The sequence below is a fragment of the Calliphora vicina genome, chromosome 4, assembly GCF_958450345.1.
Source record: "Calliphora vicina chromosome 4, idCalVici1.1, whole genome shotgun sequence".
Lineage (NCBI taxonomy): Eukaryota > Metazoa > Arthropoda > Insecta > Diptera > Calliphoridae > Calliphora > Calliphora vicina.
The window spans coordinates 25,747,931-25,814,925 of NC_088783.1; the positions used below are offsets into that span (position 1 = coordinate 25,747,931).

Consider the following 66,995-nt stretch of genomic DNA (forward strand, 5'->3'; position numbering starts at 1 on the left):
TTGTCTAAAAGGGATACATTGACCTATTTAGTAGTTAATGCAGAATTTCTAGGATTTGGCAGGATTATAGAAGGATTAATGAAAAAATGTATAGAAGTTTGTTAAAAATGTGATATAAAAGTATGCTGAGGTGCTGCCATTTGTAAAATAATACTATTGCTTCGTTATGACAATATTGTTAGACCCCTTTCACACTAGGCAATTTAGTTGCGCAAGTCTCTTGTGTTTGTGGATGCCAGAAGTAATGTCGGGTTAAGGAGAAGAAAATTTTGCATGCTGTTTTGTTGTTGGGCAATAGACTTGCGCAACAAAATTGCCTAGTGTGAAATGGGTCTTAGTCTGCTTTTACACAGGGCAAGTTTTCTTGCCGCAAGTCTGAGTTTATAGGAGAGGGAGGCAACAAGAAACATTTTCACTATGGCGTCTATTAGGTTTTGACATACAAAATTGAACACAGACTTTCTGTGTATAAACATACGAGTAAGTTTAAAAGGGAATCGAAGAGACTTGCTTCAAGTAAACTTTCTATGTGTAAAAGCAGACTTAGGACTTTTTTCGCTCAAACAACTTTTTCTTGACAACAAATGTCAATTAATTGTTATGATAAATATTTGTCAAGCATAGACAGTGGTAAGCAGAAACGCCTTTAGATGACCAGTAAAACGACTTCTTGAATGTGCACTATCCATACCTTTCCCATATCGAAAACACTACTAGCTAAGCAACAGATCGAATAGTTTGGAAGTCATACTTAGTCCATTCGAGAACTTTCCATAACTTATTTTTAAGAGTTCATAGCAATTTTCGAAATGATTTCTTTTGATTGCACCTTGCATCCATCTAATATTATAGGGAAATACTCAAACAGTGTGAAATGGAGAGCAGATACGATGCATTTGAGTTCGGTAAGTAGTCGTAATATTTAGTCTCAGGAATTAATTTACATTTAGCTTTGCAAATTCCAAACTGCAAAGGTTCTGAATAGAGGTATTTTAGATTTTGTCCCAAGCTGATTTTATGAGAACATATCTAAAGACAAAACAGCAAAGCATTACTATGGATATAACGTTGATTCAAGGTTTTTGGGTCGATCTCACTCACTATCTCAATAACTTAACATCTCTTTCTACCAAAAACCTTTGTAATTTTCCTTGATTCACTATAAATCTTCTTGTAATAATTATCTTTACACATCGCTAGTTTCATCTATGTTTGACAATTTTTCACCAAATTGATGGTATAATTATATTGCATTGTATAACTAGTGGTCGCCACTCTAGTCACTAGAGGCTGAGAGTCTAGACTGAACAAGTCAGACTACAAATGTGATTGAAACTAGATACATTTATCAAAAGAGAAACCAATTGGAAATTCAGTAACACAACCATAAAATTGGCATGTTCTGTTTGTGCCGACCACTGCTGTGGTCGGTGTAAATTCTATCTACTGCATATGTTGATAAAGTTGTCGTTCTTTATCTCTTTCTTTCTTTATTATCAGGTCCTATGAAAACTTACAATCGAACACTTTAGCCATGTGAAATTGAGTTCAAGAGTATATAAGATACTTGGGAATATTTCAAGTTGTTAATATTTTTGGATTTTATACTGATCACATAGAAAAAACAAAAAAGCAGAAGTATGGGGGGTATTAAAAAGTCCTTGATTTTATGAATAAAACAGTGGTTTTTGGATAAAAAATTATTTTATTTTTCAACATAGTCTCCTTTAAGTTCTATGCGCTTTGTTCAACGATTCCCCAATTTTATTATCCTTCCAAAAAATAAGATTGGTTGAGGTCATCAAAATAGATGAGATGATTTCTTTGTTGGCGTTAAATCTCTTTCCGCCGAGATATATCTTCAGGTTTGATATCATGAAATAGTCACTCGGTGCTAAATCAGGAGAATAGGAGGAATAGGGAGCATTTCGTAGCCTAATTCATGGATATTAGGCATGGAAACTGCACATGGCCGATTGTGAGCAAACGCGGTAGCCATCTTGCTGCCCCGTTAGACTAGACGATAGTGTGCTTGTTTCAGGTTTACAGACCTCAACTGGGCGTCCACAATATTCGGCATCTTTCGTGCGTGTACGGCCACAATGATAGCCTTTTTACCATTGAAATTGATGCTCCCAAAGTATTTATCAGGCTTAGCCTTTATTTGAGTGATGTTTTTTTCCGCAAAAAATTTCCAATTTCTCCTCAAGTCACGAGGTAGTCTGCTATTAATGGCTGTCAAACACAAACTAAATGACGCTGCCTGTTAAAATTTTGACAGGAATCAACTGACATATGACAGGAGCAGTTTTCTTTATTCAGTTAAGAGCCGGGAAATTCAAAAAGAGGGGAACTTATTGACCCACCCACTTATTTATACAATCAAGTTGTTATGACATTGATATGTTTGAGTACCCTCCACAAACATTAAAAAACACTCTGTACTGACTTAGCTAGACCTTCTTGAAATATTCAGTAAGTCCTTGTCGATTTACGCCTCCAATATCTTATTGAATGACTCTCTACTGAAAGTCAAATCACTGTTGGGATGCTGAAATCTGATTTCTGAGCCCTTGATCATATAGACATGTAGGGAAATGGGAGGGCGGACCATACGTCGGCGTAGGTCTGAAGAGTTGAGATAGATTTCCAGGAATGGTTGCATCTATATCCACATGTATATCTCTGTACTGGTCTCAACGGGTGGCATGCGCTGTAACTACACTAAATTAAATTAAATACACTAAATTATGTCAGCTCTTTAGAAATAATAACGATTTTCCGCATTAGCATGGAAAATAATCAGATTTCATAAACTGTTGATATACCGGAAATTTAATTAGAGACATATCGCTGTTCTGGTTTCCATGATCTTATTGGACGGCATGCCCAGTGACTTGTAGAAGAAAACAGGGAGAAGATCATTAAACATTTAAGGCCCAACTATAATATGCATACACTAGATTAAGTCAGCTTAAGCAACTGTTCGAATACATATAAAACGTATGTGACAAACTATAATGTACTTAAGAGAGTTTCGTCAAATTTTATTTGCTTAAGCAAAGATCGAAGCTGGTCGCACATTCCGTAAGTTTGTTTATTGTATACAAAGAAAATAAAGAAAAAATGAAAAGGATGAAGAAAATTAATTTATTTTCATAAAATAATAAGTATTGTTTTAATTACGTTTTGCACATAAATGTGCAAATGGGTCTAAATTGTTTTGAATGCACATAAGTACATTATGGCCACCTAAAAGTTTCTTCGGATTTTCTTAATTACGTTTTGCACATAAATGTGCAAATGGGTCTAAATTGTTTTGAATGCACATAAGTACATTATGGCCACCTAAAAGTTTCTTCGGATTTTCTTAAGCATTTGACAGTCTTTTCGTTCGGTTTTGACATTAACTTAAACTAGCTTATGCACATTATAGTTGGGCCTTTACACTGCCCACTGAACTGTAAACCTATCGATGATTTACATACTCAGAGTATTTTAGGAAAATAGGAGATGATTTCGAATAGAGAGCAATGTTGCGAAATCTTAATGTTTTATGGATTTAAATATAATCGAATGATGAATCGATATAGTACAGATGATATCCGGTGTGAAACCGGAACAAAATAAATAAAGAAATGTAATGGGTTTGAACATTGTACAGATTAGAATTCCGAGAGTGGACGTATAAAAATGTCGTGTTTAAACCAAGTCACTAAGATATAAAATATAAAACCCTGTTAAAAACTACAAAATATTGTTAACATCGATTTCTTTTATTTAAACACATCTTGTAACTATTTTTCATAATTTCCAAAAAACTTTTCTAATAAATTAAGACATTTTAGGTAAAACATTCAACTCTGGATTTTGGCTCGTACTCGTATTATTAATAAGTACAAGTACAAAAAGGAAGAACAAACTGCAAACTTTTGCCTCTCATAGTTACTCGTATAAACTTTAGTTTTCGTTGTTGTTTTAGCATTTTCGTTTTTTTTTTATTTCGAAATAGAGTAAAAAAAAAGGTTTGTGTTAACTTGTTAGTAAAAGTGCGTTAGTTTTGTAGTTCATGAATAAGCCATGATTTCTGAATACTTTGCTTTTGGTATAAAAGTTTTCCATTATTTTTATATTCTTTTTTTCGAAAAACTAACTACTCTGGGCGAATATAGTGAAGTTCAAGACAAAGTCAAAGGGATTTCCTCTTCGCCTTTGCAGCATGTTTATGTAAGCAGATTTTTGGTTTTGCTACTCTTAGCGGTTTTAATTTTTTTTCTCTAGTTTTAATTTGTTTTAACAGAAAACTAATAATTTATGAGCCACTAAACTGAAGGTGAATTAAGTGACCAGCATTTGAAAGAACAAAGTTATAAAAAAAAGGCCAAAAAACAAGAGTAAAATAATTCAAGGAATAAAACTATAAAGCCGCATTTACCAACTTTAATACAACAAATTCTAAAAAGGATCAATCAGGCAGCAGGCCACAATCTAGCAATCGGTTTAATCAGCAGGAATAGCAGCAGCAGCAGCAGCAGTTCAAAGTTGGTTTATTGAAAAGAACAAAAAGTTTCAATGGAAATTAAAGTATGTTTATAAATGGTTTTTAGCCAAAAGTTTCTTTGTTTTTGGCTTTAATTACCTTAAAACTGAAGTAGGTTAATATGAAAGTTTAGTTTAGTTTGCTATTATTAAATAGAAATAAAATAATATTGAGGTGGTTCAAGTGAATAATGTTGCCTTGATAAATAAATGGTGTTAAAATTTCGATTTTATTTGACCGCATAAAATTATACTTAATCGAGTATCAAGAGTAGTAGATTTATGTTTGTTGAATAATGGTTATTACTAAAGGGTGTTTTTTGTAAAGGATAACAACTAGCTCCTCATCCATTCAATTAGGAGGTGGAGTAGATTTTCAAGTGGTTGTTGCTATTGTTAAAGGTAAAATGTTAAAGAAACTTCTTATAAACTTTAACAACATTAAATAATGGTCAAATGTTTTGTATGTTTTGTTAGGAAGAGGGTTATAAAATGAATGAATGAAGTTTGTTAAACGAAAATCAAAAATAAAAGAAAACTTTTATACACCCAACCAAGTAGATAATCAAGGACGGGCGGACATGAAAAGTTAAACAGAAACACCTTCTTTATAATAAAATACAAACAAACAGAAAAACACACATGAATTTCTTAAATACATAAACACATCGTTAGCTAAAATGCAAAATGACGTAACAGCGCTTTTCATAAGTAAAAAATATAAAATGGAAACTACTTGAGCTATTAAACCAAAATTTTAAAATCGAGAAAAATATTTTGGATAAAAAAATATATTTTCTTAAGAAAATTTTGGATTTGTTAATGATACGTCATTTTGCATTTTGGGTGACGACATACTGTGATATTAACACACATCTATGTTTGTATATAATGAAACACATATTTAACCACCAAGAAGTTTTCAGTAAAGTCTGAAGTAATATAAACATTTATAACAACTTTTATATTCGAAAAACTTGGTTCACACTGACCTCAAAACTGTTTGTTATATTTATGAAAGAGAATTACAAAACTTATGTAGTAATGAGAGTTAAATTTTTCCACATTAAACACCTCTCCCTCCTCCACTGATCCGAGTAATGTCATGACCATAGTTTACAGATCGTGAAATTTTTAGAGAAACTCGTCAAAGTGACTTTTCAAAATCACCATAATAAAAACACTATAAATTTGTACTGGGCGTATGACTTAAAAATGCGGGATTTACAATAGATGGCGTATCTTGATATCTGTCATATATTCTCACTTAGTTATTGAACATTATAGTGTAAACAACTTTTTTTTTTGCTTCGAAAATGTCGAATTTTGTGCCAACATAGCGTCATATGCGGGAAGTTTTGCTTTACTTCTTTTATTTGAAAATTAAACACATTTACCGAATGTGTTTACTCAGTATCAACGTGTGAGAGTTGGTTTGTGGGGTTCAGAAGAGGTGATTTTGACACGGAAGACAAAAATCGCCCAGGCCAGCCAAAAAAGTTTGAAGACCAAGAATTGGAGGCATTACTCCATGAAGATTGTAGTCAAACTCAACAAGAACTTGCAAAATCATTGGGAGCTACTGAATCACCAATTTCAAAATGTTTGCGAGCAGCAGGATTCATCCAAAGCCGGGCAAATGGGTACCATAAGAATTGAAGTTGAGAGACGATTTTGTATGCCACAAATGTTGATTCAACGCTATAAAAGAAAATAATTTTTGGACCGAATCATTACCTGCGATGAATAATGATCGTATGTGAAGCCTGGCCAACAAGACGAATCGACACCAAACCCAAATACACATGTTTTTTATTTGGTGAGACCTAAAGAATTCTACCTATAATGAGCTGCTCAAATCTGGCCAGACCGGGAACCTGAAGCGAACATTGGGTGCCCCGATAGATCAGTCGATAGTGTACTGAACTATTAATCTGAGGGTTGCGGGTTCGATTCCCGCCAGAGACTCTGGTTGTATCTGCAGACAAGCAAAACGCTTCGCAGTTTGTTTTTGTTAAAAAAAAATCGCCCAGAATATGTGACCAGGCGCGAAACTATAACATCACGACAACACTCGGACACAAGTTGTAATACCTGTTAAAAAGTACTTAGAAAGAAGTGGTTGGGAAGTTTTACCTCATCCGCGTTATAGTCCGTATGACTACTATTTGTTTCGATCAATGCAGACCGCTCTCTCTGAGATACGCTTCACTTCAGAACAGATTATAATTCTAAATTGAAATTGTGTAAGGTAAATGTTTTTATTCATAATTCGGTTTGTCTATTTTCGTCTTCTTCACCAGTCACTTGCCGTTCTAGTGTCCTGAAACTCAGCTGAATGTTTTCAATATAGAGGGATACAATTTCAAACCACTTCCACTTTGCATTTAAAAGGATTTCTAAAAATCTTTTTATGAAAATAGTTTAAAACATTTTTCAATACGTGAAGGTCAAAGGTCAAATATTGGAAATGTTTCCCGAAGTCCGCAAAATTTAAATTGCAGGTACAGTTTTGAAAAATATTTTTAAATTTTTATTCTCTCATACATACTTAATAAATTCCAAATTAGCATAGCAACATTTAAAAAAAATTAACGTTAGAAGTAAATACGGATATATTTAAAGTAAAAATATGCTTTTATTTGAATATTTATCAAATTATGTTAATTTTTTTCCTACACGTCTTACTCAAGAGGCCTGTGCCATGTTAATGGGTTGGGGAGTTTTTAATAACTTAAATTTACCAACCAATATTTTATCTTAAAATTTGTTTGTCAACAGTTAACGTTTTCCTATCAGAACGTGTTTCTATAATACATAGAACTATTCTAGGAAATGTTATTTCGGTCATACAATTTTCGAACACTCTAATGTAAATAGATTAGATTAATAATGCTCTTAGCTCCACGAAAGAACAATCTCTGACATTTACTTTTTAATAAGAATTTCATTCGGAAGGTCCAATTTTCCATCAGACTTTGCGAAATTGATAGAATTGTAGCTAGTTTATCGATGATGACTTCTGACTTCACATAAACCCAAAGAATAATATTTAGATGAGAGATATTACACGATCTTAGCAGCCAGTTGACAAGTCTGGAACGAAAAATTATCTGCTGGGCTCGGAAGGTAGATGACGAAAACAATATGTAGCTTGAACAGCATGAAAAAATATTCTCCGAGAATGTTGATCTTCGTAATACAGTTGAATACTTTGGATACGTTGTTGCCATGTGAGTCTTTCCATGATGAATTGTCAAATCCAACTGAATAAAAATAAAATGACAGTATCATATCATACGTGACATATCAGTCACGTATGATATGTGAAAAAACTTCTAAATGAATCAGTCTACACGCTGAGAAAAAATATAGTTGGGCATGGTTACTGTAACCATTTCAATATTGTTACAAGTTTGTTAACTATATTATGGTCACAGTAACCATTTACATGATTTTGGTAACCACAATATTGTTAATTTACGATTCACATGATTGTATCAACCATATATATGGTTACAGTAAACAAATATATGTTTATGACAACCATTTATATGATGAAGACTTATCATATTATGTTGCTCTCGGCTTAAGGCTTATCATAAACTGAGAACAACATATTATGATGAAATTATTCATCATAAATATGGTTGCCACAAACATATATTTGTTTACTGTAACCATATATATGGTTGATACAATCATGTGAATCATAAATTAACCATATTATGGTTACCACAATCATGTAAATGGTTACTGTGACTATTGTATTTAAATGGTTACAGTAACCATGCCCAATTATATTTTTTCTCTGCGTGTATATAACAAGATTGTCGACGTAACCATATATGCGGAATACTATAGATAACCAGGGTCTAAAGTAGAGGCGATAATATGCCACATTGTGGACATCCGATATTCCACATATGTCAAACTTAATGATTTTGGATGTCAAGTTTCCCAAATAACAACCGAGACGTGTTTTATTAATAACGCATGATTAATTGCTTCATATGACGTATTATCGAATGCTACCTGCAGGTCAATAAGTTATTATAGGGCTATTTGATTCGAGCCCATAGCCTTTTTAAATGCAATAGTGACATGATGAAGAGAAGTCATCGTTGATTTGGCCGGATATTAGGCAAATTTGAAGTGGTGAATTGAATTCATAGACAGATAGATTTCTCCAATAAAATTTTCCATCAATTTCTCCAATGTTTTCAAGGGCAACTTAGTTACGCTGACCGATCGGTAAGAATTTGGAAATTGTTCAGATTTACTCGATAGTTGTGATATAATAATATATCCCTGCTGTAGATGACATGCATAAATGTCATCCTGGCCAAGAGATTTGTAAGGATTGAATTTGGATAGTACCTATAAAATGAGTTCCTTCCTGAAGATCCCGTCAGCCAGACTTCTATCCCTGTTGATTAATCCTGTTAAACGCGATGAGAATGGATTCTTTTTCAAAAGTACTTTATAGGTCTATTGTATTCAAAAGACTTTAAGATCACTTAAAATTACTGCAGTCATGGATCCTGACATTACTCGTAGTAATAGAGTAAACGTTGCACAAAGTGGTAATGGAGGCTTTAACTTAAACAAGTACTAGTAAAACTAAATTCAACACAAAGGGACCCAAGTGTACGTCGGGATGGTCTAATCATATCATAAAAAAACACAGCTAGTGTAAACAATGCCTTATAAATAAATTTAACGTTGATGTGTATTCGTTCTTGTTACATTTCATTGCAAATAGATAAATGTTAACAAAGTCAATCCAATTCGGTTTCTTTTCCTTTGCTAGTTATTACTTTACAATCCTTAAAACCTGATGCCTGAGTTTGGTAGTATAATCATCCTTAAAATGTATATTTTGAGAAATAAGAATATGAAGGGTTTAAAAAACATTTCCAAAGGTATGTTTTCACAAATGTTTTATTAAAGGGTTGGCTGGTTGGTAGTCTCCACTAGCATTATTATTTCAACTAAACCATTTACTCATTCGTTGGTTCGTTTTATTTTATTTAATAGTATTTGGTTTTATCATAAACCTAGATATTAAGTCTTGGCTTTTTTCTTGCTGCTGGTGCTGGTCAAAAAGGAGTAAGTAAGGGGGAAAGTTTTATTTGTATTAGAATAAAACCATTTATGATGCACATAAATAGGTCATCACTCTACATAGTTTTTATGGTAAAATTATTGATTTTCTTTATGTTCAAGTTATTGGGTATTTAACGTATTATTTGTAGGTTTATGGTTACTTACAAATAAATAATTTTTTTGGAGAATTGTTGTGTTGAAGAATTTATGAGTATTTGCTTAAAATAATATTTCGATAGACAATAATTGCTATAAATAAAAAGGGGTTTTGTTTGTTCAAATAGAGTGTTCTTTATAATTCAAGTGGGTGGTGTTGATAGTTAGATAATCAAGTAATTAGTAAGTGTTTATAACTTTATATTTCTATCCAGAGGAGATTTGCGCCATCAATACAGCTTCCAGATTAATTCGATATTTTAATCTCGAGGCTTCGAACTTTAACTCTACGTGTATGGCCTTACATCAATTAAGGTCCTCGATTCCAACTTAATATGGTCGCAATCTGTTCTCGTTTGTATTCATTATCTGTCCCAGCTTAGATATTCCAAGTTTATAGGTACTGTTGTCTAGGAGGAGATTTACGAAATCAAGAAGGACTCGAGATTTTAATCTAAACGCGTCGGACTTTGATATCTCAATAAAGGTCCTCAATTCCAACTTAATTAGGTCGCAATATCTTCTTGAGTGCATAAGTCATGTAAAGTTAATATGGTTTGCGGAACACGATGACCGGGGTAATGAAATCGCTGGATCGTGGCGCATAGGTACATTCAGATAAGTTTGGTTGCAATATCGATCCTAATCGACGAATTTTCGATCAAGGAGACAGAAATAGCTTAGCATGAACCAATTGCATGATTTGGACAGTATTAAGCATGTATCTCTGATGAATCTGATCAACTACATTAGATTTTGGGATGATTTTAACCCAAGAATAGTATGTTTCCCAAATTCGTCCAAATGAATTGTATGTGTGACTAAGGATATCACCACGAGTCCAAGGGCCTCGACGTGTACTCGCTAACTAAGAACCATTTCCGATTTGCACCAATTCGAGCTTGTGATTTTATGTGTCGAGGTTTTACGGTATTTGGAGATTCATTTAAAGTTTTTTTCATTTTTTTACAGATCACGCATGACTGGTGTCATCTTATTACGGAAAGACTCACAACAGCGCAACAACGTCCCCAAATTATTCAGCTGTATTACGAAAATCAGCGTTCTGTGAGAAATGTTTTTCGAGCATTTCGAGAAATAATTTCGGTGAGCAGTCCGCTCCTGAGCTCTAAATTGCTCTGGCCCTTTCTAATATGAGACTTTCCCAAATTCATCCCGTTAAGGGTGGGCGATCGCATTTACAATCCACATTAAACACACAATAAGTCCAAGGTCCTCGGTTCTGCGAGAAAGTTTTTCGTGCTTTATTGAGATATCATTTCGGTGAGCAGCTAAGTTTTCTTATTGAGGTTATGTGAAGTCAAAAGTATTAATTCGCGAAATACCGATAGCAATGCTCGAAAGAGTGATCGCAAATTGGACCTTCTGAGTGGACCACCAACTTTGTCGATGCCAACATTTGAACAAAACAAGTAAGAGAGCTATATTCGGCTGAGCCGAATCTTATATACCCTTCACCATATTATACTTCAAAATACAAATTTTAAATATTTTCAGGTAAACAAATTTTTTTTTTCCAAAGTTGTTTTTTTAATTTTTTGGAAAAAAAAATTTTGTTAAAAAATATTTTTTTCCGATTTTGACCCATTGTAGGTCCAACTTACTATGGTCTTATATACGTCGTTTCAAAGGTCTTTGAAATATCTATCATTAGCTATCCATATTGTCTATATTATTGACTTTGTAATCCAGATTTAGGTCAAAAATAGAGGTTGTCCTGGTTTTTTCCTCATATCTCAGCCATTTGTATATCGATTTTGCTGATTTTAAATACGAAACTTCTCAAAAGCATGTCTGAAGGAATTATTGAAGATTTGGATCCCGAAGATATCTGGGGTCTTCAGAAAATTTCAGCAAACAGGCGGACAGATAGACAGACGGACATGGCTTAATCGACTCCCCTATCTATAAAGATCCAGAATATATACACTTTATAGGATCGGAAAATTATATTGTGGAAATTACAAACGGAATGACAAATTTATATATACCCTTCTCACGAAGGTGAAGGTTATAATTATCTTTGAAAATTAAATGTTAAAGATTATTTATTCCAGTCATAAATAATAAAGATTCCAACATCAAATTCTATTTTAAGTGTTTCGTTTAAAATAAAAAAAGAACTCTAAATGAATCACCTTATTGTGGGTGGTATTGGTAAGAAATAAACATTCAATAAAGAATTAGAGTTTAAATCATGTCAAAATAGAGTTTTGTTTCCACTTCTAATATAGATTTTTATAGGTGTCAAAATTAATAACAAATTAATAAATTTTATTTAAAATTTGTTCCAAATTAGAATGATCACAAATCAATAACTACACCCAATATTCTTATTAAAAATTAATTTGAAATGGATATTTATAATTGAGAGACATTTTAACATGTTTATATTTCTTGTCATTTTTTTACAAAATTATAGAATTTTGATTTCTTTATTTTGATATCAATTGCAAAAGCAACCAATATAAAAACCAGAAAAAAATAAAAGAAATACAGGATGCCAAAAATGACATAAATGAAATGCCATTTAAAATGGTTTAATGATGTATGATTGGATTTCAAGAAGTCAAACTGAAATACTTTTTTTTTGTAACAGAAGTTAAACAGAAGTACTACATGGATGCTACGGATGGATGGATGTCATCACACAAATTCCCAAATAATTGAGAAACGAACAAGCTACAAATTTAAGTATTTCTTTTTGGTAATAATGATTACTAAGTAAGTAAGAAAAAAATAAAGAAGAAAAACTTTTGCCAAGCCGAAATATTTACACAGTGGTGGGTTTCTAAGAATTGTCTCTGGCCATGATAAAAAACCACAATACTCTTTTTTCACTTGTTACAAAAAAAAGGTAGTAAACACCATAAAACATCAATCGTTTCTGGTTTTCAAGAAATAAATAAAACAAAAGTAAAATAAATGTTAAGAAAGAAACCCGACTTAAATAAATATTTCAATAATGAAATGTACATACAACAATTTTAGGGACCATTTAATTGTTTTGGACCATTTATAAGGAAACGTACGGCAAAACAAAAATTCTACAAATAATTAAATGACATCAATGTTTTGTTGAATGACTTCGTTTTAGTTTATCTTAATGTTAAATTGCTTTCTTTTTGTATACACATATGAATGTTGTGTTTGTTTCTTTTATTTAACTTTTTGTTATTTGTTGCATCATGTTTATAAAATTGAAATACATTTTAATTAAAGTTATTCACTCAATACCGCTTGTTCTATAAACATAGTTGTGCTTACAAAACTAGTAAGAGAAATGCATTTATGGATATTTTTAAAATATTAACAAAAAATATTTATGGCAATATTTGCAACTAGTTGGCGCCTAAAAGTATACTATTGTATTGAATTGAGCTTTTATGAAGATCAAAATGCTGTTTTAATGCTAAAACCTTTGTATGAGAGACAACTCACAGTGGGGTCGATCAAAAGGAATGTGATAATAAATCTGTATCTAAACTACTGGTCCGATTGCAAAATAATGTTCAAGCGAATCGTACAGGAGTAAATTTTTACAGCTCGTAACTTGTTTAAATATGGACAATTTCAATGAATTTTGCATTGTTTTAAAATAAATAGGAATGTAAATAAAATCCTATTTATTTCTCTACTTTAAAAGATATTTGAGTTTTAAATTTGAAATTTTCGTTTTTTCATTTTATTTTTCGCTAATAGTTTCGGTAATAGTTGTCAAAGAAATTTTCTAAAAATATCACAAGGTTTTTTTCAATATCTCAATCCACCTATCGTGACAAATATTTTGCTCCTAAAAATATACTATTAAATTGAGATTTGTGACCAACCTGTTAGATCGCAAGGTAAAATATAGGGGGCAAATTCTCGCATTCGTAATCGAAATAAATTTCGGACGCTTATTAGCGTTCGAAATAAAACTCGATAGCAATCAGCACAATCGTTATAAAATTCTATAAATTTTTTTCGATATCGAACAAAAGAATCCCGAAAATAAAAAAAATTGCTCATTCGAATAAGTATTCGCTCGTATGCGAGAATAAGTCCCCAGAATATCTAAGTGGAACACTTTTGGTTTGCAAAACTTTGTACATCATATTTCAATACATAATTGTATATTTTTTTATTTTTTTCTATCTGGCTTTATATTGTTTTTCTCAAATATCTTCGTTAAACTTTTCAGAATATAAAAATATCATCTTATTTGTAATAAACTTCAAATGAACACGTAAAAAGCTTCATTGCAATATCTCAATCCGCTTAATCCTGCTCAATAGTCAAAGTTAATATACAGTACAACTTCGATAGTCCAAACACGCGCCAGTCCGGTCACTCCAATAATTCGGACGCTTCTACATTTCAGAAAATTTAAAATTTTCACCTCGACATGGTAATATTTCAACCAATACAATGTATTGAATACATTAACCATTTTCATAATAAAAACTTTGTTTTAGGAAACAGAAAAGTTATGAAAAGAGCAGAAAATCTAAAATTAGACTAAGCAAATGACAGGCCTCAAACTATATGTATCCGGATTGTCGAAGTTGCATTTACACTATATTTAATTGTTTTTGAACATGAGACCTATATTCGGCTGTGACGAATTTTATATACCCTTCACCAAAGTACTTTAACCTTCGCTTTACCAAAGGTTGTTTTTATATACATGGTTTACCAATACCCAGCACGGTGGTCACATATACATATGTGACGAACAAATTTTAAAAAATCCAAAAAACCTTATAAAAAGTTTAAAAGTTTTTATTAAATTCTACAGAACTCTAAAATTTGTTCAGTGAGACTAAATTTCATTTAAATCGAAACAAAATTAAAAAAAATATTAAACTACTAAAAACGAAGAGGTCACCCGGGTGGGTATTGGTGAAGCGATGGTTAAGATAAAGATTGAAAATATTTTTTGGTGAAAAAATATGAGTAAAAACTAATTTTTTGATGAAAAATATGTTTGGTGGAAAAAATTTTACCCATTGTCGGTCCGAATATCTACGACGTTATATACGTTGTTGGAAAGATCCTTGAAATGTTTACCAGCAGGAATGACAAACTTATATATTCCAGAGATGTGTATAAAAATGCCTAAACAAATTTTTACAGAATTTTAGCTTAATTATTTAAATTTTTCTCGAAATTATTAAACAATTTTCAATTTTAAAATGTAATGTTAATTTCAAAATGTACCCTACTACAGTACAATGGATACTATCAAACTATTATAACAGATTTTCCTATAAACAAATTTGCGTATAAAAGTATAAACATTTGTTTATAACAGTTATTTCTATAGAATAATTTTTGTAAAACAGTTTTTCTATTGAACAAATTCTGTATAATTGTTTTTCCTACAGAAAACATTTTGTATACTAGTTTTTTTTTATAGAAAATGTTGAGTATGACAGTTTTTCCAATAGAAAAGTTTGTGTATAACAATTTCTTTTTATAGATAAATCTTTCTATAACAGTTTTTGGTATATAAATATTTGAGTATAACATTTTGTTCTATAGAAAAGTTTCTGTATAACAGTTTTTCTACAGAAAAAATTTGTGTATAACAGTTTTTTCTATAGAAAATATTGTGTACAACAGAATTTTCTAATGGAAATAATAAAACATCTAAATTTTATTTTGCTTTCAAAACATGCCGATAAATATCGTTAACTTTTCTATGAGATTAAATTGATCAATATCGATTTTATGTGAAGCAAAAATGTTGGACTATTGTAAAATGAACACAATTTGTATACTATTAGAAACGTTATGAAAAAAAACAATATTGTGTATGTTTAAATATATTTTCAGATATTGAAAAACTTAGTTTAACCTTCGCTTTACCAATACCCACCCGGGTGACCACATCGATTTTATTGGTTTAATATTTTTTTTAATTTTGTTTCGATTTAAATGAAATTTTTACGCACTGAACAAATTCTAGAGTTCTATAGAATTTAATAGAACCATTTTAAACTTTTTATAAGGTTTTTTCAATTTTTTAAAATTTCGTTCGTCGCATATATTTATAGAAGTGTAGTGTCAATATCTAGTTTAAAATATACTTTTTTCCGATTGATCCCATTGTACAACGTAAGATCATATTATGATGATATTTATATAAATTATTATAACTATAATATTATTAATTAAAAAAACATTTGCTCAAAAGGAAAGATTATACTTGAAATTAAACACACTGATTATGGATTCTATTGTATATAAGGACAAATATCGAAAGTAAGTGCTCCACTTCTTTTCAAGAAGTTATTTGATATCATTTATCACTTTTTTCAGTAAATCACTAAAAACGTCCTTTACATTAGAAATTAATTAATACATTTTTGAAAGAAAACCATCAACAAGTACATACTTTACTTTAAAAAAATTATGTGACAAAACTGTATCCAATGCTATTTCCATCACCTAAACTGTATTTAGATTCTTTGTAGTTTGTTGGTGTATGGTTATATATTTAGTTTAAACATTTTTCATAAAAGACCACAGAATCAAAATATAATAAAAAAAAAACAAGATACATAAAATAAAAACGTATGTATAACAAAAATATTTATATTGCGGTAGAATATATACAAAAATATACACTTTATATATATAATTTTTATAAAGTTCGAAAAAGAAAGGATATACACGGAAGTATAGTAAAAATATGTAACATTTTTCCTGTGCCAGCTTGGGAAAAAGCTGAAACGTTTGTATAACAGTCTATGTGTGTATTTTAACTATAAAAATATTCGCACACAAACACAATCAGTATTGTACAAAAATAAAATTTTAAGGGTACCCTGCAGTTCAGGGATACTGATATGGATTGATGGAGTTGTTAGGCGCTTAAAGCCAGTACTAGTTACCCACCAACCTACTTGCAAGGCTTTTGATTTTTTTTCTTAGATTCATTTTACTTTTGCAATTCACAGTAATTCATACACGAATAACAACACGCCGATCAATTATTACCAATCTTCTTAGTTAGAGAGTTTAAGTTATTGAAGCACTAAATAAAAATTATGTCTAACCAATAAATACTAAGCTTTTGGTAGTTACCTAAAAAAACGAATACAAATATTTCAACTATCAACAGAAAGCCACATTATTCTAGTTTAGTTTAAAAAAAATGTTGTTGCAATTCAAAGAATCTCGCATTTTTCTAGATGCAGTCGACAAAAAATCGTTTTTTTTGTCACGTTCTTGATCATATTGTTATTAATTTTTGTACAAAACATAGTGCTACTAAAATGCTATCGAAAAATTTAAAATAGAACTAATTTCAAGATTTCCATATTTTTTCTACCTTTAAAGGCGTACGAATGTCGCCTTCATGACCGTCAAAATGGCAACCGGTATCGCCCAAGTGAAAGGTAATGGGCCATAATAGAAAAGACACTGCAGAAGAGTCGCCCACGACATAAAATATTTGTTCAGAAAAAACCCTTATGAAACTATTCATAATTAGATAAAGAAAAACCCATAAATAAAAATTAATGGTACTTTTATCATCTTAAGGCACTTTTTGATTTGTCTATATTAATTAACCTAAATACATGAATCTAGAAACATATTTCCGGCGTGAAGTAAGAACCCAAAAAAGGTACTTAAAAATATTCCTGAATGCTATAAAAATTTGACAAAGAGGACTCAATGGTACTTTTTTGTTATGAGGGTACTTTTTTATTAACCTAAAATCAGGCTTAAATGTTATCACTTAAAATTGATCCTTAAGAAATGATAGTTGTTCCTTCTTCTAAAATAAAAGTTGAAAAGTTTGTTAGCGGGTGACGACTAGAGTTTTTCTTTTACCGCATTTTTTCATTTCCGGGAAATCGGGATTCATTATGAAATTTCCCGGAATCCCGGGAATTCCCACCTATAACAAATTATTCAATTTTAAGAATGTAGACTTCGTTAAAAATCTAAAAAATGTCTTTGGTTTTAAAATGTAATTGGATACAAATAAAAAAATCCAATAAAAATTTAGTATAAACAGATAAACTGACCCGATTGATTTGATTTATAATTTTGATTATATACAAACCTTGCACCATTTGACATTTGTATCGGAATGGCTTCAATTTCCATTAGATTACTTTCGTTAGATTCCAATTAATTCTGTTAATTTGCTAAAAAAAAAATATTTTTTTTTGATTTTGAATTGGCGATGTAAATCAAAAATTAAGTAAAGATGTTAATTAAAACTTACAGAAAATCCAATAATATTAAACAAAATTAAATTTTACGAAAGATGGTTTTATTCCAAAAATTTTAATTTTACTCTGTGAAAAAGCAAAATACTAAAATAATTCCACTTTCGTTACAGCCCTGAACATTCACGAGTTTTTGGAATATTTTAAATAATGAACTTGTTATTGGTCTATTTGGGTTAAATCTTTTTTGTTGTATGAATCTTCTGCATGTTTTGGAGCTTTAAGCTTCTTTTAGAGAAATTCAAGTTCAAAAAACATCACATAAATCTAAGGAAAATAATTCCCGGGAATTCCGGCATAATTTACCGGGATTACAGGATTGAACATTCCCGGGATTTCGCGTCCCTGGAATTCCCGTGAAAAACTCTAGTGACGACCTATCTAAAAAGCAATATAACTATGTAGACAATTGGTACTTTTAAAACTGCATGGTTTTTCATGTGTTATTGTGTGTTTGTGCTATAAAATTTATTATATTTATTTGTTTGTATTTCGTTTCTATTTATGCAGTAAAACTATGATGAATTTCAAATGTCAGCCAGAGATCTCTGTTATTTTCCGCCCACCTTCACTTGTGCGCCCTCTATAAGTGTAAAGAGGAAGTACGTTCAGGTGAAGGCAGCGGTTACAACTGGCTTTGGGGATGAGTAAGTGAATTTATTTTATGGTACAAAAATATCGTGGTTTGCCACATAAATACATATATGTAAATGCATATGTATAAACCATTTTGTACATTAAAAATAACAACAAATACCAACATACATACATTCATATATGCCCAGATAACACTCGAAAAAAATGGGATTAATTTCAATTATTTTAGTTATTTAATGAAATTAGATTTTATATTAAATGTGGTTTTGCTTTGGTTTTAAACGAAATTTTTTCTTTGAGTGAAATCTGCAAAAATGCATGAAATTGTGACGGAACCAGGTATCATTGACCACATATATAAATATATATAGAATATACAGTTAGTTTTATACGGACATTAGTAGAGCTGATTGTGTGGGGTTTTTTGAGTGACCATTGATCCGTTTTTGAAAAGTTTTGGAAGCGAAAAATAAAGTTTATGACAATGATAGCTTTTTGTGTTTGTAACATTGACATTAAAATTGTGTTATAATTGTTGAAGTTTTTCAATAAAAAAAAGTATGACAACATTAACTGTGAAGCAGCTTTAAACTAGAACATTCTAGTTTTTCCGTTAAATAATTCTTGAAACTACTAGCTGATGTCTCTGTTGTGTATGAAGGCTGGTAGCATGAGCAATAACTGCTAAGTTTATTATGAATCTTAATGGAATCAACATCAAGCGTAAACCATCTCAACCGTGATTAAAATCGATATGATTATTACATTTAAATGATTTTAAATTTACATGATTAAAACTGATTATGATGTAGCATAGAGAACAAAAAATGTGAACATATAAAATCAAAAAAACTTCATCTTCGAAATGTAAATCGCAAGAAAACTTTTCGAAAAATTCGAAATAAATTTTTTTAAAGCTGCTTTAGTTTAAAATAATTTAAAGCTCATTTTTTGATACCAAGAACGAATCAAGCCAATATCGGATACTCTGTTCGAAAGTGAAGCGTATGCCAGAGTGAGCGTTCTGCATCGATCGAAAGAAATAGTAGTTGGACGGTGCACGGTCTGGACTATAAAGCGGGTGAGGAAAAAATAGTTTTTAACATGTATTGCAATATGTGACCGTATATTCTAAGCGTTTTTCGACCAATGCTCAATTCAAATGAATCGGCTGCATTCGGTACCGGTTCCCTGTGATGGTCTGGTCAGATTTCATCAGCTCATAATAAATAAGAACCTTTTTCCAAATATAGAGAATTATCTTAGCGCCATGGATATGTCGATTAGGCTGGTTGGCCGGGCTTCACATACGATTGTAATAGATCCATTTTTCATCGTAAGTAATAATTCGGTGCAAAAATTATTTTCAACATTTCAGACATACAAAATCATCTTTCAAGGTCTCTCCGCTTCAATTCGAATGGTACCCAATTTCTCTGATTTTGCTGCTTGAGTAGCTCCCAATGATTTTGTAAACTCTTGTTGAGTTTTACATTAATCCTCATGGAGTAATGCCTCCAATTATTGGTCTTCAGACGTTTTTTGGCTGGCCTAGTCGATCTTTGTTCTCCGTGTCAAAATCAAAACTCTGACACCCATTAACACGAAGCCTGATTATGTCTTAACTAATAGTTATACTGCCGATTAAAAATATTTTTGTATGAAAATTGTAAGTTTAACTATTAGTTAACTCAATTAAACTCTTGTTGTGTAGATTTTAATAAATAAAGAGTTGTTGCATTTTTAAAACTACTTGGCGCCTTTAATTGCATAAACCACCTTTTTTAAAAGGTAGAAACTTACAATAAATACATCTGTGGGCCTACACTGAATATTTCAATGAGTTACAAATGGTATGACAATATAAATATACCCCCCATTTTTGGTGATGGGTATACAAATCGATCCACTTTTTATTGTAATAGGCTCATTTATAGGTTCTTACAAATTTAAGCCGAAATTTATGCCGAATTTCCTTATTCCAATTAATATTCCAATTAATGCAACAATTTCAGACACATATATTCCTAAGTGATTTAGGAATCGAGCTAAAAGGCTACCTATTTCTTCCTTATAAAGGTTCCTTTAGATTTATTTTAAATAAGGTTGAGAGTTAGGTTAGAATGGGGGAAGTACTTTTTATCTTATTCTGATGGTATTTTTTTGGTTGTTATAAGCCTCAAAATAAAATTTATAATTTGTATTAAATATTGTTATAATTACAAATTTTCTGTAAATTTCAGCTAAATTTTAGTTATGGCCACCTTATTCGAGTATGAACATTTATCCTGAGGCCACTAGCTCTTATTCTAAATTAAATTTATAAAATATTTTATGGTAAATTTTTACTAAACCATAGTTACAGTATTAGACAAAAAATTACAACAAACCAAAACAAAACAAAGAATAAACTATTGTGAATGAATGAATGTGGATATAGAAATTTGTTACTAACTCACAACAACATCTAAAAAACATCTATTTAATTTTTTTTTTTTGCATAATTTTTTGGCAAAGTGCCAAATTTATTTTAACTATTAGCGGTTTTTGTTTTCACACAACAGAAACTCAACCAACCAACCACACACACACACGCCAACTTACACAGATACAATTCTAACAAATACACATACAGGTGTATCTATAATAAAAGTACAAATAAATTTTTGTCAAGTTTGAGTTCATGTATAACAGAGTAAATGTGTGTTTTAAATTTTAAAAAAGGATAATTTACCTAAAACTGTTGTTTGTTTGAATGGAAAATTTAGAGACTGAGTAAAATTATTTACATATATAATAATATTTACTTATGTATATGGGTAATTCCATGGCATCGTACGTGACATACCGTACGCGATAGATTTTTCTCTTAAAGTAAATTCTGTAAAAAATATATATTGGATTTCAAAAAGAAAGGTGATAATAGCAAAAAAAAACATTCAGAGTCATTCAGTCAAATTCATTTCACACTACATGCTAATTGGGCGCTGAGTTTTCGCCTAAAAAACTAATTAAATTAAAAAATTAAATATAGTCAGTTTAAACTATTATTTTTGCTCTAAAAAGTTTTAATAAGCTCCAAGTACCTTCACATTGTAAAATTTTAGTGATTTCTATTGAAATCATTTAGAAAAAAGTTTCAAAGGTTTTTGTTTTTTCAGTCTGGTTGTCATTCTCGTGGAATTATCCATATGTGTAAAAGAGTGTTTTTTGATCTCTTTCAAAAAATTAATTATCATTAATGCATAAAACCAACAAAAAAATGTCTATGTAATATTAGCTGATAGCCAAAAGAATTTATGACCAACTAAAACATTAATTTATATAAAATTAATAATTTTTAAATATACTAGTTTAATTATTTTTTGTGTGTATTTAAAATTGCAACATTTTTGTGGGAAAAAATATATATAGAGAATATTTAACAATGAAATATTTGCTCATTGTTTAACATTATTAAATAAACATTTTACAGTAGAGTGCTCTCACAAAGTATGAAACAAACTATGTAACTCCACACAGTGGGGAAACTCCAACTCCACGGCTATAGAGGAGGTGTAGTTGAGTTTAAGTCTTGAATTTGGACTGTAAACACTAGGGTATTCATTCGACTACTGATCATTCGATTAATTTCTTACGAATAATTATTCGAACAACTTAAAAATGGCGAATAATTCGAACAATTGTATGTAGAATAATCGAATAAAACGAATAAATGTTCATAAATATTTAAATTGCTTAAAATTTTCCATAATTTCAAATTCAAATAAGTAATAATGACTCACAAAAATTGTATTGTTTCTGAAATTCGACAAATAACTAAATTCAAAGGGACTTTCGATCACTGCAGATGAGTGTTCCGATAGCTCCTTCTATAAACATATGTATATATGTATATTACTGCAAGAAGTTACAATCTAAAAACAAATCTTTCAAAATTGTTAACTTGAACCAATGAAAATAAAAGGTACAGAATGAAATATTTATTACTTAGCTGGCGAAATATTAGAAGAATCGCAATTAATAATCAAAATATTAACTTAGATTAAAGTGGAGTTGACTGTGATGGAGAATGTGATTTTGAAACGGTCGTCGAAAGTGGTATTGAGGATGATATTTATAATGATTACATTAAAATAGATGAAGGCCACGATCTTAAAATATTTGTATATAATTAATGATGTTATTAACCGCGTACGTAAGTGTTGCAAAATATTTAATAAATCGAATGATAAACACAAATATTGCAAACTAACGTTTTGCTGCAAGAAAAGCATGGAGTTCGTCTTATACATTATTTTGAACATCGTTAGCCACGTTCACTGACAATATTATCAAACTTTGGACAGATTCCCTTTATTGTGTAATTCCCCAAGACCACTTTATTAAGCTAAGATTCGGCAACGTTGATAGAACTTGATGTATAATACAATTTGTTATAAATAATTTAGAAATAGTGAATAATTAATTTACTAAAGAATTAGTTACTCAATTTAAAACCCGAATTAATGAACGACATAAAAAAGTTCTTAATACGTTTATATTGTATTTGAATTCAGGATCATGTCCAACTAGTTCAAATTTTTTAAAGCATAGCTCCAAAACTAAAGGGTTTGCAAGTCAATTGTTTTGTAGATTGTTCGGGAGTTAATCTGAACAGAATATTAAAAAACGACATCAAAACTTCATTATTTACTTTTTAAAAAAAATTTAAATTATTCGAATAATTCGATTAATTTTAAACGTGTGATCGAATTATTCGAACAAGTTAAAATCTCATATTCGAATTATTCGTTTTATTCGAACAAGAGAAAAATCGAATAATTCGAATACCCTAGTAAACACCAAAGGCTCCATAGTGGGTACCTTGGTTATATGAAAAATTGATACCAAATCTCGATCCGATTTTTATACATACGGAAACTACTAGAAGAGATTTTTTATTGGGTGTATGACTTAAAAATGCGGGATTTTTTTAAAAAAATTTTAGCTTTTATTTTGCAAGATTTCTACGATATAAATTTACTCAAAGTATTGGCCATTATTAGCTATGACCTTTTCACATCTTTCTGGCAACATATGGATTCCGAGCCAAAAGAACTTCTTTTCTTTTGAGGCCAATAACGAATCAAGCCGATTTTGGATACTCTATTCTGAAATGATGCGTATCCAAGAGATAGCGTTCTCTGGGATACGCTTCATTTATAGTATATAGTCCAGACTACTATTTGTTTCGATCGAAACAGGCGGATAAGACAAAATTTCACAACCACTTCCTTGTAAATAGTTTTTAAAAGGTATTGCAACATGCGGACTAGCGTTGCACAGTAGGGCAGAAAAATTGTTTTTGAAAATAAATCTGGCATTTCTAAAAGGCTGGTCCGATCGGTATAAAATTCGACTTGGGCGTAGACAAAGAGTAGTCGAGTTTATGTTATTAAAATATAACCTAGAAATTCTCCAGGAGCAGAGCTATGAGGGCTCAAAGTAGGGTATCCTCGACATATAAAATTTTTTTAAACACGTGATCTTATAATTTCATAGTTATCGTCATTTCAAAATGGAAATTTTAAAATTTTGCATTACTTTTAGCATCGAATAGAGTCGAAATTTTTTGTTAGTTAGACAACTAAATTACCAATAATATAAAACAGATAGCAATATCAATTATGGATCCAAAAACAAACGATTTTCAATTTAAAAATTCAAAATATATTAGATTTTTGACTTAACTCTTTTTTATTAAAAAAATACTTTCTTTAAGAACATATAACAATTTTATGTTTTTCTGTAAGGTATCTTTAGGGAGAACATTTTAGTATGAAAAACTTTTCCTATTTTTCGAATATGTCGCCCCTACGGAATACGGAATTCGAAATATTTTTTTATCAAAATTTCAATATCAAATCTTCACGAAAACAACACAAATATACATATACAATAATTTGACCTTTGACACAGGGGGTGTCATATGGATCATACAAATCTGGAATTGTTTCATTAACATTGAGCAAGAGTAAAACTGTTCATTAAAAAGTTCTAAATATTGAGTTTCCTGAAATCGTTTACACTAATACTAATATAATATAGAATATCTATGATTCTTCTACAAAACTGCAAGATATAAACTAAAATTTCGTTAATATAATTTTGAAAATCTGGTATATGCAAAACTTGCATTAGAAAATTCCCCCAAACCAAAGTGAAACAATTCCAGTAACAATTCTAGGGGGAGTTAGGGTATAAATTTCAATATGTATTTATTTGGGACAGTCTAATGTACAATTTATAAATTATAAATTTATAAATTGTTCATACCTTTCAGCACTTTTGGAGCAATATGCTGCGACAGAGGTGTAATTTAAAACAAATTTAATTAAAATATTTTTTTTTAAATTTCAAAAATAAAAAAGGTGAAAATTCTTTAACATTCGGTTAAAATTAATTCTTAACAAGTAGGAGTGCTGTAATCGGTTGTGTCGAATTTTATATAGATTGCAATATTGAAAATAAATTTTGGTGAAAAAAAATTTTTAAGAATATAAAAATTTTTGGTGAACAATATAAAATTGTTGGTGAAAAATAGTTTAAAAAAATCGAAGTAGTCATTGTTGTATCAGTATATTGATGTATCAGCCATGTTTTATGTATTTTATTTGGGGGCTTCGGAAAGTAGAATTCAACAGACAGACGGACTTGTCTATATAAACAAGAATGCTATATTCCGCTGTTCATAATACTAAATACTCTCCTGCCTATTGATTTTTTTATACAGATCGGATGTGGCTTACAAGTTCTATGTTTAATTTAATTTTTTTTTTTCATAATTAATTTACTTGCAGTCATCCACAATTCAAACATTTGGTATCGTCTGTTAACAATAGGGCATTCATTATTTGAATTTAATTCCTCTTTTCAAATATGATTTAAATGACAGCAATATGACTTGATATAATCTCATCATAATTATTATTTTGCAACTACATACTTAGTACAATAACTATTTATAATAATAGTTGGGTTATTTGAGAATAAAAAAACTAAATATATCTTAAAATGCAAATTATCTTAATTGTATTTATTATTATAAAAACCATGCGGATATACTTATAAATTATATCTATACATTTATCAAATATTTAATGAAATAAGCGTGACCACTACAATATGAATATTTCACTTATCTTTGAACAAATATTTATTTAAATTTTAAATAAAAAGCTAATCTAATAAAAATTAGCTGTAATAAGTGCTTATTTCTTTAAATATTTGAAAAATATGAACCAACTTCAATAATGTGGGAATTATTTGAAAATAATAAAACTATGGTTTTATCAAAAAGGAGATATGACGACACAAAAATAAGATTATTTTAAGTACTCACAGTCGTACTCTTACTTTTAGGTTGTCGTCTTGAAAAGTCATTAGTTAGTTTAAATGGAAATATTTAATAAACAAAAGATATGAATTGATGTTTGTAGATAAAACCATAAACTGCTAAATCATAAAAATATTACTCAGGTGCTGATAGAAAAAAATCACGTATATAATTATCTTTACCTTAATAATTAAAGTTTATAAAGTGGAATTTATTTAATAAGTATTTTAAAAAATCTAATTAAAAAGAACTATGTATTGGCAACAGCTGAACAAATATTTAAATGTCATTTATCAAAATAAATTGTTTTATAAATTTTATTCTGACTGACTATTTTTTTTTAACAATTTAAAGGTGCTAATAGATTTGAGGGTTATAGTCAATATAAAAATAATGTATAGATAAGTTCATCTGATTTTTTGTTTCGATATACTACATACATATTTAAAATGGATAAAAAAACTTTGATATACATACATATGTACATGTATTTTCTGAGCTGTTTATTTTAACTTTTAAATTCTCTATTACTTTTGAAGAATAAATCAAATTGTCGTAGTCATTGTTGATGACCATTTGCACATTTTTTAACATTTTCAATGGTTCTGGCGAGAATTACGGGCGTTAAGTTTTCTTACTCTTTTCGTTTATTATTTTAAAGAGTTTAGAGAGTTCAAATCAGTCGAGATTTTTGTCCACTATAAATCTCCAAAGCGCAAAATTATCCGACGCGATTTATTATGAGCCGCTAAATCTGGCCAGACCATCATATGGAAACTGTACCGAATGCAACTGATTCGTTTGAAGAGAGCATTTACGAAAAACGCCTAAAATATGCAGCCAGACATGAACGTGACAACGCTGGGCCACATTATGCAATACCTGTTAAAAACTATTTAGAATGAAGTGGTTGGGAAGTTTTGTCTCACCCGTCTTATAGTCCAGACCTTACCCCGTCCGAATACTATTTGTTTCGATCGATGCAGAACTCTCTCTGGGATACGCTTCACTTTGGAACACAGTATCCGATATTGGCTTGATTATTTCGTGGCCCCAAAAGATGATCAGTTTTTTTGGATCGGAATACATATTTTGACAGAAAAATGGGAAAAGGTCATAGCTAACAATGGCCAATACTTTGAATAAATTTATATTGTACAATATTTCAAAATACGAGCTAAACATTTTAAAAAATCCTGCATTTTTAACACCCAATATTAAAAATAATCTCATAAAATCCTTAAATAAATAAAGAAAAATATTCGATTTTGTCAAATAATTTGAGTCAAAAAACCTGGTTTGTCAAATAACTCGAAAACCGTCCTTTTGTAAAAACCGGTTTAAAATACCGGAAAATTGAAAAACCCAGTTTTTCGAATAATTCGAAAATCAGTATAAAGTAAGGTTGGCTACCGATTCGAAACAGTAACACTAATTTAGATTAGTTCGGTAACATTATTTAAGCGGAAACGTTAGTCGAAATGAAAGCGGTAACGGTAGCCATAACTAATTTAAAGTTCTTATACATTGTAGTATGAGAAGTTATAAATAACTTCCAAATTATTTCAAATCGTGAACAAAATTTTAAAATTAAACGATATAATTACATTGTATATATAATTTCAAATTGAATATTATTAATATATGTATATTTTAATTTGATTTTATGCATTCACAATGACCAAACAGTTTTCTTTTTATTTAATATTAACATGATGACATCATAAACAATTTGTTTGCAATTGAATTTGTGTAAGTCCCCAATTATTTAGTTCGCATTTGAAAATTTTATCTGTTATTACTTAAATTAATAGCAATAATAATAACTAACCTTAGACTAAAAAAAATACAACAAAAGTTCGTTGTTACTAAAACAAAAAAACTACAAACAAAGATTAAATTGCAAAATTTAAAATAATTGACGATCACATTTTTAACACTACAATGTTTAGTTTCAAATTTAAGATACAAGGGAGATACGAAAAATGTACAAGTTTCTAACTGCAACGAATTTTAGAGATACACTATAAAATAATTTTGAATTGCATTCAATGTCAAAACTTAAATAGATTTTATTTTTCTTTATTCCTAAGTACTAAAACTTTCCTTTATATTTATCACTTTTATTGTAGCTAAATCTTGATAATCTTAAACTGATGATATTGGTTTCATCAAATTTCAAATCTTTAAACAGCAGTTGGCAACTAACTGATGTTTAAAAACTCAAATGCTTTTGAATTTATGTAGAGCATTTTAATAGCGCTAAAATCTTTAGCTAAATTTCTAAATAAAGAAATGCATTTATCAATTAAAATTGTTATTAGAGACAAGTTACTAATTAACTACTAATCAATTAAATAAATAAATAAATTTCTTGTCTGAGTGAACTCTATTCATAGCTTGGGTGCATTTTCTATTCCGGGAATAAAGTTAAATGCATACAAAGCATTACAGATAATTTGAAATAGCAGTAAAACAATGAAAAATTAAAATTAAGAGAAATGATTTTTAAATTTTTTCCTAAAACAGAAGTCACTACTATTTAAAATTGTTGGCAAGTGGGAGACTGCATTAACATGTAGTGAATATTTAAGTATACAGCAGTTTTTGTACACTATATGGCTGGTGCTGGTAATTGTAACAGTTGATATTGTTTGTACTTTTTGTCAAAATTAGGTGTAATTAACAGAAAACCGGAAATAGACTCTAAAAACAGTTTTATGGACATTTATAATTAAATTTTGTTTAATTAAAAAATGTATTCTATTAAAAAAATGTGTAAATAAACTCGATATACGATAAATTTTTCATTTGAGTTTGTCAATGTTGCGTTCTGGTATCTCAATCATCGCTACTTGAATACAACGATCGCGGAGATCGCGTATTACAAATCCTTTTTCTTTTAAAGGTTTTTTATTAAACCAAATTGTGTAGGGTAACACATTGCTCACCTAGCTTTAATTGCTATAATTTACAAACTAATTCAAAATTGTGTTTGTTATTTCTACGCTCATACATCCATACGTGTGAAATTCAAATACTTATTTATGTATACAAACATACAGTGGTGGTCATATAATTAAAACATTCATATTATAAATAAATAAATAACACATTTTATTTTTCAATTAGAAAAAGAAAAAATAAACTATTTTTATGATTTAACAATCTATATTTGAACAATAATTTGCATGCATAATTAAAGCCTGTAAAAATTTAGATAAAAATCAGTGAACATCAGAAAACATTTACTTGGCCAATTCACAAGGTCTCTTATCATGTCATAATGTCCTAATATTTCACAATGGTTTTTATTGCTTTTTAAGCAAAAAAATTCATAAAATAATACTACTCTGTATGCAATGTTACAGCAGAGACCTAAGTGTCGATTGAGCCGAGCCGCCAAGTCGTGATATATTAGGACATTATGACAATATGACTGATAAGAGACCTTGTGAATTGAACAATTATGTGGCGGGAAATATTTTCTATTTCAAATAATTTTTGTACATTTTCTTGCTGTGTTCTCCCAATAAGAATTTTTAATGGAATTTAAGTTGAAAGCAAGTGTAATTCAAGCTTTGAATTATAGTCAAGCAATTGAATTACAGTAAAAAGGAAACATAAATTCAAGCCATATGTTTTTTGTTTGAAAAATATTTAATTTTTTCAAATATTTTTCCAGTTTAAAACATAATTATTATATTTGCATTCAAGTCAAATTCCAATAAAATGTTCAAGTGCATGAAGTTTTAGGGCTTTGGTGCTTGGTAAAGTACATTTTTTGAAGACATCTTCAAATTTATCAAAAATAATAAGGTTTTTTACTATTCTAACTCTTATATTATATGATCTTAATTAGATCGTGTTCCAACAAGGGAGTAGGTGATAGTATTTTATTATTAAAGTTATACTTTACAAGTCGTGCGATGCTTTTTAAATAGTTTTGGTAGATGACATTATTTCAAACTAATTTTATGAAGATCGGCCCATAATTGGTCGTAGCTTCCATATAAGGACCACTTCTGAATATAAAAGTTCTTATAAATATCGTTATCGAACCAACATTATGTACAGATCATTTATATTTTCAATAATTGTCCATAGCTCCCATATAATATCCTCTTTCGGGAATAACTATAACAGACCTAAAACTCTTATAAACTAAAGCATACTTTTAGGAAGCTTTAAAAAATTGATTTCTAATTTTTTTAAGTTTTTTTGCGCTTTTAATATTGAATATGAAGTTTTTTTGATTTTATATCTTCACAATTTTTGTTCTTTATGACAAGGGCTACAACTTTGCCTCAGAGAGTAAATCAAAATTCCGAACTATTTGCAAGATATGAGCCTGAGAAAATGATCACTTTTTTTGTAAAAATGACATCGAGAACCCAAATCTTTGGGGGCCCATAAAAAAAGTTCATGACTTTGGGCAAAACTGGGAGACACGGGTATTTTATGGTTATATTTCCATGACTCAAAAAATTACCCAGTGTTATTTATTGATACTATAATGTTTTAATTATACAACCACCACTGTACATATGTAGGTACACATTTGTACTATTTGTTAAAATGTTTAATACTGTATCTATAGCCATAATTAACTTAAGATAATACATATTATGGTTAGAAATTAATTGTATGAACAACAAACAAAACCACTTCTGATAAGATTGCTTGAGAGATCTACAAACAACAACGCATGTATTTGTATACTCGTATACGAGTAGCGGTATATGAAAAAGCAATTATCACCAAAAAAAAATAATAATGACGTTTTTTAGCAATTATATAAGAAGAAATTCACAAAATAACTATAAATATGAGACACGCGCCTCTATTGTCAATTTCTACAGTGGCTCTCTTTCATGTTCATTGTTTTTACGCTTTAGTTTCCTCTTGTCATGTCATTAAATCATATCTCTGTTTAGCGCTAACTCTCTCACACTCAGTCTATCAGTATAAAAACAGTAAACGTTATAAATACTTTGTTTTAATATATGTAGCTGAGTTTTGGCCAAATCTTCTTCATTGCGAATTCTAACTTTTAGTAAAATAGACAAAACCTTAAAAAATTGTCGTCCGTGGTTGGTTGAATTTTCAATTAGAAAAACAAAAAAAAAAATAAAATAAAATGATAACTAAAAACGATAACAATATATTTGTGCCGGCACATCTAAATGAAGAGTTTTTCGTTAATGCTTTAGAAGAGGGTTTACGTGAAGTGAAAGTGAATATATATGAAATTAATTTCACCTGGGGCAGCAATCCTGGCGATAACTATTGCTCTAGCATTTATCGGGTTTTAATTGATTTCGATACCTCATTGGATCAGGAAGAGCCCCAAGAGAAACAACAAATTTCCTTGATTGTCAAAACTATACCGATTACACCGGAAACCCAATTTCTAGAGGATGTGGGTGTATTTGTTAAGGAAAAACTAACCTATTGGGATGTTTTACCACGTTTGGCCATTTTAAGTAATGGCGATAAATTTGGTGCAAAGTAATTTAGTTTGTTTTGTTGTTTTTTTTAGTTACTAAAAGTTGTTAATTTTTTAAACAAATTTTAGTTGTTTTTATGCCACCAAATCACCTGTGCAAACAATTGTGTTCAATGATCTTAAAGTAGATGGCTTTACAGTGGCTTCACGTCAAGATGGTTTAGATTGGAATCATTCGGTGATGATTTTGGACAAATTGGCCAAATTTCATGCGACTTCAATGGTGTTGGCAAAAAAGGTGAGTTATATTTACAAAACAAATTTGGTTTATAAGAAATGGAGCTCAATATGTATTGCATAATACCAAAACTACAGGTTGGCCTCGATTTACGCGGTTTGTTGGGCCCAAAAAAATAGCGTGTAAATCAAATTCGCGTAAAACGAGGTTCTAATTTAGAACGAAATGCTTTTGTGGGGCCAACATTTTTTATTTCGCGTAAAACAATACATCAGATACATAACAAAAAATAAATTGGGGCCTAAAAATCGCGTTAAATAGAAAACACATATGTACATACATACATATCGTCACCTTAAATGAAAGCGGACGTAACTAAAAAAGATACCCTTAAAGGTAAATTTAACTATAACGGCAAGTTGTAATGTACTTTTAAAAACTTACTTAAAACAAAAGTGAAGTAAAAAAACTCAACTAAAAAATTTTAATTTTCGATAAGAAATAATTCTTATCGAAAATTAAGGAAAAATTCATAAAAATTAACGGAGTTTTCAAATAAGAAATCTGTTATTCGCTTGTTTTTTTCCTTTATTGTTGTTTGTTGCCGCGTTATATAAAAATCGTGTAACAAAAGTCGCGTATTTCAAAAAATGGTTGCTAATTTGAGTTCGCGTTATATCGAATACGCGTAAATAAAGTACCGCGTAAATGGAGGCTTACCTGTATTTTTATTATTAAACTATGATCATTAATTATTTAAAACAATTTGTTAGAATACTTCAACATGTCATTAATTATGGGTTTTATTAAACATTTTTAGAACTTGTTCACCTAATCTGTTAAATCTGTTTTTTTTAGAAAAAATTAGTTGTAAAAGAAAAATTCTATAGAAAATACAGTTACACACAAAATAATGTTATACAAACATTTTCTAGAGAAAAATATTTTTTATAGAAATTACAATTAAATATGAAATACTGGAACAATTGGAACAATTTTCTATAGAAAATACTGTTATAGACAAGATTTTCAAGAAATAAATACTGTTATACAAACGATTCTTTAAAGAAAATACTATTATACATGAAATGTTCTATAGAAAATACAGCTATACACAAATTTGTCTATAAAAAATACAGTTACACACAATATTCTACATTGAAAATACAATTATAAACAAACATTTCTGTTGCAAATACTGTTATTAGAGTGTCCCAAAAACCGGTTTAACCAAACAAGTGTGTTTTGGAAAAAAACAGTTTTGATTATTGTCTTTAAAAAGCCGGTTAAACGTTTTCGGTTTTTGTCTTTAAAAAAACCGGTTAACCGGTTTATATTAAATTTTTATTTAATATGAAAAAGGTTTCCTTAAATTTATTTTTATTTGTGGAATCTATAGGAAATTTGTTAAGAATTGTGTACTAAATCTTCAAAAATTTTACATTTTTGAATTCTTAAGGCTCTATCTATATGCAATTATTTTATATCTTTATAATTTTCTATAAAAAAAATCAATATTTTTAAAACTGGTATCAAAGTTTTTCATAAATATTCTTGAATGAACTTTAGAAAATACATTTCATTAAAACCGGTTAAACGTCTTACAAAAACCGGTTTGTCAAAAAACCGAAAATTTAGAAAAACCGTTTTGGATACTCTAACTGTTATACTAAAATGTTCTATACAAAATACTGTTATACACAAGATTTACTAGAGTTTTCTCTAGTACTACTGTTATACAAAATATTTTTTATAGAAATTACTATTATGCATGAAATTTTCTGTAGAAAATACTGTTATACACAACATTTTCTATAGAAAATACTGTTATACAAACAATTTTCTAGAGAAAAATACTGTTATACAAACGATTTGTTATAGAAAATACTATTATAAGTGAAATGTTCTAAAGATAATGCTGTTAAACACAAAATAAATAGGATTGTCATATTTAAATAGGAATTAAATGCGGAATTTTTTCAAATATTTAGATATTAGTTTGAAACATTTGTACAATATAAATTTTGTAGTATTGTGTTGGCCATTGCTAGCTATGACTTTTTTCCATCTTTCGAGTCAAAAGAACTTCTCATCTTTTGAGGCCAAAAACGAATCAAGCCAATATCGAATACTCTGTTCCAAAGTGAAGCGTATACCAAAGAGAGCGTTTACTTCATTCAAAATAATTTTTAACATGTATTGCCACATGTGGCCGAGCGTTGTCATGATGAAATATTTAGATTTCATGTCTGGCCGCATATTCTGGACGTTTTTCGGACAATGCTCGCATCAAGCGAATCAGTTTCGTTCGTTACAAGTTCTCTGTGATAGTCTGGTCAGATTTCAGCTGCTCATAATAGATATGAACCTCTTGCACCCACTTAATATATAGAATTACCTTAGCGGTATGGATATTTGGCTTTGGTACGCTTCGGGTTATTGCAATGGATCATTTTTTCATTGCAAGTAATAATTTACATTTATAGCGTTCAAGCATCATTTCAAGGTCTCGGGTTCAATTTGTATAGTACCGAATTTCTCTGCTTTTTTTGGATAAATCCTGCTGCTTGAAGCTATTGTTGAGTTTGACAATAATTCAAACTTTTTTGGATCTTTATCTTCCGTGTCAAAATCACCGCTTCTGAACCACACAAACCATTTGTCGCACGTTGAAACCGATGAAAAACATTCACCATAAACTTCGGTGAGCAATCAGAAACAAAAACCACGTTCAAACGATACGCCATCTGTTGTAAATCCCACATTTTTAAGTCATACACCCAATATATTAATCAGACATTCATGGTCGATATAGTCTTATTTCAGGAGGACATTTTTATAGGGGCTACGTAAAATAATGAACCGATTTCAACCAGTTTCAATAGGATTTGTCCTTGAACCGAAAATGCAAAATATCTTCAAAATTTCCACCAGCCACCGATATAAAAATCTGTGAAAATTAATGTTAATTTAACAAAAACCATAAACTAAGACCTACTTTCAGAAATAATTGTTCTCTCATAAATAAATTTTGGAAATTTGAAGATTTAAATATAAATAATTTTAATAAATATTGTGAGGATCAGGTCACATTTTGTGTAATTGGAAAGAAAATTTCTTGTATTAATGATTTTAGAATCAAATTACATAATAAACCCCCAAGTTTAATGCCAAGATTTCACTTTCGAAAAAGAAGCCTGAAAAAGGGCAAAATTCACTTGTTAACATAAAAATAATGTAAGTAGATTGAAATGCATTTTCTGTGACCCCAGATATCATACTGACCAATACATAATATCAGATGTAAATGTTTGAACGAATTTTGGTATTGAAATTATGCAAAACCGACCCATATATGGATGTGCCAGAAGCTAAAAGGTCTAACTCCACTTTTCAATTTCTCAACTTTGTTATAATTAGTTCTGAACTCTTTGAAAATTATTTTGATCTTCTATTATTTAATTTATGAAGAGTGGACACAACCATTTCTTCCGTTTTATCATTTTCATAAATTTTAGAAATCAATTTTTCAAACATTACTAATTTACTCCAATATTTATATTGTTAGGCCTTTCTGACACATCCATAGGGCTGAAATATATATTAACAGAAGTAAAAACATACGATTTTAGTCCAACAAATTCATAAATGGCCAACTTGTTTACAAAATATTAATTGATTTGTGGGATTTCACAAACAAATTTGTATTTACTTTTAGTATCTAATGTAAAAATGTTAATTTTTTAATTAACAATCGAAAATATTTTATAAGGAACGCAAGAATATAATATAATTTACAATAAACTTGACTCTACTTCAAATAAAAAATAATCTATATATAACTTAATTTTTTAGGATCCCGCCATAACCAAACGTCTTCAGAAGGGTATGTTGTGTGAGGAAACTGTCTTGAAAACCGATACATTCCTACAAATGTTTGGTGGCTATTTGGGACAATTGGTTAAGTCTTCCAGTACATGGCCCGGTTATGAGAATATCTCTAGTAAATTGCAAAAATATTACCAAAACTTTAAACAAATAACCCACAAACTGGCCAAAGCTAATGAAGGTGATCGCTTTGTTGTACTCAATCATGGCGATATGTGGACCAATAACTTTATGTACACCTATGAAGATGAAAGTGATTTAAACAAGCCCACCAAAGTTATATTTGTAAGTAGATGTTTAAATTAGTTTTAAACAATTTAATTTACTGTACAATTTTTATATTTTTAGGTTGATTTCCAACTAAGTTTCTATGGCAGTCCCGGTTGTGATTTGAATTTCTTTTTGAATACCAGTGTTCAATTGGACATTTTGAAAACAAAACGTAATGACTTAATAGAAATCTACTATAAAAGCTTCTCCGAATGTTTGGATTATATGCGTTATGAGAATATACCCTCTTTGGAGGACTTGAAATATGAGTTAAGATCAAGAGAATTGTATGGTTTATTTGCTCTGTTTGGTTTTCTGCCCATGGTAACACTGCCAAAAGAACTTTCGGGGGATACCAGCATTGAAGCGTTCACCAATGAGGAATACAAGAATAAAAAATTGGAATCTATATTTGCCCGAGATGAATTGACAAATCATTTGAAATACAGTCTTAAACGTTTTGAGGAATTGGGTGTTTTAGATGAATTTTAGTTTTAAGCAAAATTAAAAGAAAATGTAAAATTTTGCAATATAAATATTAATTTATAGTAGTGATGTGTAGAAAGTACAAAATAAAAGTAGTTTAAAGTTTATATTGGTTTTCAGAGTTTGTTTTTTGTTATGAATAAATAAATGCCTAATGGTCTCTTAAACAGAATAAAGCTTAATTTGGGCTTAATTTTGGTAAAGATCCATACAACAGCGTCTTAACAATGAAATTTTAATATTGGTTCCATTTTAAAACTTAAAACAAGTAAGAAAGTATGGATGGTAAAGCCCGACCATATAATACCCTACAATAAGTAAAAGAGCAAAAACATTTTTCTTTTAAAATTTCAATAATTTATATTTTTGAGTGATTTTTGGATGTGGGCCTTATATGGGGGCTATGACCAATTATGGACCGATCACAATGAAATTAGGTCGTGTGATTTATGTATGAATATGTATGATATATGAAAGTTTACTATGTTGAATTTTGTGAGTATACCAATATTTTTAAGCGATTTATGCACGTTATAGTTATTTTCGGAAGCGGGTCTATATGGGAGCTATGACTAATTATGGACCGATCGTAACAAAATTTGGTGACATGAATTTTGTATATATAAAACTTATTTGGAGCGAAATTTGTGTAGTTACATAGATAAATTAAACATTTATGACCGATAAAGTCCAATTTCGAGGGGACATTTGTATGGGGGCTAGGTGAAATAATGAACCGATTTCAGCCAGTTTCAATAGGCTTGGTCCTTGGGCCGAAAAAATGATATGTACCAAATTTGATCGAAATATCTTCAAAATTGCGACCTGTACTCTGCGCACAAAGTTTACATGGACAGCCAGCAAGCCAGTCAGCCAACCAGACGGACGGACATCGTTTAATCGACTCAGAAAGTGATTTTAAGTCGATCGGTATACTTTAAGGTGGGTGTTAGACTAATATTTTTGGGCGTTACAAACATCTGCACAAAAGCATAATACCCTCACCACTATGGTGGTGTAGGGTATAAAAAATGTACATTTCTGCTTAGTGTATATAGGGGTCAAAGTTCTTCTAATGTAATCGGTTTTCAAGATAGGCTATATGACTTAAAAATGCGGGATTTACAATAAATGGCGTATATTTGAAAAATGTGACGCTGAAGCACACCGATTAATCACCGAAGCTTATGATGAATGTGTTCCATCGGTTTCAACGTACGAGCGATAGTTTGTTCGGTTCAGAAGTTGTGATTTTAACACAGAAGATAAAGATCGCCCCAGGCCAGCCAAAAAATTGTCAAGACCAAGAATTGGAGGCATTACTCCATGAATATTGTTGTCAAACTCAACAAGAGCTTGCAAAATCATTGGGAGCTATTCAATCAGCAATTTCAAAATGTTTGCGAGCAGCAGGATTCATTCCAATGCAGGGAAATTGGGTACCATGCGAATTGAAGCCGAGAGACCTTGAAATACGATTTTGCATGTCCAAAATGATGTTGAAACGCCATAAAAAATCATTGCTGCACCGAATCATTAATTGCGATGAAAAGAGGATCCATTACTATAACCAGAAGCGTAAGGTATCGTATGTGAAGCCCAGCCGAATCGACACCAAAGTCAAATATCCATGGCGCTAAGGTAATGCTCAGTATTTGGTGGGACCCAAAGGGTTCGGTACAGGTTCCCTTTAGGGATCATTGGCCGATTAACGCCCATAATATGCGGACAGACATAAAACCGTAATATTCCATCATGTAAACGATCTGCCACATCGATCGATGCTGAACGCTCTCTCTGTAATACGCTTCATTTTGGAACAGAGTATCCGAAATTAAAAGATGAGCAGTTCTTTTGGCGCGCCGAATCCATATGTTCCCAGAAAGATGGGAAAAAGACATTTGAATAAATTAATATTGTACAAATGTATCAAAATAAAAGCTAAAAACTTAAAAAAATCTCTCATTTTAAAGTCATACAACCTATCGATTTTTTTCAGCTTCTTCAGATTCCGTTTGATTATGATTAATTCCCAAAAGAGTTAATAATTGTGTATTTCCGAATTTTATTGGTCAAAGTTTTGTATATTTAAACAATAGTTCAATTATTTGTTAAAGAAAATCTTTACTAATTTGAGAAAAACAAATATTTACAAACTAATATCAATTCTACTTTCGATTGGAATTGAATTCTGTGATTCAGATTTTCACATCTGCATTTGAAGGAAATTCATTAGAACTATGTGTAACTGTAATGATTCGTTTATTACGACAACTATCAAAATTACAAAATTTTAGTTTTTTCTCAATTTCAAAGATTTTCTAAAGAAAATCAAATTCATTAATCTGCCTCAATTCAAAATCTGAAACCACAATTCCAAATAACCTATTTCAATCATATCGGTATGTTCTTTGATAAAAAGAAAAAATAAAAAAAAGAAAAAAACTAAACCATTACAACAAGTCAATCAATTTGCCCCCGTACTGCACAAATAGTCAAATCAAAGCAAAATGTCATTACAATGATTAGAATCAATTAAAATATGAATCTCCCTCTCAGCACACAAATGCCACATTAATTGTAACAATAGATACAAGTTATAAATACACATCATTTACATAGAAATCTTTTAGTTTTACTACAGATTTTCAACCAAAAATTACAAATGGCCAAATTGGAATCGCCGGAATATCTTAATAACGAATTCATACAAACGGCTTTGGAGAATTATTTGTGCTGCAATGAAGTGAAAATAAATGAATTTGTAATTTCAAATTTGGTATCGGGTTCGGGTGAAAATTATTGCAGTGATATTTATGAAATTAAAGTTAAATATCAGCTATTAGATGGCGATGGAGAACAGCGAGAAAATGTGGTAGTTAAAAGTATGCCGAAACACAAGCAAATAGTTTTGAGAAATTTGAAAATTTACAATAGAGAATTGTATTTCTATAAGAATATTCTACCCCAAATGGAAACATTAATGAAGATAAAGGACAAGGAATATGTATTAGGACCCAGGTAGGACAACATTTTTAGTAAACACCTGAATAAATATTTAAATTGGTTTAAAATTTATATAATTAGACTTTATTATAATATCTCGAAACCGGTGGAAACATTAGTGTTTCAAAATCTAAATCCTTTGGGTTTTCATTTGCAAAGTCGTCAAAATGGTTTAGATAAAATTCACTCGCTCGAGGTTTTACAAAAGCTGGCTCAATATCATGCCTTGTCATTAAGCTTAAATGAACGAGTAAGTTTTGATTTTCCACCATATCCATAAACATCAATAAAGATGATAATATTATAATTTTTAAAATTCCAGGATGATAATTTATTTTCCAATATCATGCAACGTTATCCTTTTGGCTTATTAAATATGGATTCTTGTAAATCGGATTCTTTTAAGGCTTTATTTGGTGCTCAATTACTAAAACTAATCGAATTGCTTAAAACTGATTCACAAATAGAATTGGACACTATTAAGAAATTGGAGAATTATTATGCTCATTTTACGGAACGAGTTCTAAAATCAGTTTATCCTTTGAAAGGGCAATTGAATGTTTTAAATCATGGTGACTTGTGGGTGAATAATTTAATGTTTTGCTATGGCTCGAAGGATGACAGTAGACCCACGGAAGTGAGATTTGTAAGTATTAAAGATAAAACAATATTGGACGGTTAAAATTCGTTGAAGAATTGATATGACATCTGGCCAGAGGACTATATAAAAAATATACATACTTCAAAAACGAATAATTTTGAAAATAATTAATTTTAAAACTAATTAAATGAGAATACAAAAAAAACTTTCATTTAAAGGAGTAACTTTTGTTGGTTATTCCTAAAGTTTCATGTAAAAAACTGAATCTCAAATCTAATCATCCTATTCTCTAAATTTGACTTCATGAGACTCACATATTTTTACGTAATATAAGTTGCAGGGCACACTTAGAAAGGTGACTGCATCACTACAACAATACAAAAACAACAGGTACTTTGTTTTTGTTAAAAAGTAGGTGAACTGTCAAAGTTGCCTGATGTTGTTTTTGCTTTTGGGTTTGTTGTATTTTTCGCCACAACAACCACAAGTGAATTGACAATTCAAACTGAATAAAAAAAATAATCAGCTGTTTCATCGCAGTCACCTTTCTAAGTGTGCCCTCAAGGCGAATTTATATACCAGGTGGTGTCGATAGCACAGCTGATTATTGTTTACTTTACTTGTTTAGATGTTTGAGCTGTCAAATTGTCTTGTGTTTGTTGCGGCGAATTCTACAACAAACGTAAAAATAACAAAAACATGGAAACTTTGACAGCTTAAACCACATAAACAAAAATAATTTACAAGTGGTTTTTGTAAATGTTGTACTTGTTGTAGAATCGACACCACCTGGTATATAAATTCGCCTTGTGTGCCCTGATAAGTTGATTCATTTAGAGTTTTTTTTATTATAAATAAAACACTTAAAATATAATTGGATGTCGGAATCTTTTTTTACCATCAACAAGTATTAATTTTATCATTCCGTTTGTAACACATCGAAATATTCATTGCAGACCCACAAAAGTATACATATCCTGGGTACTTATGAAATTGTGAGACGATCTAGCTGTGTCCGTCGGTTTGTTTGTCTGTCTGTTGAAAACACGATAGGGCCCAAACGAAAGGACCGGGCTTGCTAGCTAAAACAGCTTGATAAAATACTCTCTGTTGATAAGGTTGATTGGTATTGAAAATGTGAAATATCACACCATGATTTTAACTAGCCCACATACAAATATCCCCCTGGAATACTTTCACAAATTATTTCTAATTACTCTGAAATTATACCGTAAAGTATGACGAAAATCGGGTAACATTTTTCACTAGTCCCCCTCAGAAAATGAATTTAACATTCATAATTGTCCTATAATAATTCGTGATGAAAAGGTTTTACATGAACCTAAAACTTACCACCAACTTTTGTGAGGATCTGTCCATAATTGAAACTAAAACATATATTGATCAAAATGCACGATTATTGATTTTCGTAATACAGCTACCCTTCACCAAATTATACTTCAAAATAAAAATTTTAAATATTTTTAGGTAATCGAAATTTATTTTTTTTTTTTTTTTATTTTTTGTAAAATTTTTTTTTTGTAATTTTTTTTTTAAATTTAAAATTTTTTTTTTTAGTTTTTTAAATTTTTGAAAAAAAATTTCGGGTTAAAAAAATATTTTTTCGATTTTCACTCATTGTACGTCCAACTTAACATGGTCTTATATACGTCGTTGCAAAGGTCTTTGAAATATCTATCATTAGATATCCATATTAATGACATAGCAATCCAGATGTTTTTTTTTTCATTTTTTGTTAACATTTTTTTTTTTAAATTTAAAATTTTTTTTTTTTTTAATTTTTGTTTAATATTAAGCGAAAAAAAAACTTTTGGTGAAAAAAAAAGTCGGGTTAAAAAATATTTTTTCCTATTTTGACCCATTATATATCCATATTGTCTATATTAATGACTTAGTAATCCAGATATAGGTCAAAAATAGGACAAATATCGAGGTTTTCTCCTTATATCTCTGCCATTTGTGGACCGGAGATATTGATGTATGAATCGTGTATGTAAGTTATTTGGGGGCTTCGGAAAGTTGATTTCAACAGACAGACGGACATGGCTTAATCGACTCCGCTATCTATAAGGTACCAGAATATATATATATACTTTATAGGGTCGGAAAATTATATTGTTGAAATTACAAACGGAATGACAAACTTATACATACATATATACCCTTCTCACGAAGGTGAAGGGTATAATAAGATGACAATATGATCTGTGAAAAAAATCCTCTAAATAAATCACCCTATACTGGCACCAAAACAAAACAACTTCTAAATACTTTTGTTGCTCAATCGATGAAAATAATTGCCCGTGTTCTTAAATCGGGTGATTTCAAAAACATGCCATTTTCAAAAAAGAATATTACGAGGGTGGGTCAAAAGGTCCGTGCCTTTTTAAATGAAACGCAGGTATTTGGATAAAAAATTATTTAATTTATCAACATAGTCTCCTTTGAATTGTATGCACTTTGTCCAACATTTCTCTAATTTTGTTATCCATTCCTACAAATAAGATTTGTCGAGGTCATTAAAATAGGTATTTTTTGAGGGATGCGAAATTAACCTTAAGCTCTCTTTTGTTGTGTCTTATTTCTGACTTTTTGGTTGAATTTTCCGTTTTGGTGTATTCAGGGACTTATAGTAAAATTTCACGGATAAAAAAAGACCCATGCCTTGAGGATTTAGAGGGTTAACACATTCTACAAAAATGTTCTCCGTTAAAATTTGCATAAATTTTAATACATTTTATACATAAAATGTTCTTTAAAATAAAATTCTTAATAAATGCTAAATTAACCCTCGGCTCTCTTTTGTTATGTCTTATTTCTGACTTTCTGGTTGAATTTTCCCTTTTGGTGTATTTAGGGACTTATAGTAAAATTTTACGGATAATATTTTTGCGGAACAGTTTAACCCATTAAATCCATGTTTTAATGGCGTTTTTGGCTCATTTTTAAAAGAAGGACAAAAAAGACCCATGCCTTGAGGATTTAGAGGGTTAACATATTCTACAAAAATATTCTCCGTAAAATTTTACATAACTTTTCTGAACACATTTTATACCTAAAATGTAAGGATCCCATGGTTTCTTATGCCGATTAACAATAAGAATGTGCCAGAGGTGGGAAACTTTAACCCCCCCTCAAATGAAATTCAGATGTAAACTTTCAAAACGCCGATACACGTATTGATAGCATTCTCAAACCTTCTAGAATGAAGGTTTTGCTGCAACAAACTGAGCGAAAGGTGAACACTCCCATTTAAGGGAGTAGCCTCATATAACCTATAAATCAGACGTGGTTTTAGTTCTCAAGTTTTTCCCATCGTTTTCTCGTATGAATACATATTGCTTTTCTCCCTTTTTTCAGATTCCATTTTAGTTTCGAAAACATTTTTCTTCTTTCGACATCTCCAACGATTGATTTTCTTCTCAGTTTTGGGGGAAAGTGAAATTCAAAAATAGTGTAAATTTGTAATCTTTTAAAAAAAATTGTTCACCAAACGCATTTAAAAAAAAAAAACAAATTTAATTTATTTAATTAATTTCCTGCTCTAAAATAGTAGCTAAAATGCCCACTTAAATATTAACACAACTTGCTCATTCTTCCATTTTACAGATTGACTTTCAACTCAGCTTCTATGGCAGTCTCGGTTTTGATGTCAACTATTTCCTAAACACCAGCGTTCAGTTGGATGTCTTAAAGCACAATCGCTCCGAATTAATCGATACGTACACAAACACACTACTACAGACTCTGGAAGCACTGCCATATCCCATGGCGTTGCAACCCACTAAAAAACAAATACAACAAGAGATACATGAAAAAGAAGCCTATGGTTTTTTTGTTGCATTTGCATTTTTCCCATTGATGTCAATGTTTGCCACAGATTCCCATGACAATTCGTTGGAAAAATTAAAAGATGCAAAATTTGCCGAACAAAAAATTCAATTAATGTTCACCAGCAATAAACGAACAATTGAAACGTTGAAATTTAATATAAAACGTTTAGAACAATTAGGTATATTGTAAATTTTGTAATTGTGATACAATTTGAAATTTGAGCGGAATTTTAAGTGTTGAAATGGAAATGGAAATTGAAATTACATTTTTTTATTTTACAAATATACATACATATGTAGATAGCTTTTGTAATTGTGTTTATATTCGATGATTAGTAGCAGAATTAGTAACAAAAGTAATTTGTGAATTGTTATGAATGATGATGTGTTTGAATAACTAATTACAGTTTGACATGTTGAACATCTAAAAAGTTGATAAATCTTTATACATATATATATTTAATATTACGTGTGTTTATTTAAATATACAAATTAAGTGAAAAAGCGCGCATAAGATATTTTATTGTTTTAGGTATATGTAATAGATTGTCTCGCACGTTTTTAAAATTTTCAATTCAGTAAATTCAAATAAGTAGATGCATATTTGTTTGCATACCCTACGAAATGTGTATATGATTTTATATGAACTATATCTAGCCGTACAATTGCATTCCGATCAATTATTGAGTTATTAACTTTTACTCATACAATTAGTCAAAAATATACCAACTTCAAGAGCCCATAAAAATGAGCCCAACATTTTCAAAATTCTTCAGGATTTTTGTTTATTCACTGGTCTACTTTCATTTCAATTTGAAATCATTGCGCCTGAAGAATATGCCCCGTAATCTGTCACACAGTGTTAACAGGTAACGCCACAAATAAAATTTGGAATAATTGCTTGAATTGAAAAATGTTTTCAGAAACACATTTACTTTAAAAAGAGGTTATAAACTCATATACGTGAAACAAATTTTAAGGTTATGATTCCAAACTTTTGTTTTTAATACTCAACATGTTATAGGAAATTTATTCAGTGCCAAATTGTTTCCTTAATGTCGATAAAATATAAAACAACTTAATCGTTTTTAAAAGAAATAATGGTATAATTGGTTTCGTTAGTGCAGCACCAACATAATAACAAATTAAAGATGAGCTATGCAATTATAGTTATGATCCCTCCATCAAAGATCACTCTAACTTGTTTTATATTTAGCCGCTTTCTTGTTTGTTACTACAGTTATTATTTAATTAAAATATTAAAAAATATAAGTATTATTAAAATTCTTTAAAATTACAAAACAAAAATTGCGTGTTTTATTTTTTAATTTTATAATAAATATAAGATGTCCTCTATTGTTATTAATTTAAATTTATTTAACCCTTAAACAGGTTGTAAATATTTTCAATGTTATTGAGAGAATCAAAAAAGTTAGAAGGAAACTTTGAATTAGTATAGATTTCGAGCTTGAAACATATAGTTTTTAGTGCCCCGATAGACTAGACGATAGTGTGCTAGACTATCAATCTGGGGGTTGCGGGTTCGATTCCCGCCAGAGACTCTGGGTGGATCTGCAGACAAGCAAAAAGCTACGCAATTTGTGTTTGTTTAAAAAAAACATATTGATTCCGCGCCAAAAGAACTGCTCATCTTTTGAGGCCAAGAACGAATCAAGCCAATATCCGATACTCTGTTCCAAAGTGAAGCGTATCCCAGACAGAGCGTTCTGCATCGATCGAAATAAACGGGTTAAGGTCAGGACTATAAAGCGAGTGAAGAAAAACTTCCCAACCACTTCATTCTAAATAGTTTTTAACAACATGATGGAATATTACGGTTTCATGTATGGCAGCATATTCTGGTTATTTTTCGGCAAATGTTCGCTTCAAACGAATAACTTGCAATCGGTACCGGTTTTCTGTGAAGGTCTGGCAAGATTATAGCAGCTCATAATAGAATTACATTAGCGCCAAGGATATTTGGCTTTGGTGTCGATTTGGTTGGTTTGCCGGCATTCACACATGATCTGTTACGCTTCGGGTTATCGTAATGGATATATTTTATGCCGCAAGTAATGAATTAAGCAGCATTTCAGACATACCAAATCGTCTTTCAAGGTCACTCAGTTCGTACGGTAACTAATTTCCCTGCTTTTGGATAAATCCTGATGGGTAGCAAGTTCTTGTTGAGTTTTACAACAATAATGCCTCCAATTCTTGGTCTTCAAATTTTTCTGGCTGACCAGGGCGATCTTTGTCTTCCTTGTCAAAATCTCCACTTCTGAACCTAACAAACCATCTCTCGCACGTTGAAACCGATGAAACAAATACACCATAAGCTTCGATGAGCAATCTTTGTGCTTCAGCGGAACTTTTTCAAATTAAAGAAGTAAAGCAAAACTTCCCATATGACGCATTGTTGGCACAAAATTCAACATTTTCGTCTTATTAAAACCTCATGACCAAGTCTGGCAAGTCCAATATGGGGTTCAGTATTGAATATATTATTCCTGCATAATAACTGTTGGTTAGTAATTTTTTTTAAAAAAATGTTTTGCCACTTTTAAGAAAAATATTAAGTTTTAATGCTTTGTTGTTTGAACTTTCGAGAAAACATATGTTTATATAAAAACAATCAAAAATTTTTGCACTAGTTCATTAATTACGTCATTTTAAATGCGATGCAAATTGTTTAAATTATTGGCTTATTTATATCTTAAAAGGATTACTTATACTTTACTAAAGAAAATCAAAAAACTATAGTCTGCGTCCAACATGTGCTCTTCATCTAAATCTATTTATAAACAACAATATAGTATGTAGTAAAATAGTCAATTATTCAAACAAATAATCAATAATAAATAATATTCGAATAATTTACTAAAATATATTTAAAATCGGAAATTTTCTAATAATTTGTTTGTGAACAATGAAGAAAGATATAGGTAGAAAATTAATAAAAAAAAATGCATGCGAATAATTAAAAACAATTCTTACTTGTTACTTGTACTGTCGGATATGCCCGACTAAGTCCTGCATCAGCTATTGCAATACTTATTTATTATGAATTTTATTTCCATATCAGCTAAATTTTTAACTAATCCACATATAAATTGTTCAAGTACTATATATGATTTTAACACAGGTTTCCACATCCAACAGCTTTTGTATACATTTTTGTCATAAGTGGATTGAACCTGCCTAAAGCTCTAGAAATAGAATATTCTAGTTTTGTTCGTTAAGATCATTCATGAAGCTATTAGAAGGAAGATGGCGCTGAATAAATAGTGGCATCGGATGCAGTCGTTAAGTTAGTTTATCATAGGCACTGTTAGAGTAAACATCAACTGCATTACCAGTGTATTCTTGTACATTATAAAGGTATTAATATAGTGACCATTACAATATTTACGGCCCTATGCTCCTTATAGGAACAACAGGAATTAATATATTACAATATTTATAGATATAAATTTAAATAAATTAAGAGTTGTGACAAATTTTAAACTACTAAACTACTTTTATTTGAAATCAATAGTATCCGGTTTATTTAAAGGAAATAAACCACCATTTTTAAAAGGTAAAAACCTAACAATGTAATTATTAGATAATTAACAATCTTATAATTGGGCCAAAACAGAAATGTTAAAGTTTTAATGTTTTAGTTAAGTTTGATAAGTTTGTGATCTTGAGATCTTAATAAATGTATAAACTATATTTTAATAAAATTTCCAATGATGAAGTTTTTATACCCTTCGCCATGCGTGGCAAGGGTATATATAAATTTGTCATTCCGTTTGTAATTTCTACATTTTTCATTTGCGACCCAACAAAGTATATATGTAAATTCTGGATCGTTATAGATAGCGAATTCGATATAGCCATGTCCGTCTGTATGTTGAAATCTACTTTCCATAAAAACATGATTCATACATCAATATGTTGGGAATTCTTCCGGCTCGGTTGCTAAAATCGACAAAATCGGCCCTCGATTTTTTCACTATTTTTGATCTGGATTACTAAGTCATTAATATAGATAATATGGATATCTAATGATAGATATTTCAAAGTTCATTGCAACAATGTATATAAGGCTATAGTAAGTTGGACCTACAATGGGTCAAAATCGGGAAAAATATTTTTTAACCCGAATTTTTTTTTTATCAAAAATTTTTTTTTGTCATTAATTATTTTTTCTAAAAATTTTTTTTTTTAAATTAAAAAAAAAATATAAAAAAATGGTGGAAAAAACTTGTTTTAAAAAATTAAAAACAATTTGGAAAAAAAATTTAAATTTTCTTTAAATAAAAATATTTTTATGTATAATTCGGTGAAGGTTATATAAGATTCGGCACAGCCGAATATAGCTCTCTATATTGTTGTTTATTCGGGTTGTTTTTATCAATATTTCAATTCTAAACTGAAAAAGTTTATTTATTCGAATAAAAATTATTTTTTTTTACTCGATTATTCGAATAATTCTTATTACAACTGTAGTATGTAGTTTAACGAACTAATTATCTCAATCTGCATTTATAATCAGATACTTTCTACATCTTAAATTGAAACATAGCATTTTAACTAAAGTATCACTGTTTGCTTTGCAATAATTTTAAATCATGATAAGCAAAATTGCTAGACACGAGCCAAAATATGCAAACTGTTAAACATTAACTTAGCTACAGAAAAAACTGTTAAATCACCCACCTCTTTACTCTAAAATAGATTGACAAGAAATTATCTCCATAAAGTATAAAAAATTTCACTTTAAAAAAAAGATAGCAGCACTCTTAACAAATTTGATAAGAATTTCACTTAAGCAAGGGCCAATGATTTAAATTAATTTATGATCGGCTGAGTTTTTTATAATCTACATAAAAGTGTGCACAAATTTTAAAACGTACTTGTACTACATTTAAGAAATTTGAATTATTGTTTATTAAACAAATAGTGTCTTTAGTTATCTGCTTTAAAAAAAAAATAAAATCTAATTGCACTGCTTTACGCATATTAGGGTTAAGAACAGTATTCTGTTTTGTTTTAATAAACTGAAAAAACAAAAACAAACAAAATAACACATCAAGTTATTAATTAATGGCAATCAAATAATTTTTTTTCTCGTAAGTATCGCCGAGACATTTCAGTGTAATAAAAACTATACAATAGAGAACACACAGAGGAATGAACACAAAAAACTATTTAAGATGTTTGAAATGTTAAATATGTTTTATATATTTTGAAACCTGTTTCAAGTGTAACAACGTTATAACAAAAACTAAATAAATAAAAATAAAAGTGCAATAAATTAAAAAAATAATTTAAAAAATAAATTAAATTTGAAACATAACTGTGATTTTCAATATGACTATTACATATTCCGGAGACATGGTGACCGAACCCAAACATTTGGATACGGATTTCTTTACCGATATTTTGGAAAATGCATTGCTAAGAAATAATTTTGAAATAACCACCATCAATTTTACGATGGGCAGTAGTACGGGAGAAAATTATTGTAGTCAAATTTATCGTGTCAAAGTTTCCTATAAATCTACCAACGCAACCGGAAATGATGGTTGCATTTCCGTTATTATTAAAAGTATGCCACATACGGAAGCTACGGACTTTTTAGTGGACTTAAATGTTTTCCTTAAAGAGAAAATATTTTACAATGATGTTTTGCCAAGGTTAGAGGTGTTGTGCAAGGATAATGTCAAGTTTGCTCCAAGGTAATTTTTTTCTCTCTTAAACAAATTGAAAAACTTTTATGTAATAATAAATCCGTTAAAGAGATTTGATTTGTAAAAAAATACATCGTTACAGACCTAGTTCTGAAGAGGTCTGTGTAAAAGCTAAATTTTAAATTCTGTATGTATCAAAACATTGAGGCCGAATTAACGCATTCGTGCTCTAGTAAAATTAATAGTAGAGTAACTTCGGGTATTGTGGACTATGCGTCTAATGTGGACAAGTGTCTTTTTTCAGAAACTATTGAAGGTATGATAAAACTGATTTGTCGTACATTTTACAATTTGCTTGAAACGACAATTGCACATTTGCTTTCATGAGTAATTGATATGTTGGCTTTTTATTCTTGTATTGAAATTAATGCGCGTGCTCAACATTTTTTTCGGCTCAAGTAAGAAACAAAATTTGGTACAGTTACTTGGTAGAATTTAATGTTTGGTTGTTTTATATAGTTAAAGTGGACACATAGTTTTGCATATATTTGGTAAGAATTTAAGCACATTTAGATTCTTAGGTAAAAATAATTTTTTACCACTGTAACCCAAGTTCGTGTAATGTGGACCACTTAAATTACTTGATTATGTACTACTGGTCCATATTACCCGACAATAACTATGTACTTTGTAAGCAATCTATCTAAGACAAGAACGCGACTTTTTAGTTTATATTAATACAAATATATTGAAAATAAATTTTTTAATCATTCATGATTAGCTGGTTCATGAATTTTATCTATTAAATACTAGTCCACATTACCCTCATATAATGGTCCATATTACCCTCCAATTTTTTTAATGCTGGTTTTTGGGTTCCTTACAATATTTTCATATAAATTTTTTATCCTTTGACGGAAAAAATTTTCAACTGCAAAAACAATTAGAGAATACATTAGCTAATTTATTGCTTCACATCTTTTTTAATATCCATATATATTGTGGCCAAAATTTAGAAAAAACAAAATGGTAGTCCACATTACCCGAAGTTACTCTAACTTTCCTTTTTTAGATTATGGCATTCGTAATTGCCATGTGTTTTTAATCTCAAGATTAACATGTACATCAAATCGACACGAATTCAGTTGTGCAAAAAACTTAAAAACAAAAACATGCTCTTTAATTATAAAAAAAATACGTCACGCCATATGTTTTTCTGTTTAAAATTCCAGATTCAATTAGAAAATAAATAAAAACTTCTGAATTCATAAATTGAATTTCGTTAATTTACAATTTTAGTGACTGTATTCATTGAGTAAAGACCACAAGTTAAAAATTGTTAACCATTATGTGAAATAAATCCATAATCAGCTCCTATAAAAACTGAACCTGTTTTTGTTTTAGATTTTCGTTGTGTTTAATTATCTACAGATTTTCCTCATCCTTTAAACTACCTAAAACTATATGGTAATTAGTGACATAATATTTTACAGTCTCAATCCACGTGTCCCAATATTTATAGGATCATGAAGGATAAGAAGTTCCCGATAAATTTTTTAAAACTAGTTAATATTTGTTGACCACATTTTTATATGAATCCCTTATAGTTTCATAAACCCGATGGAGAGCGTGTGTCATAAAAATAATTAAAACTTTTCAAAAAAAATCAAATACGGACTTTCAAAAAAATAGGAAAATATCTGAAGGTTCGTCGTCATACTGTTTCAAGAGCCATTAAACTCAGTGTAGGTATATAGTCGGCCTTAACCGACCATACTATAATACACTCAGGTCTCGTTTTATGCGGATTTTTTATGCGGATTCAAATTTATGCGATTTTTAAATTAACGATTTTCTTTTAGAATTTTAACAGACTTTTAAATTTTTTATACCCTACACCACCATATTGGGCTATATATAAGTTTGTCATTCCGTTTGTAATTTCTACATTTTTCATTTCCGACCCTATAAAGTATATATATTCTGGATCCTTATAGATAGCGGAGTCGATTAAGCCATGTCCGTATATCTGTTGAAATCAACTTTCCGAAACCCCCAAATAACTTACATACTCGATTCATACATCAATATCTCCGGAATTCTTCCGGCTCGGTTGCTATTTAAAATCGACAACAGGACAACCTCGATTTTTGACCTACATCTGGATTACTAAGTCAATAATGTAGACAATATGGATATCATAGTAAGTTGGACCTACAATGGGTCAAAATCTGGAAAAATATTTTTTAACCCGAAATTTTTTTTCAACAAAAGTTATTTTTCGCTTAATATTAAAAAAAATTGAAAAAAAAATTTTGAAAAAAAACTATTTTGGGAAAAAACTATTTTGGGAAAAAAAATTTATTTAAAAATATTTAAAATTTTTATTTTGAAGTATAATTTGGTGAAGGGTATATAAGATTCGGCACAGCCGAATATAGCTCTCTAAATTGTTTTTTATAAAATTTGACCTAAATTTTTTCGCTCGTTCTTTTGCTTCTAAGTTCGGTATGCGGTAATTACGATCTGGAAGAAGTGTTCGGTGCTATCTGTTAGACGGTTTTTATTTATGTGTTTTTTTTTAATTTCAATAATATATTTTCGTGAATTATTTTCGGAAGTTGTCCTTATATGGGAGCTATGACTAATTATGGACCGATGGCCATGAAATTAGGTCGTGAGATTTATGTCCAACCGGCATTTTTAATAGATTTATGCTCGTTAAAGTGATTTTCGAAAGCGGGCCTTATATAGGAACTATGACTAATAATGTATCGATCATCATAAAATTACGTGACATCTTTTGTAGATACCTACATGAATTAAATAGTGGAATTTCGGGAGAACATTGGGGCTTAGGTGAAAAAATGGACCGATTTCAGCCAGTTTAAATAGGCTTCTTCCAAATTTGATAGAAATATCTTTAGGACAGCCAGCCAGACGGACGGATATCGTTTAATCACTCAGAAAGTGATTCTTAACTTGAAAGTGAAAGTTAACGGAAGCAACTATAAAACCTTTAATGAGAGGATTTCCTGAAAAAGTGGATAAATTTATAAATACCGAGTAATATGCCAAAATGTTAATGTTTAATGAATTTTTACAAGTAAAAGTTTTTTCTGGTTCACTCTTTTGCTATGTCCGTCCGTCTTTATGTCTGTTGGAAACACGATAGGGCCCAAGCAAAAGGAGCTAGCTGTCTGAAATTTTACACAAATACTCTATGTTGATTGGTATTTAAAATGGACCATATCAGTTCATGATCTCTCCTAGACCCCTTACAAATATTCGTGCCGTGTTTGAACAGTCATAGATATATTGATTATGCGGCAATCCTGATAAAGCTTGGGCAACATTTGTTCCTAGTCTCCATACAAGGTCCCACTCAGAGAATGACTTGAATATTCAAATTGTCTTGTAATAATTAATCGTTATGAAATTGGACATATGAACCACCTTTGTGAGGATCTATACATACTAGACCTTACCCCCATATAACCCCTATATCAGACAAATATTTCATTGTAATAAATTGATACTGGGCTGTGCCGAATCTACTTAAAAAAAATTTTTAAATATTTTTAGATAACAAAATCTATTTTTTTTCCAAAGTTGTTTTATTCTTTTTTTGGAAAATTTTTTTTTAGAATTGTTTTTTAATTTTTTTTTTTTTTCAAATTTTTAATTTTTTTTTTTTAATATTTAGCGAAAATAAATTCGGGTTAAAAAATATTTTGTCCGATTTTGAAATATCTATCATTAGATATCCATATTGTCTATATTAATGACTTAGTAATCCAGATATACATAGGTCAAAAATCTCAGCCATGTGTGGACCGATTTTCTCGATTTTAAATAGCAACCGGGCCGGAAGAATTCGGGAGATATTGATGTATGAATCGTGTATGTAAGTTATTTGGGGGCTTCGGAAAGTTGATTTCAACAGACAGACGTAGATGGCTTAATCGACTCCGCTATCTATTAGGAACCAGAATATATATACTTTATAGGGTCGTAAAATTATATTGTGGAAATTACAAACGGAATGAGAAACTATACCCTTCTCACGAAGGTGAAGGGTATAAAAATGATTTACGATAATAGTTTTAGCATGCTTAAGTACCTCCGTAAGAAAAACATTTGAAAAATATTTGTATGCAATTCTCCTAAATGATTGATTTTACTCGTATTTATGAAACCTCTCTTAATTCTAGACTTTATCACTCTCTAAAAACACCCGTCAACACTTTGGTATTTGAAGATTTGGCTGTAAGTAAATTTGAAATGGCCTCCCGAGAAAAGGGTTTGGATCTAGCACACAGTCTTATGGTTATGAACAAATTGGGAAAATATCATGCAGCCTCAGTTAAGCTATTTAAAAAGGTAACACAGTATTATACATTTAAAACCCAATTAAAACTCCTATTAAATCTTAAATAAATTTCTTTTATTCTCTGCCAACAATAAGGTTCCCGAGTTACAAAAATGTTTTAATGGGGGCATGTTAGCCGATGTTGGTTTAAATAAAGACGAAGGCATGATTATGACATTTTTCGGTAACAATATTAAAGCTCTCATTGAGTTAATCGAAACCTGGAAGGGCTATGAAAAAATTACACAAAAAATAAAAACTTATGCGAAAAACTTGAAGAACAACCTAAGCCGCAGTGGAGCCGTTGAGGAAAATTCATTTTGTGTTTTAAATCATGGTGATTTGTGGGTCAACAATATACTTTTCAAGTATGATGATCAACAAAAACTTAACGATTTGAATTTTGTTGATTTTCAAATGTCTGTTTGGAATTCCCCCGGCATTGATTTGAATTATTTCTTTTATACCAGTATTGAGTTGGATATTTTAAAAAATAAATTGGATGTGCTTATAAAGGAATATCATAGATCATTAAGTGAAACTATGAAGGAGTTGGGCATTAAAGAAATACCCACCTATCAAGATATATACAATGAAGTTCAAAAGCGACAGTTGTATGGCTTCTTTGCTAATTATGGTGTTTTTCCGGTGATATGCCAGGACAAGGAACATTCGCAGGATAGTAATTTGGAGAATTTCAAAGATGAAGAATTCGCTAAACAAAAGTTAAAGAAAATATTTGGCTCCAAACGTTTAGAGGCAACTTATCGTTATACTTTGGAAAAGTTCGATAAAATGGGAATATTTGATTAAGTAATGAAGAGCATATTTCAAATGAACTCCGAAATACCTAAAAGTTTTAATTAATTGATGCACCAACATTTTCACGTTCAAAAACTAAAGTTAACATGTAATAAAATTAGTTAAAAACTTCAAATTTAAGCCAAGAAAATGTTACTATACATAACGTATTTCAGTCTTATTTGAATTACTTTAAAAACAGTACTTTTAGAGCAAAACAATTTGTTAATCTAAAAGGATTTAAAAGTTTGTTTGATATAACAAACTTAAATGCATGTATTTCAACTCAATAGTAAATATTATTTCATATTTAGTTAGTATATAAATACTAATATGAATGTTGTTTTGCACTTTAAACTTTAGAATTAGATACTAATAATACATTGAAATAATTTACGTTTTTATACACGAAATTAATTTATAATTAAGTAAATTTATGTACTTATATTCTCAACTGACAATGTAACACTATATTAAGTTATTAACAATGAAATTGAAATCTATTTTTATAAATAAATTCTACACACTTTAACACAATAAATTGTATATGAAATGCATTTTCTTTTGTTCGAAAATATTATAGGGTTTTCCTCAATATTGCGGAAAACAAACACTATAAAATGACTTGTATTAATATAAATATAACTTACAATTTAAAAACTAGCATCATTTCCACAATGGAAATTCAATACGATAAAACGGTGGTTGTCATACCAAAACATTTAAATGTGGATTTTTTCGAAGAAATTGTCGAAAATGCCGTGCAAGAAGCCAATCCTCGTATTAAAAGGATTTTCATGAAAATGGGCAGTAGTGCGGGCGATAATTATTGTAGCCTTATCTATCGTGTCTTGATTACGTATTCGTTAAGTGACGACTCGTGTCCGGAGAATACAATTTCGGTAATTATTAAAAGTATGCCGGTTACTAAATCAATTGATTTTCTGGAGGATATGAAAGTGTTTTTAAAGGAGAAAGTATTTTATTATCATGTTTTGCCTATAATGGAAATTTTCACACATGATCGCAGACAATTTGGTGCTAAGTAAGTCATATTTGGTCGATTCACAAATTATCCTATCATGTCATATTGTCATAATGTTGTAATATTTCACGACTCGACTCCGCTAAATCGACTCTTAGACTTTCGGCACCGGTCTCTGCTGGTTGGTTGCGATAACACAATAATACAACATACAGAGTAGTATTATTGTAGGATATTTTTAGCTGGAAGGCAATAACAATATTTTCAAACCATTGTGAAATATTAGAACAATACGACATGATAGGATGGATACCTTGTGAATCGATTAGTTGTGTTGTTAATGAAACAAATCTATTTATATATTTTTTAATTCTTTGATTGATTTAGACTCTATCAGTGTTTGAAGAAGCCCATAAATACTTTAGTTTTCCAAGATTTGGGATCTCTGGGTTATGGTTTAGCTTCTCGAGAGTTGGGTATGGATGAAAATCATGCTTCGTTGGTGTTAAGACGTTTAGCACAATTTCACAGTATTTCCCTTGTGGTTAAACAGAAGGTAAGTATGATTGCATTATTATTTGGAAACCTTAAATAGCAGTATTCTAAATGAAAACTATGTGGAGCAGGAATACCTAACTATTATTTCAGAATGAAGAAAACACTTCCTTTAGAGCTCACAACATACCGAGATAGGCATATGAGTATACCCGAAATGGGTATGTGCCCTATAACTACCCATCTACTCAACATAATCTATGCTACATCAACGAATTGTTACTTCAATATTTTCATTTAGAGGATATACCAAAAATTTTAAGTAGTTTCAATTACATTCTCAATTGAATCAATTACTCAAGTGCTCAAAACCCAAATTATATTTAAAATCACCCATTGAACAGAAAGAAATATGTATATTAGAAACAATACGATATTGTTTTCAATTAAAATATGAGAACTTAGTTCCCAAGTGAAGCGTATCCCAGAGAGAGCGTTCTGCTTTGATCGAAGCAAATAGTAATCGGACGGGCCAAGGTCTGGACTATAGGGTGGGTGAGGCAAAACTTCCCAACCACTTCATTCTAATGATGGAATATTACAGTTTCATGTCTGGCTGCATATCCTGGGAGTAGCAGTTGTGTTCGGTACAGGTTCCATGAGATGGTCTGACCAGATTTCAGCAGCTCATTACCTTGGACATTACCAGATCATTACCTTGGGTATTTGGCTTTGGTGTCGATTCGGCTGTTTGGTCGGGCTTCACATACGATCTCATACGCTTAGGGTTATCGTAATGGATCCATTTTTCGTCGCAACTAATGTTTGGGTGTAAAAATTTATTTCTTTTATAGCGTTCAAGCATCATTTCGGACTAGCAAAATCGTCTTTCAAGGTCTCTCGGCTTTAATTCGTATGGTACCCAATTTCCCAGCTTTTAGATGAATCTTGTTGGTCGCAAAAGTTTTGAAATGTCTGCTTAAGTAGCTCCCAATGATTTTGCAAGCTCTTGTCGAGTTTTACAACAACCTTCATGGAGTAATGCCTCCAATTCTTGGTCTTTAAACCTTTTCGACGAATTACCTTAGCGCCATGAATATTTGGCTTTGGTGTCGATTCGGCTGTTTGGTCGGGCTTCACATACGATCTCATACGCTTAGTGTTATTGTAATGGATCCATTTTTCGTCGCAACTAATGTTTCGGTGTAAAAATTTATTTCTTTTATAGCGTTCAAGCATCATTTCGGACTAGCAAAATCGTCTTTCAAGGTCTCTCGGCTTTAATTCGTATGGTACCCAATTTCCCAGCTTTTAGATGAATCTTGTTGGTCGCAAAAGTTTTGAAATGTCTGCTTAAGTAGCTCCCAATGATTTTGCAAGCTCTTGTCGAGTTTTACAACAACCTTCATGGAGTAATGCCTCCAATTCTTGGTCTTTAAACCTTTTCGACGAATTACCTTAGCGCCATGAATATTTGGCTTTGGTGTCGATTCGGCTGTTTGGTCGGGCTTCACATACGATCTCATACGCTTAGTGTTATTGTAATGGATCCATTTTTCGTCGCAACTAATGTTTCGGTGTAAAAATTTATTTCTTTTATAGCGTTCAAGCATCATTTCGGACTAGCAAAATCGTCTTTCAAGGTCTCTCGGCTTTAATTCGTATGGTACCCAATTTCCCAGCTTTTAAATGAAACCTGTTGGTCGCAAAAGTTTTGAAATGTCTGCTTAAGTAGCTCCCAATGATTTTGCAAGCTCTTGTCGAGTTTTACAACAACCTTCATGGAGTAATTCTTGGTCTTTAAACCTTTTCGACGATTTTTGTCTTCCGTGTGAACACATTCACCATAAGCTTTGGTGAGCAATCGGCGTGCTTTAGGGGCACTTTTTCAAATTAAAGAAGTAATTCAAAACTTCCCCAACTTTTGAGGGTACAAAATTCGAAATTATTAAAGAGTTGTCACGGTTTCATGTCTTGCCGCACATTTTAGGCTTTTTCGTCCAATGATCGCTTCAAACGAATCAGTTGCGTTTGGTACAGGTTTCCTGTGATGGTCTGGCCAGATTTCAACAGCTCATAATAGATATGATAGGACCCTTTTGCTTTGGTATTGATTCGGCTGATTTATCGGGCTTCACATACGATCTGTTACTCTTCGAGTATAGTAATGAATCCATTTTCATCTCAAGTAATGATTCGGTGAAAAAATATTTTATGTTATAGCGTTCAATCGGACATGCAAAGTCTTTCAAGGTCTCCCGGCTTCAATTCGTATGGTAACCAATTTCCCTGATTTTGGATGAATCCTGCTGCTCGCAAACGTCTTTACTTCCAATTCTTGGTCTTCACATTTTTTGACTGGCCTGGACGATCGTTGTCTTCCTTGTCAAAATCACCTAAACCGAACAAACCATCTCTCGCATATTGAAACCAATGGAACATATTCACCATAAGCTTTGGTGAGCTTATGGTAAAGCAATACTTTCCGCATATGACGTTTTGTTGGCACAAAAAAAACATTGTGGTTAACCCGGGAATGAAAAGATTTTTTAAGTTCCTCCCGGGAAAGAAAAAAGACCGGGAAATAGCTTGAACATTGTTTAACCACTTTAATTTTATATGACTATGAAGAACCTGTGTACCAAGTTTTAACAAATTTAGATCGGATAAGGTCCGATGTATTGTCGAACATTTGTGTTCTGTTTCTTAAAAATCTAATTAGTTTCGTTAATTCAGTTAACGCACAATAACGCTCCAGCTTCCCAATGTTTTTTTTATAAAGATTATCCGAAATTAGTTATTGCGGCAGAAAACATTAATTCCATCATCGTACACAAAAAAATCTATAAAATCTAAAACAATTAAATTTTTCTTTTAGGATCCCACTATCTTCAAATGTTTCAACTCGGGCATTTTGGCTAAAGGCGCCATACAACGTGACAACAGTACATTCTATTGTCTCATCAAAGCGAGTTGTCAAGCATTAATTGATTTGGCGAAAACTTGGAAAGGCTACGAAGCAATAGTCAGCAAATTAGAGAATCATATGCTAAACTTACGCCACAAACTTAGTGAAATGCAAAAGCCACAAGAGGGTGATTTTGAGGTGCTAAATCATGGTGATATGTGGGTCAACAATATGATGTTTAAATATGATGAACAAAATTCAACACAGCCCCAAGATGTGGTATTTGTGGACTTTCAAATGAGTATCTGGGGTAGTCCGGGAATTGATTTGAATTACTTCTTCTACACCAGTCTACCGGTGCAGTTGTTAAAAGAGAAGCGTGAACATTTCATCGAAATTTACTATGATGAATTACAAAAATCCCTTAAGTTATTGAATTATGAGAAGGTGCCTTCGTTTCAACAAATATGCGACGAGGTAAGACAGCGAGCATTGTTTGGTTTCTTCGCGAATCATGCCATTTATCCCATAATCAGTATTGATAAGGATATAGCCGCAGACAGTACGTTTGAAAATTTCGCTGATCGTGAATTTGCCAAAAAGAAATTTAAACAAATTTTGGATCAACAAAAACTTAAGGACATGTACGCTTACACGCTGCAACATTTCAATGAGATGAAAGTGTTTGATTAACACTTGAATTTTTGTGCCTGGAACATTCGTTTTGTTGGCTGGCGACAAATGCATTCATTCATTCAATCGTTCGTTCAATTAAAGTTAAAGTGTATTTTTAAATGGTGTTGGTTGCAAAAATACTATATATGTTTGTATATATATTGTGCATTTTAGTTTAGTTAAAGTTTAAATAATATCAGGTGTCAAATAGAGTATTGTAATTGCTTAAATTAAACTTTAAATTGTTTTTAAAGTGGCAGTGGATTTTTTTATTGGTTCATGTTGAATTTTATTTGGTATTGGGAGATTTTGCATATTTAGCTGGTAGAGTTAAAAGTGGTAAGTATGTTGGGTTTATCGTTTTGGTTGTTGGGAATGGAAATGACTTTTGACGAATTCAAAACAAATGGGATTAATTAGATTCACCAAAATTAAAAAAATCATTTCTTGATATTGAAAAGAAAAGATTTTCGAAATTCGAGAGATTTACTATTCAAAAAGCAAGAGTAGTCCAGATGTAACAATTAATGTTCAAGTATATGAATAAAAGATTTTAGTTTTTAGGCCGAAAATTGGAAATTAGTTCTCGAACTGTTATCCGCTGGACAAATATGGTCAATCTTCCCGCGTTCCCGAAATAAAAATGTTCTCTTTTCGAATATATCCAATACAATTTAAGAGTGATGAAACGAGTTTTCATTTAGCCTGCCAATCAATCTCAATCCCACAGAAAACTTATATGAAGTGCTAGACAGATTTGGCATTGGAGGAATTGGAGGCTTTACTTCATGAAGATTATTGTCAAACTCAACAAGAGCTTGTAAAATCATTGGGAGCTAGTCAAGCAGCAATTTCAAAACGTTTGCGAGCAGCAGTATTGAAGCAGAGATACCTTGAAAGACGATTTTTTATGTCTGAAATGCTGCTTAAACGCTATAAAAGAATATAATTTTTGCACCGAATCATTACTTGCGATGGATCCATTACGACAACCAGAAGCATAAGACATCGTATGTGAAGCCATGGCGCTAAGATAATTCTGTGAATTTGGTGGGAGCAGAAAGGTCCAATCTATTATGAGCTGCTTAAAACTGACCAAACCATCACAGGGAAACTGTAACGAAGGGCCTTTTCGGAAATCCATCACTGCGCTGCATCTGATGCGCAGTACGTTCTAAAATGCAAAAGTAGGCAACACTGCAAATGTCTTGAGTTCTAAAAAGCAACAGCGAAACAGATAATGCGCAAAACACCATCAAACAAGCATCAGCATAGCAAACTAATCATAAATACGCATCAAATGCAGCGCAGTGATGCATTTCCGAAAAGGCCCGAATGCATCTGATACGTTTGAGCGAGTTTTGGCCGAAAATATTCCTTCATGACAACGCGTGGCCACATGTTGCAATACCTGTTCAAAAGTATTTAGAATGAAGTCGTTGGGAAGTTTTGCCTCGCCTCCAGACCGTGCTCCTTCTGACTACAATTTGTTTCGATTGACGCAGAACGCTCTCTCTCTGAGATACACTTCACTTCCGAACCGAGTATCCAAAATTGGCTTGATTCGTTCTTGGACTCAAAAGATGAGCAATTCTTTTGGATCAGAATCCATATGTTGCCAGAAAGATGGGAAAATGTCATAGCTAACAAGAGCCAATACTTTGAATAAATTTATATTGTACAAATGTTTCAAAATAAAAGCTAACAAATTTAAAGAATCCTGCATTTTTGAAGAAAAAAATACGGTGAAAAAAAAACTCGTGTTAAAAAATATTATTCCAGATTTTGACCCATTGTATGTCCGAATTATTATGGCATTATATACGTCGTTGGATTAGATATCCATATCATTAGATATCAATATTATCTATAGTAACAACTTAATCCAGATATAGATAAAAAATAAGTAAAAATTCGAGGAAGTAGTGGTTTTTGCTTATACACACAGCCTCAGAAATGAGTATACACAATCACCAATAAACCGAAACTTTTATATTTGAATCTATGGACAGATTTTCATTATCTTAAAAAAAATCAAATAATTTTTAAATAGACACCGAACAGGTACTATAACGAATATATTCACCCCTATCGCGAATCAATATTTCACATGAAATATTTCCCATTTTTCGTTCATCCTTTGTTCAAGTGAAAAATTTCCCATGTTGTGAAATTTTCAGATGGAATTTTTTTTTTTAATTCTCAAAATTAATGGCAAGGGTACGTAACCAAAAACCCACTCGATTTAAGTAAGTCCCTAGTCGACCTATGTATATCTTCATATAGGAAGCTGGAACCCTTAAAACGCTTCACGATATGAGTTATAATTTATAACATATAAATGGTACTCCACCAGTAACGAAGAGTTTTAATGGTCTCCACCAGGATTTGTCCAAATTAAAAGACACGAGGTTGGTGTAAACGACGTAGAACAGGAACCGTTATACGAAGCCTTACATCACATACGTGCCAGAGTGAGACGCAAAATTGTCGAAGGCATAAAAACTAAAAATAATAATTAAAAAATAATTACAAATAAGCGAGAGTTGTTAATCAACCCAGACTCACTTTACGACTGATGGAATTTTGTAAACAATAAGCAGCTGTTACGAACAAAATCAACTACTGTGAATGAAAAAATCATGGGAATATCACGATAGCAATTTTCCCTTCGAGGTAAATGAATATTTCACATGTTATTGCCAATAGGGGTGATTGATGTTGTAAGTTATTTGCGGGCTACGGGAAGTTGATTTCAACATACAGACGGACATGATTATATCGACTCCGCTATTTATAACAATCAGACGCGGAAATTTCCTTTTTATCCCTCCCTGGGGTAAACCTATTAATTGTTATTGACCTATTAATTGAATATTTGGAAAAGTTTCCATTGTATTGTCAACCACTGTATATACATACATACATGCATCTCTATACTTTAGCAGTAATGTCATTTCAAACACAGGATGTGAATAACTAATGCAACAGCTAACTTTAAGAAGGGCACTTTTGAATTCGACCTCCATATGAACTCTTACTCTTATTTTATCTTAAAACCAAAAGTAAATGAACTGAAAACATGTGCAACATCGTTGTCATTAACTAGTGTAGTTGCAACAGCAATAACAATAGCAACAGCAACGACACAGCAGCGATATAGTCGCTATTTAACATGGAAAACAAACAGAAAGACAAATAATCGATTTTTGTTTCATTTAGTTTTCCCCAAAAAGAAAGAAAAAAATGCAAAAAACTGAAGCGAAACCTAAACTTAAATAAAAGTTGAGAGATAGAAAAATTTGTAAACAAGCATTTAAATGTTGTTGTTGCCATTTTGCGATGCATTTGTGTAGATTGTGTTGACAAAAACAAACAGACTTTTTTACGATTTTTTTTTGCTATGCTCCTTTTTTTGTTTTTGGTGAACGTGACCAAACGGTAGCAGGAACAACATCAGTAACAACATAATGTTTTCTGTTGTTCTGTCTGTTTGTCTTTTGCTTCTTTTTGGTATTATAAAAGCGCAACTAAAGTATTAGGAGACTCCTAGTATGTACATGGTGTTATTTGGTAAGTTAACCAACGTACCAAACAACAACCAACAACAGGAAAGCTGGAGCATCACTAACAGCAGCTGGTGTTGATGTTGATTTCAAATTTACTGTTGTTGCTACTTTTGCTCCAGCTACTGCTGTTATATGTCGTCGTTGTAGCAAATCAGCATGTCACCATTGTAAAAATCAACGAGAAAGTTTCCAAAAAAAAAAATAAAAAATAAACAAGCAACGAAAAATGGAGTAGAAACCACATTTGTATCGCCTTCTGTGTTTGTGACCCACCATCATCACCACCACCAACCGTCACCACCACCACCAACAAAAACTAAAAACAGGAACAACTAGAGGATGGTATTTAAAAGGAAACAATTGCATTTAACCGCATTCTGTTCTGCCTATTGTTGCTGTCTCTGTTGCAGTGACAATGCCAGTTCTTGTATTTATTTGTGCTGTTGAGTGTAAGTTTGTGTTGTTGCTCTATTGCACTAATAAAAGTTTAGGCTTTAACAACTGATTGAACTGATTACCAAGAATATTGAAATTAAAACAGCAACAACAACAATAGCTAAATAAATATTTTTAGATTAGAACAACATTTTAGCAAGAATTTAAGAATTGTCTTTTGTACAAAAAAAATGGGTTTATAATATTACAGACAATAGTATAAATAGAAAAAGGCACAAACAATTGAATTAGTTATAGATAGAACTAATATACAATTTGGAACACTTTAAAATTTATTAGTTTTTAACAGAAAAATATGTTATTGCAACGATCTAAAGAGGTGTGTAAATTCTTTTGAATCCTCCAAAATGTTATGGACTTCTCCAATTCAAAGCAGCGCAGCAATAAATTTCCGAACGAGTCCATTATTCGCTACAAAATTATTCAAAAATTCATTTTTGATCATTTTGACTCCATGTGCCAAATATGGTTGATTATGAAGTTGTTAACTAAGAGCCTGATTCAGAAACACGACCAGAAAACAATTTTATTCAACTACCCAGAAATATTCACCCCTATCGCGAATCAATATTTCACATGAAATATGTTCCCTTTTCCCATTTTTCGTTCATAAATTTTGTTCACGTGAAAAAATTTCCCATGTTGTGAAATTTTTAGATGGAATTTTGTAAACAATAAACACCTGTTACCAAAGTAAATTAATAAAGTAGACTCAGTAGAACAGCTGACTATTTTTTTTACTTTGGTCTGAACTGTCAATTCACTTGTGGTTGTTGTGGCGAAAAATACAACAAGCCCAAAAGCAAAAACAACAACAGGCAACTTTGACAGCTCAGACCTTAAACCAAAAACAAAATTGCTTGTGGTTTTTGTAAATGTTGTATTTGTTGTAGTACTGTCGCTACTTTATTAATTTACTTTGGCTGTTACGAACAAAATCAACTATTGTGAATTAAAAGTTTAGGGGAATATCACGATAGCAATTTTCCCTTCGAGGGAAATGGATATTTCATGGGAACATAAATTTCACATGTTTTTCATGATAGGGGTGATTATTCACTCACCAATACTCTTCAACTTATATCTTGCCAAACTTCCTGCACACCACAAGAAATTGTATGAAAATTGTAATTGTTAAAAAATATCCCACTAACTGGCTAACATTACAGACCATCTGCAGGAGGAACATAAACTAAAGTAATCCACTTCAAAATCGACAGTGGCACTTTTCACGTCATAGACTAAGGATGGAACTCAACATCTCAATCGAAGGCAACATATAGAACCCGAAGATCCTTGAGTTAGTCTTCTACAGCTTCCTTCACTCGAAAAACCTCATGCTCTCACCTCATGCGACATATTAGGGAATTAGTCGCTCTCTTCTCAATATTGCTGCCCCAGTATGGACCTCATTAATCAAGGAGTACTACATATAGTCCAGAATCATGCACTCCAAATCACAACCGCATGTGTCAAAACGACTAATCTGAGTCATGTTACATTACATGAGGTGTTGCTGACTAGACAGTTTCAGATGGCATGTCACCAGCCAAATTCCATCAAATTTGGATGGAAGACAACCTCGACAACCATCTGAAGTCGACTAATTTTCCCAGTCTAATGCTCAGAAAATATTGCATAAAATGACGACAACGAAAGCTTTTAATGGAAAATAGGGGCAATAAATTCCTCAATGAACATTTTTATTCAACTCTAGTACCGTGAACGCATTATTCGTAGCACTGTAAGTCCCTGTGTTCATAGCCCTCATGATACAGAACGTCTTTTTCACTGTCACATTTGCAACCCATGGACTTATTTATGATTAAGACTGACTGAGGTGGCAAAATTTGACAGTAACACAAACAAGTATAGACCCTTCACCAAATTATACTTTAAAATACAAATTTAAAACTTTTTTTCAAAATTTTTAGAATTTAAAATTTTTTTTTTCATTTTTTTAATTTTTTAAATTTATTAGTGAAAATTAATTTAAAATACAAAATATAAAATTTTTTTTTTTTTTTTTTCAAAATTGTTTTAGAATTTAAATTTTTTTTTTTTTTTTAATTTCCAAATTTTTTTTTTTAATTTTTCAAATTTATTAGTGAAAAGTAATTTATGACAAAAAAAATGTTTCGGTAAAAATAAAATCGGGATAAATAATATATTTCCCGATTTTGACCCTGTAGGTCAAAATTACTATAGCCTTATATACATCGTTGCAATATTTATCATTATATATCCATATTGTCTATATTAATGACTTAGTAATAAAGATATAGATTTATGTTGTCCGGGTTTTTCCTTATATCTCAGCCATCTGGTGGCCGATTTTCTCGATTTTAAATAACAACCGAGCCAGGAAAATTCAAGATATATTGGTCATGTTTGTAAGTTATTTGGGGACTATGGACAGTTGATTTCAACATACAGACGGACATGGCTACATCGACTTCGCCATCTATAACGATCCAGAATATATAATTTGTGGGGTCGCACATGAAAACAGCCTAATCATGAATAAAAAATCAGCTGGAGATTTTTCACTTTTCCCATTTTTGATATTCAAATTCAGTGTTAAAAATGGGAAAAGGTAAAAAACTCCCGCGGATTTTTTGTTCATGATTGAGCTGAAAATGTAGATATTACAAACGGAATGACAAACTTATATATACTTGTCACTCATGGTGAAGGGTATATTAATTAAAATTATTTTGAAATATTTCAGGGAGAGAACAGCAGACCTGTTACAATAACAATTATACTTAACACTAAAAAAACACTCTTCTGTTCAAGATGAAAACAAAAAATTTAATTGAAATATGGACTAAAACCTGTTTGAATAAGACCTTATAAACACAGTATAAATCGGATTTTTATTTTGATGTGTCGTTAAATTCTTCCGAAATGAAATATCATACATATATGTATTTCCATTTCAGAAACAATTTCATTAAAGTAAAGTACCTCTCCTTAATCAAATTATGGTATCATTTAAGAAACAAATTGAATAAAAAATAAATTAAAAACAATAAACAGATAATAACAATTATTTTTCATTTTATATTAAATGCATTTGTAAAATATTTTTTTCTTATTATTTCTTTCTACTTGCTTTTAGACAAATTTCATATTGCCTTTTTAAAGCATAACTCCAAAGTGATGCAATTGATATTGTCTGCCAATTGTTTAACATGCTGTCATATATTATCACTTACCTTACCACC

At 30.7% G+C, this 66,995-nt stretch overlaps 5 protein-coding genes across 5 annotated transcripts; all 5 read left to right on the top strand.

Moving 5' to 3' along the window:
- Positions 1-31,104: 31,104 nt before the first annotated feature.
- LOC135957488 (uncharacterized) lies at positions 31,105-36,469 on the top strand. The gene is made up of 4 exons (XM_065508237.1): positions 31,105-31,542; positions 31,610-31,778; positions 35,574-35,891; positions 35,955-36,469. The coding sequence occupies exons 1-4, from the start codon at positions 31,172-31,174 to the stop codon at positions 36,366-36,368; spliced, it is 1,272 nt and encodes a 423-aa protein (XP_065364309.1). The 5' UTR covers positions 31,105-31,171; the 3' UTR covers positions 36,369-36,469.
- Positions 36,470-39,027: 2,558 nt separating this feature from the next.
- Positions 39,028-44,042, top strand: LOC135958290 (uncharacterized). The gene is made up of 4 exons (XM_065509190.1): positions 39,028-39,383; positions 39,450-39,618; positions 39,691-40,014; positions 43,600-44,042. The coding sequence occupies exons 1-4, from the start codon at positions 39,028-39,030 to the stop codon at positions 44,011-44,013; spliced, it is 1,263 nt and encodes a 420-aa protein (XP_065365262.1). The 3' UTR covers positions 44,014-44,042.
- Positions 44,043-48,970: 4,928 nt separating this feature from the next.
- Positions 48,971-55,230, top strand: LOC135957034 (uncharacterized). The gene is made up of 3 exons (XM_065507689.1): positions 48,971-49,552; positions 53,719-53,887; positions 53,973-55,230. Exons 1-3 carry the CDS (start codon positions 49,185-49,187, stop codon positions 54,687-54,689), a joined length of 1,254 nt encoding a protein of 417 aa, XP_065363761.1. The 5' UTR covers positions 48,971-49,184; the 3' UTR covers positions 54,690-55,230.
- Positions 55,231-55,354: 124 nt separating this feature from the next.
- LOC135958291 (uncharacterized) lies at positions 55,355-57,409 on the top strand. Its single transcript, XM_065509191.1, has 3 exons — positions 55,355-55,722; positions 56,050-56,218; positions 57,386-57,409. Exons 1-3 carry the CDS (start codon positions 55,355-55,357, stop codon positions 57,407-57,409), a joined length of 561 nt encoding a protein of 186 aa, XP_065365263.1.
- Positions 57,410-59,053: 1,644 nt separating this feature from the next.
- LOC135959058 (uncharacterized) lies at positions 59,054-59,880 on the top strand. The gene has a single exon (XM_065510061.1). It carries the CDS (start codon positions 59,204-59,206, stop codon positions 59,756-59,758), a length of 555 nt encoding a protein of 184 aa, XP_065366133.1. The 5' UTR covers positions 59,054-59,203; the 3' UTR covers positions 59,759-59,880.
- The last annotated feature ends 7,115 nt before the right edge of the window (positions 59,881-66,995 follow it).

Bases quoted from the DNA above. Each gene is read 5' to 3' on its own strand.
- LOC135957488 (XM_065508237.1), top strand. From the start codon at position 31,172: ATGATAACTAAAAACGATAACAATATATTTGTGCCGGCACATCTAAAT. The intron at 31,543-31,609 runs GTAATTTAGTTT...AACAAATTTTAG, and splicing joins GGCGATAAATTTGGTGCAAA to TTGTTTTTATGCCACCAAAT. The intron at 35,892-35,954 runs GTAAGTAGATGT...TTATATTTTTAG, and splicing joins AGCCCACCAAAGTTATATTT to GTTGATTTCCAACTAAGTTT.
- LOC135958290 (XM_065509190.1), top strand. From the start codon at position 39,028: ATGGCCAAATTGGAATCGCCGGAATATCTTAATAACGAATTCATACAA. The intron at 39,384-39,449 runs GTAGGACAACAT...TTATATAATTAG, and splicing joins GAATATGTATTAGGACCCAG to ACTTTATTATAATATCTCGA. The intron at 39,619-39,690 runs GTAAGTTTTGAT...TTAAAATTCCAG, and splicing joins CATTAAGCTTAAATGAACGA to GATGATAATTTATTTTCCAA.
- LOC135957034 (XM_065507689.1), top strand. From the start codon at position 49,185: ATGACTATTACATATTCCGGAGACATGGTGACCGAACCCAAACATTTG. The intron at 49,553-53,718 runs GTAATTTTTTTC...TCTTAATTCTAG, and splicing joins AATGTCAAGTTTGCTCCAAG to ACTTTATCACTCTCTAAAAA. The intron at 53,888-53,972 runs GTAACACAGTAT...GCCAACAATAAG, and splicing joins CAGTTAAGCTATTTAAAAAG to GTTCCCGAGTTACAAAAATG.
- LOC135958291 (XM_065509191.1), top strand. From the start codon at position 55,355: ATGGAAATTCAATACGATAAAACGGTGGTTGTCATACCAAAACATTTA. The intron at 55,723-56,049 runs GTAAGTCATATT...TGATTGATTTAG, and splicing joins CGCAGACAATTTGGTGCTAA to ACTCTATCAGTGTTTGAAGA. The intron at 56,219-57,385 runs GTAAGTATGATT...TTTCTTTTATAG, and splicing joins CCCTTGTGGTTAAACAGAAG to CGTTCAAGCATCATTTCGGA.
- LOC135959058 (XM_065510061.1), top strand. From the start codon at position 59,204: ATGCTAAACTTACGCCACAAACTTAGTGAAATGCAAAAGCCACAAGAG.